This window comes from Oreochromis niloticus, linkage group LG12 (genome assembly GCF_001858045.2).
Source record: "Oreochromis niloticus isolate F11D_XX linkage group LG12, O_niloticus_UMD_NMBU, whole genome shotgun sequence".
Taxonomy (NCBI): Eukaryota; Metazoa; Chordata; class Actinopteri; order Cichliformes; family Cichlidae; genus Oreochromis; species Oreochromis niloticus.
Window position 1 is genome coordinate 19,779,818 of NC_031977.2, and position 72,089 is coordinate 19,851,906.

Consider the following 72,089-nt stretch of genomic DNA (forward strand, 5'->3'; position numbering starts at 1 on the left):
TTGCCCTGTTGTCATCCGTTCTGGTAAAGTATAACCAAACTTTTGAGCGTTTGAGCCGCTTAGGCGCCGTGTTTCCTGCCAGGTACGCTCCGACGCTCCGACACTCCGCAATGTGGTGACGTCATTCGGGGCGACTGGAATCGATAAGGGAATCGTTTGCAAAAATGGCAAACGATTCCAAGGAATTGAAACAGTGGGAACCGGTTCTCAACAAGAACTAGTTTTCGATACCCATCCCTACAGATTTCTTTTCTCATGTATTAATTACATATTTTAACCATGTCATTACTAATAGTAATATCTTCTTGATGCATTCTCAATCATCCAGGAAAGTAAATCTCCAAAAGTTGAATCTGTTCATCTGGACGTAGCGTTTTGTGGGAGAAACGTTTCGTCACTCATCCAAGTGACTTCTTCAGTCTCAGCTGACTGCAGGTTTCCCCAAACCTTATAAACAGTACATTTGCATAATGACTGAAACCAGCCCACTGAAGGAACAATGGGCTGTGAGGTCTATGCAAATGTACTGTTTATAAGGTTTGGGGAAACCTGCAGTCAGCTGAGACTGAAGAAGTCACTTGGATGAGTGACGAAACGTTTCTCCCACAAAACACTACGTCCAGATGAACAGATTCAACTTTTGGAGGTAATAGTAATATCACTTTCTCACTTAGTTATGTGAGAAAGTGTGCACTAGAAATGGGCCTTATGCTCTATCACACCTACACACAAGAGACGGTGGGGCCGTTGCAATGGGAGACCATAAACAGACAGTGAGACTCCTTCTGCTTATCAGGGATGCAAACCCTTGGGTGACAGCCAAGCAGAAAACAAGGTCATAATTCTCTCTGTGAGGGAGAAGGTTTTAAGGATGAGATGGGCCAACATGTAAGATTTGCGGAATGATCTTTGTCAGATGTGAAGGCGGAGGCCATTGGCAGAGATAATCCTAGTGTTTGGCTGGGGTGTTTCTCTCCATATTGTAATATGTTATTAAACCATTTCAAAACACTTCCTGGGGTGTTTGCAGGTTATTTAAAATTTCCACAACATTGCCTTACCCTCTGCAGGTATTTGGCGGTTGCAGCTTACAGAGTGTCTTCAGTTCACTTTTCCGTAACCAGTTTAACTGGACTGAAGCGTGCCCAGCAGGTTTGATGCATCAGAAACCTTAAAAGGATTGCCAAAGCAAATAATTACAATAGAAAAAAGGCTTTCCTGTGCCAAAGAAAGATCATTTTTTTCTCTTGATTAAGTCAGCAAAAGTTTAAAATGACTTTCATTAAGATCAAGAAGCTTATTATCATATATACTACAAAACACAGTGGCAAAGCAATGATTACGCAATTTATGGCTGTAGAATAACTAAATTAGATTATTTTAACCTAATAGAATGTTTCATTTAAAAACAGAGGCGTTTGTTTCATTTTTAGGTAACATGAATTGCTGTGGTCCTATTTTGTATGTTGCCTAAAACTATTGAATTTAAGGTTTTATGTTGGTTCTTGTTCTGAACTTCAGATTTTAGTTCACAGATTAGTACACAGTTTTACATGTGAAAGTACTTTAAAAAATGGGTTTAAGATATTTCACAGGCCTATACTTAAATTTCTTTTTGAAATATTCCATACATATGTATGTGCGCTTCCCTACCATCCTCATATCATCTCTTGGTTCAGGGGGGAGTAACAGATTAAATATAAAACTTTTTAGCAGCTCTAACACATTTTAATTGTATTATATTTGAGATTTGATTACTGTAAATAAGGTGGTTTCTAAAACCAGGCTGGCGGTTACGATTATTGCAGTTGATTCCTGTACTGGATGCTTTCCCTACATGGTCACTGAAAACAGGCAGACGTCCTGCCTACATCCTCAGGTATCTCAGGCTTACTCTATGGTTGTACATCACAAGGTATGTATGTTCTATAATCAAAAGTTACTGCAACGCTTAGCATTAGGTCTAAATACGTAAAGTTCTAATTGATTACATTTACAGTGTATCATACAGGGAGCATGATCTTTGGAAAAAAAATTTTTACCAGAAAATTGGTGTTATAGGTATGATGGATATCTCACATTGGCACTTTGGTTTTGACCGTTTGTTAAATAACCATGAAAGTGTTCATTTAAACAGTTTCAGCAAAAACATTTAGGAAGCAAATTAGATTGTTTGTATCCATAGGTGCAGAACTTTGAAGGGACTACTGCGAGCTATCTACGCACCTCAAAATATTTATTGTGTCCACGTGGACAAAAAATCACCAGCCTCAGTCTTTATTGCCATCAATGCCATTACTTCCTGTTTCCCAAATGTGTTCATGGGCAGCAAGGCTGTGAATGTGGTCTATGCTGGATGGACATGTGTACAGGCTGATCTTAACTGTATGGCTGATCTCTATAACACCAGTACGACATGGAAATACTTCATCAACCTCTGTGGTCAGGATTTCCCTTTAAAAACTAACTTGGAAATTGTGCAAGCTTTGCGTTCACTGAAAGGAGGTAACAGTTTGGAGTCGGAGGAAATGCCTCAAGGAAAGAAGGGAAGGGTGACAAATGTTCACAAAGTAGTAGATGGACAAATGCAGGTACTTCTTTTGGATATTTTTTTATAATGCATCATGTAACTATTGATCAATTTACGTTGATCAATAGCTATTTACTACTACAATAGCTTTTACTTTTACTTACTGACCTGAGAGGGGGGATAAGAAGAAAAAGAAATGAGTGGAACAAATCCACATTACAATAAAACATTTAAAGGAAAATGATCATGGGTCAGTCAAGATGTGTTACTTTTATAAAGAGAGAAATACTAACTAAACAGACTAATCAGAGGTGGGAGGAACATTCTATCTCTGAGAAAATGTTATGTTTAGGAAACATTACTTAACATTACCTAAACTAAAGAGGACTGGTAGGTGACACTTAGTTACAGACTGTTTACTCAGTGTTGACGTCATGCTGATTTTCACAATGTAAAGATAAATTTGGTATTGCTGTATTTAGTTTGATGGATGAAAAGTTAAATTAAAACCCAAACACTGTATATATATGCCATATATACAGTGTTTGGGAGTAACAGAATACATGTACTGGTGTTACGTATTTATAATACAAAATATGAGTAACTGTATTACGTTACAGTTACCGTTTAAAAAGGTGATATTCAGAATACAGTTACTTTTTTTTAAAATAATGCCTAACTAATACCAATCTAATGCCTGGATCTCAATCCTGGGCCCATGTCTGTCACGGTCCTGGGTCGGTTCGACCCAGCATTTTGAGTTCCTTAGGTTTTGGTTTATCTTTGCATTATGGATTAGTTCTTATTCTTTGGTGATACTGTTTTGATTATAATTATATCCTGATTCTTTAGCCGTCCGATGATGATGATGATGATGATTATTATTATTATTTCTGGTTTAGGTTTTGTTATTTGTTCTCCTAGTGTTAAGTCCGTGCTCCCCCTGTTCTGTGTGATCCCTACCTGTGTATCCCCTCTGTGTAAAGCCCGCGTCTCTGAGTCGGTGTCTTCGCGTGTGTTTTGAGTTTCCTGTTTTATTGTGAAGATCTGTCTTATGCCAGTATGTTCAGTTTGCGTTTCCCCCTCCTCGTCTTGTTAATCACAATCAGCTGTGCCTCCCGCCTGTGTATAGTTTCCTCGTTCCCTTCTGTGTTACTTCCATGCGTGTTCCTCCTAGAGTCATCCGTTCAGGTTCGTTCTGTTAGTCACTCCCAGTGTAGGTCACCTTTAGGTTTTGTTTTGCGCGCCATGTTTCTGTTTGTGCCCCCGCAGCCGTGACAATGTCACCCCTACTTGCGGCCTGCATAATGACGTGAAGAAATACCTGTGTTACTTCCATGCGTGTTCCTCCTAGAGTCATCCGTTCAGGTTCGTTCTGTTAGTCACTCCCAGTGTAGGTCACCTTTAGGTTTTGTTTTGCTTGCCATGTTTCTGTTTGTGCCACCGTTGTGTTAATAAAAGCTCGCTCACATCCAAGCCAGTGCCTGTGTCTGGATCCTGTCTCTCACTCACCACACGTCTGCCCCCGCAGCCGTGACAATGTCACCCCTACTTGCGGCCTGCATAATGACGTGAAGAAATACCTTTAAAAATTATTATTCAAAAAATTATTTAATATAAATCCAATAGGGAGAGTGTTACAGGCATAGCCCTAAAGAATGTAGCCTCATGGGCAGTGTCAAGTTTCATGTTTCATGCTGAAGGGAGAATGGACTGTCATACCTGATATGTGTCTGTCAGCGTGAGGGAGGGAGAAAAAAAGAGAGTCAAAAAGAGTTGTCACCGAGCAGAAACGGGAGATGAAAGCATGTAAATATAATAATAACCACAGCAGCCAAAAAGAGTGCCTGATGAGCCCAGTTGTAAGTAAGCTATTAAGACTCGACTGTACACTGTGTTCGTGTTTTCCTCCGAAACAATAAGTTCCATTGGAGCAGCCTTTCAACGCCTCTCTCTGTCTCTCGCTAGCAACATTGACCCAGACAACAAAGTAAAGCTAGGTTTCGGCTACGAACCCGACACGGAACCCGACGTATTAGCCAGAGGTCCCTTTATCACGGTTCGGACCCCAACCTGTTTAATATACGCGCGGAATAGTTTTCTATACGAGATTTCTGCAAAAAGTGCAGCATTACCTAATGTCCGCCCTACTGTTACTCATTTTAGATTAAGATTTAAAAATCTAGTTGGTATTGGTATGGCGAGTAGCCTTAAGTAAGAGTAATAAATCACACAGCAATAGTACATTCATGTAGTTGTAAAAAGCATGACAATATATTAAGTAATCCAAAGTATTCAGAATACGTTACTCTCACTGAGTAATGTAATGGAATACGTTACAAAATACATTTTAGGACATGTATTCTGTAATCTGTAGTGGAATACATTTTAAAAGTAACCTTCAAAACACTCCATATATAATTACAATATAGAAATACAGAATGCTAACCTGTTCTGTGGTTAAAGTTTTGTTTTATACAAGATTTGGAATATTTCAATAACTTAGTTTGTTTCTAACAATGTATACTTTATACTTTATTGATCCCCGTGGTGAAATTCCTCTCTGCATTTAACCCATTCAGTCTGTGAACCAGTGGGCAGCCATTGGGCACCCAGGGAGCAGTGTGTAGGGACGGTACAAATAGTCAAATAGTCACGTTTATCTGTGTCTTGGAAAACCAGTACTTTTTCTAAAGAGACCGGTTTAAGAAATTAGCAGCCTAGTTTGACGATAAGCAAAGTTATCCAAGGCTGTTTAACATTACCATTAAGTTGGTCTGGTTTCTATGATTGCATTTGAACTACTTCTAAAGAGCGTTGGCATCCTGTTTGACTGAAACAAAATGAGTTTGCTTTATTTCAAACTTTTCCTGGTTTGAAATGGCAGCAACACAGGAGCGCCACAGGGGTGTGTACTCTCGGCACTGTTCTACTCCCTCTATACTTCAAACTGGGTGGCCATCCATGGCTCCAATACGTTTGTGAAGTTTGCTGACGACACAGTGGTGTCGGGCGCCATCTCCAACAATGATGAGGTGGCCTACATGGATGAAGTGAAGAATCTGGCATTGTGGTGCCAGGAAAACCACCTCCAGCTGAACGTCTGCAAGACCAAGGAGCTCATGGTTGACTTCAGAAGGAGTATGCACAGAGACTACAAGCCCTTCAAGTACCTCGGTGTCCACATCTCCTCAGATCTGACATGGTCTGCCCACATTCAGGTCCAGTCCAAAAAGGCTAGGCAGCGCCTGTACCACCTAAGACAACTGAGGAAGTTCAGGGTCTATCCAGGGATCCTAAGAATTTTCTTTACAGGCGCTGTGGAGCACATCCTCACACAGAACATCACATCCTGGTATGGGAATAGCTGTGCCAAGGACAAAAGAGCTCTTTGGAGAGTGATCCATACAGCAGAACACTGATGCAGGACTGGTATCCCCTCCCTACAGGACATTTATACCAGGGGATGCTGGTCCAGAGCAGTTGAGATATTGAAGGACCTGTCGTCCCCCCCCCCCCAGCAATAAACTGTTCCAACTTCTGCAATCAGGCAGAAGGTTCTGCACCATCCAGGCAAGAGCAGAGAGGCTCAAGAGGAGCTACACCCTCAGGCCATCGATGTGTTAAATCAGAACCCCATGTGACATATAAGAGATCTTGAATCTTGAATCTTCCAAATAAAATATTTACAGAACTTCTCATAGTGTTCAGCAGAAGTAGTCCAAGCCACCCGAGTCCGAGCTCAGGTGGCACATGCCACATTCTCAGGGACAGGAGGGTGTGGCGTCTTGTGCCAGCCTGAGGGTCCTAGGTCACTAATGGGTCTCCAGCTCCTCTACATCAAGACTCCAGAGGTGTTCTGTCATCTAAGCATCCTCATCACTGTTGTCTGCTCTTAGTCAAGCCACCAGTGGTGTTACACCACCTCCAGCGACTTCAGCCTCCTCCTGTCTGTCCTCATGTGGGGTCCCATTTCCCATCCCAACTTCATCAGCAGGAGCCAACTGATCATCTTCTTTGTCACCAGCCGCCAGCCAAACATCCTTAGGTACTCCATCTTCACTGCCGCGGACTGACTTTTCACCATCCTGAGACGCTCCGTCTTCATCTCTGGGCTTGTGGCCTGGCTGTTAAAAATGTGGATGGATTGATGAATGGATCAGAAATGCATGTATATAATATATGAAATTCCCTCCATATTTATAATAGAAATAGATTAGAGTCATGTGTTCTTTTACACTGTTTTCAGGTCCGTTTGCTGTGTGGAAACAGTGGCATTATGCGTGGAGAGGAGAACTATCTGGAACATCAACTTATCTTTCAGAATAAAAGCATTTCATTTCTATTAGAAGTAGTATCCTGCTGGTTAGATGAGTTTCACTCCCAGGGTTAGGTCTGCAGGGAAAAGATTTTTTTTACTCTGAAAAATGCTGACAGGATGTCTTCAGTTTGTTAATGCCTCACCTACTTAACTGATGAAAACATGCCCTGCAGGTTACATTTGCCAGAAAGCTTAAAGGAATGCCAAAGCAAACAACAGAAAAATAGATTTAGTTTACCAAGACCCCAGGTACGTACAAACATCATTTCATGATTTATGCCTGTTTATAGTGTAATTCAATTACCTCACACAATATTTTCATTTAGAAAAAGAAGCTTTTGCTTCATTTTCACAAATTCCTGCTGTCTTGTTGTGCATGTTGCCTTAAAAAACCTATTGAATTTAAAGTTTTATGTTGGTCCTTGTTCTGAACTCCAGATTTTTATGTTTTGCTGCAGTGGCAGATTAAATACACAGAAATGTTAAATGTTAGTTCACAGATTTAAAATAAAATAGATTTAAGAAGTTTAACAGGCTTATACAAAAGAAAAAATCTTGTGAGTGAAGGAAAATGAATACTTTTATCCATAAAAGAAAAATACTTTAAAAGGGCTAGAAAGAAAAACTGACTTAGCCTTTCTTTTTTTTTTATGAATCTAAATCTTCAGTTTCCCTGTTTGTGCTTACAGTACATGGAGTGCTAGGTAATAGTGAATGGAATGTAGTTGAACAACAACAGCAGATGTGTTGTAGATTTGAAGTACTCCAGACAGATAGTGTCTTTCCTGTTTTTTGATCAAAAACCCGAAAAGAGTCAACAAATGACTGTGAATTTCTATTACGACACAAATGCTCAAGCAGGCAAACAAAGTTCAGCATTACAGATGTAAAGAGAATGTACACGTGCCAAGTGTAAGTGTAAGATAGTTGTCTAGTTTTCTGTGTACTGATCAGACAAATGAGTCTAGACAGTTTTATGGTGTTAAAACTAGTGCTGTCAGCGTTAATCTCGTTAAAATGACATTAATGCCATAACCGCATTAATGCAGCAAATCTCCATTAGCGAGTTAGCACGGATCGCCCTGTGCGTGGGGCTGGACAGCGTCACCACGTTAACGAGCTAACCGTGCTAATGTGTTGACACCATGCAACCCCACACACGGATGATCTGCACTAACTCGCTAATGGAGATTTGCCGCGTTAATGTGGTTATGACGTTAACGTCATTTTAACGAGATTAATGCTGACAGTACTAGTTAAAACTAAAGAGATTCCCACATATATGGTGTTGCCTGATATTTCAGTTCAACATGTCATTATTTTTTTCTAAAGTTCTTAAAATTTTAGAAGGCAGAGTTGGCAGAAGGGGATTTCAGATCAAATTTGGCAAGAAAAAAACAATCGACCTTGCAGAAAGTGTTAGAGGTGCTCTTTCACATATTTGAGATTTACTTATCGCTTTATGTTGGTTTGAATTTGTTAGGGATGCTACAGTTAAAAAAAGTTACCGATTGCTAAGTTCTTACTCGTGTTACTACTTTAAAATGTTTTAAAATGGCCAAAAATATAAAATTACAGGTGCATTTAAAAAGCAACTAAAAAACGAAACAAACACATATGTTTCTTTCCTACTATCCTCATATTCTCTCATGGTTCCAGGTGCAGTAATGGACAGACTAACCAGCATACCCTCGTGAAAGGAAACTTGTCTACACATTATTAAATATTATTCATTATTATTTTATGATACCACAGGTGTCTGTCAGACATTTTAGCAGCTCTCACACACTTTAATTTTATTATATTTGAGATTTGATTACTGTAAATAATGTGGTTTCTAAAACGAGGCTGGCGGCTACGATTATTGCAGTTCATAGCTGTACTGGGATCACTATGGATGCTTTTCCTACTTAGTCAACTGAAAACAGGCAGAAGTGCTGCCTACATCCTCAGGTATCAATGGCTAGAGTATACCGATGATGATGAGAGCCCAGAGAAAGTTTGCAACTGCTCAGCAATTCTGCTGGGAGAGGAGGAGGAAATACAGCAATCCAAATTACTGTCCATCAGCAAAGACTTCCAGAAGAGTACTCAGATCCCTGATGAGTATTATATCAATGCGACCAAAGACTGCAGGTTTGTGCTTTAAATCACAGGTTTCAGTAATTACCTCTTAATAATGATTTAAATATATGGAATTTAAAAGCAACATTGCCTCTTCAAAATTTTGAATTTACAGTAAATTCAAGACAAGCAGGAAATATATAACATTCCCATTAAGCGAGGAAGAAGAGGACTTTCCACTAGCTTACTCTATGGTTGTCCATCACAAGGTATGTGTTTTCTATGTCAAAAGTTTACTGAAAAGCTCAGCAGTAGGTGTAAAAAATGTTTAAATTACTAATTGATACATTCAATTAAATTCTTTTTATCCATAGGTTCACAACTTTGAGCGACTACTGCGAGCTATCTATGCACCTCAAAATATTTATTGTGTCCATGTGGACAAAAAATCACCAGCCTCAGTCTTTATTGCCATCAACGCCATTACTTCCTGTTTCCCAAATGTGTTCATGGTCAGCAAGGCTGTGAATGTGGTCTACGCTGGATGGACACGTGTACAGGCTGATCTTAACTGCATGGCTGATCTCTATAACACCAGTACGACATGGAAATACTTCATCAACCTCTGTGGTCAGGATTTCCCTCTAAAAACTAACTTGGAAATTGTGCAAGCTTTGCGTTCACTAAAAGGAGGTAACAGTATGGAGTCGGAGGAAATGCCTCAAGGAAAGAAGGGAAGGGTGACAAATGTTCACAAAGTAGTAAATGGACAAATGCAGGTACTTCTTTTGGATATTTATTTATAATGTATCATGTAGCTATTGATCAATTTACTTTGCTACTGTAAAAAACATTATTTCAGACTTACTTACAATCATACTAACTTTTCAATTGTTCCAGCGAACAGGAAAAACAAAGGATCCAGCTCCCTTCAATCTGCCCATACTATCAGGAAATGCCTACATTGTGGTCAACCGAGGTTATGTTCGCAGTGTTTTGGAAGACAAGCGAATACAGGCCCTCATTGAGTGGGCCAAAGACACCTACAGTCCTGATGAGTTTCTGTGGGCAACAATACAGCGAATACCTGGTGTTCCTGGCTCAACGTGGCCCAACCGTAAATTTGACATGACAGACATCAATGCAATTGCACGGCTCGTAAAGTGGCATTGGCACGAGGGGTCAGAGGGTTCTCTGCAAGCAGTATACCCAGAATGTAAAGGCCACCATGTCAGATCAATATGTGTGTATGGTGCTGGAGACCTGCAGTGGTTGATTGAACAGCATCACCTTTTTGCCAATAAGTTTGATGCAGACAGAGATCCCATTGCTATCTACTGCTTGGAGAAATATCTGAGACACAGGGCACTGATAGAGTTAGTTTAGGTGGAGAGTTAATTATCTATCATGAAAGACAATTCTAATAGATAATAAAACTATAAACACATTCTTGGGTAGTGTTGGATCATAATTGTTATAGATGTGTTATAAGTGTTGTGAAGATTTTCGGCATTTACAACAGTTTCTGTTTATGTCCTTTGCTTTAAATGTGGTGTCAGTGCTTTCCTGAGATGAGGTTAAATGGGGTTGGCTGCTCCTATCTCTGTCGGCTGCTGGCTCCTGGGGGTTGTTATTGTGATTTCCCACCCACATTATCAAGTACATTTTGTTACAAATGCCACCACCTGATGAAGCTCATAAAACAACATCCTCTGCAAAAAGCAGAGATGAGATTCTGAGGCCACCAAAGTCTGAATCTTTCTGTCTGTCAGATTCCTTGAAGCACAGGCTGAGGAAGAGGTGTGGCACCAATATATCCACTTGAGCTTCTTAATTAACCATAATGCATCTGAAAGTCTGACGCTAACCAATACTGAAAAAACAAAGTACAATACACATCACAAATACATTTCAAAATGCAGTTTTAAGATACTTTATGGTTATTTTACAAGGACAACAACATTACGGTGCCAGGATACGGACTCACGCCTAATAGTATAAATACAACAAAGGAATTTTAAAAAAATGTATGCAGAGGTAATAAGAAGTTGAATTGATAAAAAGGACACACAATAAATAGATAAATAATAACATAACAAATATTCACATAAAATAGTCTTATATTCAGTGGTTTTTGAGTTCAGTGCTCAGTGTGGACATGCCTGTATGGCAAAAACTGTTCAGGAATCAATTGGTGTGAGTTTTTATGGATCTTTATCATTTACCAGAAGATAAGAGTTCAGAAAGGTTGAAGGCCGGATGGAAACGGTCTTTGAGGACATTACATGACTTCTACAAATAGTGAGAGGTGAAGATGTCAATCATGGCTGGTAGGTGGGAGTTGGTGATACCTTGTGCAGTTTCTAAAATTTGCTGCAGAGCCTTCCTATCAGCTTCAGAAATTTTCCTGTACCATACACCCTGTCAGGACACTCTCAATGGTGCAGCGGTGGTAAGACACCAGCAGGAACTGTGAGAGGTTCATTAGCCTCTTTATAGCATCCTAAGGCATTTCCCCATTACAATAGCCCCCGCTTTGAAAGATCACTGTCCCAAGGACCACTTAATGCCTAAACACATTTTCAGTCAAAAATTACATATTATATCAGACATCTGTAGGTTTCTAGTAACGTTTTGACACTGTGGAAAATGAAATAGATTAGGATGCTTTTCTGCCGGGCTGCACTTGAATTATGCCAAACTCCTGTGTCAAAACTGCGTCTCTACTATTGACCAAGTGCCTAAGCTATTGGGTTCTATGCTCCCATTTATACATGTTATACATGAGTTTGCGTTTAATCATTGGTTATTATTGATCTCTGGCTCTCTTCCACAGCATGTTCTTTGCCCTGTCTTTCTCCCCTCATCCCCAACTGGTGCGGTAGATGGCTCAATCCTGAGCTTGGTCCTGCCAGAAGTTTCTTCCTGTTAAAAGTGACTTCTTCCTTTCCACTGTCACAAAAGTGCTTGCTCATAGGCGGGGGGTCTGATTGTTGGGGTTTTCTCTGCATTATTGTAGGGTTTTTACATTAAAATATAAAGCGCATAGAGGTGACTGTTGTTATTTGCTGCTTTAAAAATACATTTTATGATTATATTCAGTAAATTTATTAAATTTATCCACGTTTATCTAAATTTAAATTTATTAAAACAATACCATTATTAATCTAGCATGGCAGAAGGTAATTTTGTATCATATCCAATAATTTGCACCTCTTACTTGAAAAACACAAACTCATTTTAGCTTTGAACCTGAACTCAGTGCCCACGTGGCTTGCATAGATAAAAACAGTGGGAAGAAAACATTTCCTTTTAACAGGAAGAAACTTCTGAGAAGAGGTGGTGGTAGAACATTCCAGGGAAAAACGCTCCTGCTAAACAAGTTAAAGCAGCGAGCAAAGTTCTTTTATATCTAATTAATACCAATTCCCTGTATATAACACAATGTTTTCTTTTATTGATCATTGCAATTATTTGTAAATTACTAGAAAAATGAGGGGAAACAGTGTTTCAGAGGAACACATTTTTAATGAAGTAAGTAATTTTACATATTTTACAACAAATGAATACCATGCAAGCCACAAATAAACAAACATGTACAAATAAATAAAGCGATATGGTCTAACTTGCACAGTGGACACTTTCTACAAAGTATCTCGCTAAATAATATACACGGTATTTCCTCACCAGCACCCAAGAATGTCTCTCTGTCTCTCTCTAGTACAGTACTAGCACAGTGATCTGCTTTTGGGTGTATGTGTGTCAGAGTAATTTCAAACTAAAAGCATGCAACACACAACTTCTGCTACAGAACAGCTCTTCTACTTTATTCTCACAGTGACACAAAGCGTGAAAGCCTTGTAAACATTTCATATAAAGATTGACTGAGGTGCTAAATGAGATGGTGACATAATGTCAATCCTTACTGTAAAAGGAGAGGCCCAGACCTTTGAAAACTATTTCAAATCAGGTTGGCTGTTCTATTTCCTGTCAGTGTGGACAGAAGGGTTTTATGTGTGCAAACAAAAATGTTAGCAAAAAGACGGGATGTTGAAGCATTAATTAAAATAACATGCAGAATTCATATTTTCTACTCATTTTAGGACTACATGTATAAAGACAAATACTTCATGTATACTGAATGTTGATTAGTAAGTGGCATCCCGTGCCAGATCGCAGATCCAGTGTCTAACACAGATTGCTGTGTTAGCTTAGTTTTACCTACTCTGACATAATTTAATTTGAAAATACTTCAATAAAAGTCTTTAAACTAAATTACATCTCCTGTAAGCTTACTGTGCCTTCGCCTCAATTTTGTAGCTTTTTTAAATGGGATGCTAGTACTACTCAAAAACATCACTGTGGCTTTTGAAAATACGCTATTATAATAACCCAGAGTTAATTATCAATACATGATTGTTGTTAATAGACGTATGTTACAAGCCAATAACAACTACCCAGAAAGACAATCTATAATATGAGCTGTATGGTTAAAATTAAAGATGAAGTAAAAGAAAACAAATGGGAAACATAATCAAGTGCTGAGAGTACTGTATTATAGTATAAAGCGTTTCCCTTCAGCACAGTACAGCCTCTGCACCACAACCAAAGTATTACTGTATATTCGGCACCCTCAGATCTGAATGAGATTTTTCCTGATGTTTTGTACCACAGCATCATCCTCTCTGAGTTACATGTTGTTGTAACAGCTGAGCATGTGTCATATTACAGGCTGGCTTCAAATTCAGACATGCCGTGCTCAAGTACAGCATAGCACAGGGAGAAGAAGAAGGGCAGCAGCCAAATATCTCGTCACACAGCAGAGTTCCCCTTGTCGACTCTAAGGGGAGAGATAAGAAGGGAAAGAAATGATTGCAACATATCCACTTTACAGTGAAATAATAAATGGTAAATGGCCTGTATTTGTATAGCGCTTTACTAGTCCCTATGGACCCCAAAGCGCTTTACACATTCAGTCATCCACACATTCACACACTGGTGATGGCAAGCTACATTGTAGCCACAGCCACCCTGGGGCGCACTGACAGAGGCGAGGCTGCCGGACACTGGCACCACCGGGCCCTCTGACCACCACCAGTAGGCTGCAGGTGAAGTGTCTTGCCCAAGGACACAACGACCGAGACTGTCGGAGCCGGTGCTCGAACCGGCAACCTTCCGATTACAAGACGAACTGCCAACTCTTGAGCCACGATCGCCCCATAAGAGCACAAAAACTTCATCCAACTTCCCTGTCATGGGTCAGTAGTGTAGAGACGTACTAGACTCACCAGAGGTGAGAGGAACAGTTTATCTCTGAGAAAATGTGGTGTTTTAAAAAAATTCGCCTCCCCAAAATTTCTGATTTTGTAAAAACTATGTTTTATACCCACAGGTCAGCAACAAACATGACATTTAATCAAAATACAGAAGGCTAACCCGTTGTGTTTGGATGTTCTACCACATTTGATACCATACATGAGGTTTTGAATATACTAGAATTGGAATATTTCAATAAATTTCCCCTTGTTTGTCTCTAACAGTAGTTAGAGACAAATCAGTACTTTCTCAAAAGGACCTGGGCAGGTTTAGAAGCTAACAGACTAGTTGATCATTCTGGGAAGGATCTGCAAGGCTGGTTCTGCTATTACAGAAGAATTACTTCTCAAGAGTGTTGGCATCCTGTTTGACTGGAATGTTTGTGAATGGAGTGAACAAAATGAGGTTTTTTTTTCCAAACATTTCCTGTTAAACGGGAGCAGCAGAGTACTTACCACTTACTCTGCTGCTGTGTCCTGCAATTCTGTGTCCAGTCTGGTTTAGCATTAGGTTGAAAGTCAGAAAGCAAAAGTAAGTAAGGGATGTTAACTGAGCAACTATACTGTCAGCAGACATGCAAAAGCTGGGGATCAGTAGCCTATATCGATACTTGCACTGACAAATGAATTGATGAAAAGAAAAACAAGCACTGGTGCTCAAATGTGAGAGTATTCAAGGTCAAAGCAATGTACTGCAATGCATGGGGTGTAACAGTTTGCCTCAAATGAGTCAATATTTCACTCATCAAAATGCTTTTTTAAATGTGCCTTTGTATTGGATAAGAAGACAGTCAAAGGTCAGTCAAAGGTTAGTCCCAGCATGAGAAAATTAATGAAGGATTTTCAGGGAGAATTAGACATAACCAACTCATAGAAAGAGGCAGATTAAGTGGTTTACCTCGTGCATGCAAATTTGCTCAAACTCCTCTCCTGGTCATACCTTTGGGCAGAAAAATGTGTAAACATGCCTAAAGCACTTAAGATGACAATCTGCACTGGTTGGTTTCAATTTTTAAGGAAATGCAGTGTTTCCTGAGAAGATTTGCAAAAAACTATTTGTCTCCGAAATGCAACTACAGAAGTAAGAAAAACTAGCTTTTATCTGTTAAGAAGATAATCAAGTGAAAACATAAAAATATGTAAGAGTTTTAGATAAACATTCAAACATAGTTGCAACTACAATAATGGTTATGAAATGGCACATGCACCACACATTAAATATACCGTTGAGGACTTTTACTCTGCACTAGGGGTGTCAAACTCATTTAGGCTGTGGGCCACAGAACGTACAATTTGATCTAAAGAAGTCAAACTATTGCCTAATAACCTAAAAAAACAAAAACCTGTAAATTGTTTTCCTTTCTTTTAATTTAACGAAGTTTGAGTACACATTTAATAAACCATCTAGTTTTAAAAGTAAAGATTAGCAACTTGAGGTACCTTAAGAAAAAATAAGTGCAATCCAAGAATAGGTTTCAGTTTTTCCAGAAAATCTGGTATACAATAGTAAATCAAAGGAACCCGTCAACACAGCTCTTTGGTCTTATACATTAAGAAACAAAGACATAAGTACAGAAAATTAAATAAATTAAAATAGAGTGATATCTTTGTTATTAAGAAGGCTTTAAAACTTCTGAAACATCTGCAATTTTTGCCATTTTTCTTTGCAGGTTTCGCATTTTCTAGTGTATCCAATAGGCTGGACTAGATTAGTTTTGTGGGCTGGTTCACAGCCATTTTTAGGACAAAGTTTGATTGTCTTGTTTAGATCAGAAATGTCAGAAACTGATGGGCTAGATGACTAGATGAAAGAAAGGTAAATTTAATTACACAGGGCTGAACACCAGTCAGGCAACACCCAGAAACTTCACAACAATGTATTATGTGCAAGATGTGGTTCGAAACTAGCAATTTGATTTCTCATAAGTCCTTGGGTAGATGCCATGATCAACAATGACTGGCATTTTCAGTAATGACAGGCTGGCTCACCTGACAATGCTGTGAGGTATATGCACATACTCCATAGGAATGATTTCTCCGAGCTCCTGCAGACTATGCACATACTTGATCTTACTGCTGAACTTGGAACTAAAGGAAATAGAAATCAAAAAGAATTACAGTAAAAAAATGGTTTCGCTAAATGCAACATGACACGCCTTTCTAATGGAGATCTCCATGACTTTGACTGCAATTAAACTCTAAATGAATCTGAATGAATTTTAATGGCTGAGAGAGTCGTGTGAATAGCAATTACAACTCTGAGACCTTATGAAGGGTCTGGTAATTCCTAGCAAAGTCCGTATGAACCAGGACGGATGAACAATGATGAACATCTTTAGGTTTTTCTTCAGTCTGCGGGACAAAACAGTCAGAAATTACACAAAGGAGGAGTACAGTTTCATTGATGACTATAGCTTGTCATTGATATCTATTGACACAGTGCTTTTCAGACAAGAGTCACAAATCGCTTTAAAGAAAGTAATCTAAGATTATACAAAATATAAGAAAACAAAGACAAAACAAAAATTTTGAAAGAAGAAAGTAGAGTACATTAGCAACAGCATTAACAGCAGGAAGATCAGACTGTTTTTTTCACATTTGCGCAGCTTTTTAAATTTTTTCTTATGTTGTTTCTTTTAATGGCAGGAACACGAAAAGAGAGAAAAGCCATGCTCTGAAATAATAAATCATATTACTCACATGAGGGTTTGCCCAGAGAGCCTTCTTGTTATATAAAGTATATTTACACTACTGTACTTATAGCCCAGCATTTTATTTGAGTTTGAAATTTTTGCATTAACAAAGCTACCTTCTTACAACATTTAGATTCGGGAATGAAAACTGCATTCTCCTTAGAGTATAGACTACTTGAAATACCGTAGAGCGTCACGTGAACACGCAGAATCTCAAGGCATGGATGGGGAATCACTGGCTGTCCCCCCAAATGGTTAAGTCACCAAATCATAGCCAGTGCATTTCCAGATTGGCAAACCTCCACGTTCAGTATAATTATACAAAACTAAACTGATTACAGCACTTAGGTTATTTCAATATGGGAAATTACTTGGTCCTTACATCGATGACTGCATTTTTATCGTTTTCATTTTTCTTTTATAATACATACAGCAGCTCTCCCACAGGCAGATTACATATTATAAGGTAGATTACTTATTATGTAAAGTCATGAAATATTATTAATCATTGATATTTGCTCAAGTGCAGTCAAAACGGTTCAATTAAGGCTGTGAAAAAATTGAATTTATCATCAAGACAGATAAGAAAAGAAACCAGAAAAGGTAGATTTTTAAAAAAAACCCTCTAACATCTATTTGACATGACTTCTGACTACAGGCACAATGTGTTAAAATTAAGTTGGCTTAAAAATGCTATGTCATGCTATGTTCCCCTGGGAACAGTTCGTGTTGTAACAATCTTTTGTTTTTTTTCTGTATATGTCGTTTGTTTTGGTTTTGCTATGATGGAAAACGTCCAAGTGTGAGTAGTGCACTGCCAAAGTGTAAAGGTTAATGACCCCAGAAAAATGGTTGCTGCACTGCTGGGATTTTAACTACACTAAACCTGAATTAAATAATTTCACAATGAAAATCGACTACAAGTTTCAATTTAAACAGTTCACTATATTTTAAAGGCGTTTTTAGAGTTAACTGAGTTTTTTTTTTTATAAACCACAATATACACTATCAGTGAAAACATGCAGATAATTTGTACTACGGTTATTCAATATTAGGCTTTACATTTGCAACAAACATATCTGTGTTAATATTACCTTCTGTCTATCATTTGGTAGCATCTTTTCATCCAGGTAAAACCAGGCATTCTCCTGCGAGGTGTAGCGCCATTTAGATAAACAATAATGTAATCCTCAGCTACCATTAATTCCAGTGTACTTATCACATATCTACAAAGAGAAGGAGAACAAAAAACAGCAGATTAGACATGTTTATTTATTTTAGACATGACTGTAGCAAGTTTTCTTCTCGTCACTTCAATGGCATGTGAGAAGCTTTGGTTAGGAGATGAAACGCGGGCATGATGTATATAAAAACAGAGCTACACACCAAGGGCGTAGATTTGGCATGGACGGAAGGGACATGTCCCCACCAGTATCCAGCGATTATTGAATTGTCCCCACCAATAATTTGTTCTCTTCGAGTAAAGAAAAACAAACCTGATAGAAAGAAAAAAAAATTATCTGTCAACGTCTCATTCACCCAGCGGTGCAGAAAGACTTAAATTACGTTCTCTACTGGAGTCCTACGTCATGTGACAAATATGGCCAATGTGATTGGCTGTGCCTTTCAGGGAGCTCTGTTTAGTTTTAGCAGCGGCAAGCCTGCGCTGCGAGGACCTGCAAGGAGGAGAGGAGGATGGCAGCAAAGAGGAAGAACCTGGATATAAGAAAGTATTTTTCAAAGAAACCTGTAAGTCACTTAAAGTCAAGTTCACTCATAAAATGTGTCCGTCATAATAACGTTACAGGCTATGCTAGGCTTTAACCATGAATAACGTGTTTTGGAAACTAACTGCACAACATGCAGCACTATTAGTTATCTCAGTCTCTGAGTAGCATTTCTAATTTTGATTGAAAGTGTCAGAGAAAACGGAGCCTCGAGCCAGCCAGGATATTAGTTTACAGAGGCTGTTAAAATTATATGTCTAACGTTAAAATGTTGGTGACACAATAACTTCATCCTAATGGCACTGACATATTCATAGGGTTAATTTTTGAGACAAAATATCATGAGGTAGTCACGATTTTGCAAATATTCCACCTTGTAGTGCAGTTTGCACAAATTGTTTTAAAAATGCACTCACCCTACAAACATTACTGATGAGTCAAGATCTGCACAAATTGACAGAAACACTGAAGCAGCTACACATTTTATTCTTATTGTCATGTATGTCCTATTTGTCAGGCGACAGAAGAACCAACACAAAGCTCAGAGAGTAATGGTGACACAAGATCACAGGTGAAATTGGATGATGACTTGGTGGTTCATTACTGTATTTGAAGCACATGTGTGACTGCATGTATTTGGAATGTCTCACTGTTATTTATCAGGTGACAGAGGCAGCTCTGCCATGTTGTAGCTCGGACAGAGGTGAAGAGGCGAGGTCACAGGTGACTGACTGATGATTTGGTGCTATAGATTAACTAGTATTTATTATCATGACAATTTTTAGGCTGCTGATGTAAATTGATTTATTAAATATATTTATATAATATAATATATATTTGACAAAGAATCTGAATTGACATGTCTCACTTTTTATATGGCACGAATCAATGTGTTATTTTATCAGGTGGCAATATGTCCTAGTGCAGTCAGAGGGGAAGAGCCAGGGCCAAAGGTGAGGCACATCAAGCACATAATAATAATTTTAATGTGAGGATAAAACGCATGTACAGTGGCTATGGAAAAATATCTACACACCAATGTTCAAATGCCAGTTTTTTTTCATGTAGAAAAATGACAGCAAGTCATGTTGCTGTAACAGTAGTTCATGTTTAGAATAAAAAATCCCAGCTCACTGACTTGATCGGGGCAATAGTGCCTAAAATGTTGCATAATTTTGCTGAGAGATCTTTTACTTTGTGGTAATCTTAGATGAGTAGTTTTATGGACAAAAACCACCAGGTCATTCAGTGTTCCCTTAGTGCTAATGTATCAGAGATGTTGGTGTACTATAACTGAAGTAATGTTGTTAAGTCCTTAAAGTCATATTCTTTTATTGTCATGACTGTAATTGAAGCTGTTTTTATTTTTGTATGATACCTGATTTATATGGAATATGGCTGAAGTAAACTAAAGCCTAAAATACTTAGTCAGTCATTTGTTTAATAGTAATTTAACATTATATAATTGACATATAAAACTATGAATTGTAATTTTAAATGGTTTAAAAGCATGTAGAATAGCATATGTAGGCAAGTAAATTTCTCCTTTTTTTATCAAGAAGCAAAGACAAAAAGGAAAAAAAAAAGAAACAGGACAGGGTTCGGTGGTTGAATCATCCGTCCCCACCAATGCCAAAACCAAATCTACGCCCTTGCTACACACAGAGAGCAGTGGCAGAAAGATACACCAGCGTACGCTCACCTGGAAGCATGGTCATTTTTGAATGTACTTACAGAAAAAGGTTTTCCATGACATAATTGTAATTGTCACAGTTGCTCTCTGGTAGGAAACATGCAGCAAACACAATGATGGCTTTCTGTTCAGCGTAATAACCTGAAACATGAGAGACACAAACATGACTATCATGCTGCATATAGAGCACCTGTACAAAACTTTCATACAAATCATTTTTCTAACATTCTTGTCATATTTATGACCAACTAATTTCAGGCCTATCACTTAAAAAAGCAATTATTATTATTATTTTTATGGTTGACACATGGGTAAACGTGAGTGGGACTTTGCCCTCACTATTAAACATTCAGGAAAAAGTTCTTGGCCCCTCCCATCAAATAAGAAAGAGTCCTCTCCTTAACGCCATCACATATTTGTACTTCTCTTACTTTATAGACTTTTTCAGTCTCAGCCAGACAAGAGTCTAGTCTCACATCTGATCACACAGCAAAGTTTTTGGTAATCATCAGAAACCACAACACACTTTTCTAAACTAGTTTTTATTCTGATCTCAGATCTGATTTTAGTTTTCTTTTCGGCTACATCAACTTTTGAATTATGAGTAATATTAGTCTGCAATGGACTTGCATGCGGTTTTTATTAAACCGCAGGCACCAATCAAGTGACTGTTTCAATATTTTCAGTCAGATAGGCGCACACTGTGGCATAGATATAATGATCAGTGTCAGTCGGCTACCACTTTTTCATAGCTTTTTGCTTAGCATAGGATTTTCTCGTGTATACTTTGTCCAGATTGCCGCGGTACAGCATCCAGCACTAGTCGACCATCATGCTCTCATTCCATAAACCTTGGTAGCGAATCTCCATTAACTGAATGTCCTGATGAAAACACAGGCAGTGAGTCATCATGTGGCTCCTGCCACACCATCAGGATTGCAAACAGCATTGCTGCCTTTCGCAGATTTAGCCAGGCACGCAGTCCATTGGAACAATTGTTGCAGATGACATGTGGATCCTAAGACTTATCCTGGTCACCCAGTGGACAGCCAAAGTACAATTTTTATATCTTCTTATGGTCTGTGGTTAATTGGGCGACACTGTGCTTTCGTCATGAATGAACAACACACGTAAGAGTAATTGTCTGGATGATTAATACAATTTCTAGGCATAGTAGCAACTGAAATCAATCGAAATGAATGTTGTCTGTAACATAAAAACGCAGAGATCCTGTTGTTAAAATCTGGCTTAGGCTAATTATACCAAATATCATGCAACACACAACTAGCTTCATCACAAAAAAATGTTTCAGCTAGGGAAAAACTAAACACAGATTTGAAATCAGCATGAAAAACACTACAAAACCCACATAAACTTATCTCTGATGATTTTGACCTGTTGAGCTGTGTTATCTAAAGCCCAACAACAAGTCTGAAGTCTTGGACGTCTCAGATCAGTTGAATAACAACACACATTTCAAAACTGAGAAAAGACAGTGTAAGACATCCAACTGCATACTGTCATATAACATATTACATGTAATAAAACAACAGTGTTAAATTCAAATAATTTCCTTAAGTTTTCACAGTAATTTATCAAACAGTAAAAACATTACAAATATTAAAGCCAACATCAAAACTAGCATTAGTCTTGCAACATAAATAATCAAATGTAGGCCAGAAAAAAGATTATTAACCCAACCGGTTGGGCGGATGGCTGCTCCACCCTGAGCCTGGTTCTGCCGGAGGTTTCTTCCTGTTAAAAGGGAGTTTTTCCTTCCTACTGTCACCAAATTGCTTGCTCATAGGGAGTCATCTGATTGTTGGGTTGTCTCTGTTGTCTTTGTATTATTGTAGGGTCTTTACCTTACAATATAAGGTGCCCTGAGGGAACTGTTGTTGTGATTTGGAGGTATACAAATAAAACTGAACTGAATTCAAATAATTATTTTTAAAAATCCTCGATGGACTTTTTTTTTTGCTTCAATGCTTCATTTAAGCTACAACTTCATAGCACTCAGTTGTCACCATCTAAACGAAAGCATTTTACCCACATTTGCCACTAAAAATAGTCCTGCAGTAGAAACGTCTCATAGAGCATGCTTGTGATGAAAAAACACTACATTACGCCCCCGCAGCCCCCAGATTGTCAACAGAAAGACTGATAACACAACAGCAGCAGTGACAGTGGTGTTGTCATAGTTTAATTAATTAAATGATATTAAAATGAAGACAGAAATTTTTTTTTTGCCTCCACAGACAGTAAAACTACACATAGGCCAGTAAAACGCTAAGACACTGACCCAGTGCATTATTAACATTATTTATTAACATTTATACTGTCATAACGTCTGTTTTATTCAGCAGAAAAAGTTGTATCAAAGCACATGGGAAACCTCAGAGAGAGGTGATATCCTCGCTTTTCTTCATTGCAGCCACCACACACTTACAAACACACAAACACACAGAGTTTAGTTGTATGATTCAACTAAAAAGATGAGAAACAGCAAGATAACTGGAAGGGAGGCTCATCCAATGCTATCAACTGAAAGCTGTCATAGATGTGTTTACGTACCTCCATGAGAAATGACTCTTTTGTAGGGTTCAATGCACTTCATATCAATGCGGTGCTCCTGCTCTCCGATCACCACACTCCTCCACAGCCTGCTCTCCTCTGCTGCTCTGTGGCCCGGATCTCTTGATGCCGCTCCAGCACCCAAAACGGATTCCTCTGAGTCCCCTGAGGTGACATAAGATCAAATAAAATAAATATTAACAGGTAGATTTTAATTTAAAAGACAACATACAATGGAGAGCTGCTGAGCCAGTAGTTTTGACATGAGTCTGACCCGCTGTGTCTTTACTTTTTTCTCATTTTACCCTTAACTCTGGAAATAATGCATGCTGCAAAAACTGTAAAATACAGTCTTTGTATTTTTTTATCGTTGCTGTTCCAATGAGTACGTTCATGTGTCTGCTGTCACCATGTTTATTAAATTCCAGTGAGTCGGCCTCGTCAGGTGTGTCCAACTCATCTAAGTTGACATCCAGGTCATCCCCAGTATCCAAGCCGTCATCCTCTGTATCCAGGGTGTCTTCTGAAAGAAGAGACCCCTCGCTGTGGTCCAGGGACACGTTCATTGGTGGAGCTGCCAGCTTTCTCCTTTGATTGGACCCGCCAGATATATCAGCTGAGGAGGGCTGGTCTGTGCAGAGAAAGTCATTTGTTTATAAGGCTTTTTTTCACTTTCATTTTTTGATCATTTATAGATTATTATGTGAACACCTTATGAAAATAAATGTTTTTTTGTTTTTTTTTAAATCAACAAAAAATGTATTCATTTTAAGGATCTTTAGTAAATCCTCCTAAATGAAGAATCCTTTTGATTAAAATGTCTGTCTGCCCATCCATCTGAATGAGCACTCCCTTCAGGCTGAGAACCATGGTCTTATTGATGGCAATGCTATTGGAGTCAAATTGTTAAATGTTGTCATTGTGTTACTTAAATTTGTAAGTCTTAGTTCAAGCAGCATGATCAAAGATATTCCTTTGCCTCTGACCACCTCTCCAGCCTGTTGGACGGTGGGGGAGGCTGTAGTGTTTTATTATAGGGAAATCCTATGTGAGGGTTCTGTTTTGTTGTTTAGTAAGCTTCCTGCTTTTATGACCCTTTTGGTGAGCAGGAGGTCACGTACACGCACCCCCAAACACAAACACACACACTCACATGCATACACACACACACACATACAAACACATACACCCTCCAACAGCAACTTCTTCCAACAATCCAACAACAGTTTGGTGAAGAACAATGCATTTTCCAGCACGATGGAGCACCGTGCCATAAGGCAAAAGTGAAAACTAAGTGGCTTGGGGACGAAAACGTTGAAATTTTGGGTCCATGGCCTGGAAACTCCCCAGATCTTAATCCCATTGAGAACTTGTGGTCAATCCTCAAGAGGCGGGTGGACAAACAAAAACCCACTAATTCTGACAAACTCCAAGAGGTGATTATGACAGAATGGGTTGCTATCAGTCAGGATTTGGCCCAGAAGTTGATTGAGAGCATGCCCAGTCGAATTGCAGAGGTCCTGAAAAAGAAGGGCCAACACTGCAAATACTGACTCTTTGCATAAATGTCATGTAATTGTCGATAAAAGCCTTTGAAACGTATGAAGTGCTTGTCATTATATTTCAGTACATCACAGAAACAACTGAAACAAAGATCTAAAAGCAGTTTAGCAGCAAACTTTGTGAAAACTAATATTTGTGTCATTCTTAAAACTTTTGGCCACGACTGTACACACACAGTACCTTATCTTTTAGAACCATAGGGGGGTTTTACAATGGGAGGTGCTTGTGTGTACTGTAACTGTTTTCAATAAAAGGCAGCAAGGAAGGCTGTTTATTTGATGCTGGCTAGGAGACAGGTGAGGAGCGTTCAGCTCCAAGAGCCTGGTTCCAACCAGTCTCCCTTGCTAGCAAGTAAAAACCGGTTGAAGCTGTTCGCCTTGTTTCCTTCGTTAATGGGAATACGTTTCTAAACCAGCGGGGCCTGTGGAAGCACAGACTCAACAAATGCTTTGGTTGTAAGTGATTGCGTGGGACGTAGTTAATTGCCTTTTCTGAGTCAACAAAACACATAGATTGAGGAGGAACAATGCAGTGCTCATTGTGGGTGCAGAACTCGCTCTTAAATGCCTCGAGGATATTTGAGCGTGTGTGAAGCATTTTTCCCAAGCAGTCTGAGGTTTGACTAACCGACACACTCTCCTCTCTAGTACCACGTCATTTAACAGATATGTGATTCACCTTGCTGGTACAGAATAGCTATTTAAGCCTGACAAACTTTGTTATTTAAAGAAATGCAGACAGATTATGTACCTTTGTGACAGGGCTGCTAGTAACAAAGTAATGAAGACATCATTAAAAATGAATGATTCAGTCAGTGTTAAGTGTTAACAAACAAACAGTTCCTGTGAAAATGATGAGGTACAATGAGGGGACTGAAATTGAGTGAAAGAGTTGACAGAAAATGTCCACAGAAACTCTTCAGAAAGTTTTTCTGAAGTTTTCAGAACTACTCTCCGTCTCCTCAGAAGTAAAATATAAAGAAATGAGGGATGGCTCAAGAATTGTTCACAGTTCAATAAAATTTATAGAAAATACCACAAACAATGCAAACGTGTTTAATTACCTTCTTTGTTTTCCATGTCATCTGTAGCGTCTTCATTGGATGCCATCTTCATCATCATCCCAGCTGCACCAACTTCCTGTTGGGAGTGTCTGCTCAGAGGCTCAGAAATACAATAATGAGCCACAACATAAATGATCATTGCTATAACCACTGCCACCAGAGGCACAACTACACATAGTATTGGGCCAAACAAGCCAAATACAATCATTTATATAGTGAAAAGCACTAACTGTTCCCATGACACTGAATCCGAGCGAGTGTAAAATGTGTTCATTTGATTCAAGACATGAAAGAATTTAGAAGTGACAAAGTAGACGGAGAGAAACGCACTCACTGCTTCATTCCCAGGCTGCACGTGTGGGCTGAAGAAACAATGCTGAGCAGTGTTGCTAGCTCCCCCCTCCCTAAACTAAAGCCCCTCTAACAGACCTGATTAGAATAAGGCCTCTAACAATAGAGAGAAGCAACATAGAGAGAGCACTTACATATGATTATATGCACAGACATGCAAAAGGTTTTCTTTTTCCCTTTTAAAAAATCTCCATCTTTTGGGCTTCTACCTTTCCCTCATCCTGTCTTCTGTGAACACGAGCGACTGAACCACTCTCCCCGCTATCAAGTCACATGACCACTTGATTATGGAAAGGCCTATTGTGCGTGTATGGAAACTCACGGGCACACAAACCGAATGAAAGACAGGGGAGAGCTGTGTATCCCAAAGAGGCCGCGGGTTATCAGAATTACAAAGTGGAGCAAAACACAAACCATTATGAAAAATTGACCTGCAATAACCACACACATACTCAAATGAACAAGATGCATGCACAGCCACATGTGATACACATGCATACAAACTAGAGACTGATTACAGAACTTTTGTTTTTTAAAAACACCACATAAAAAACCCTTACAGGCATATTTAACTACATATTCACTACTATATGTAAATAAAGGACTATATGTTGCTAACTGTACATTAGAAATGGCCCCATTTCTGCTTATATAATCTTTTTTTTAAATGTATAAAACCTAAAATATGGTGCAGTCACTCATTATATTGGAACTATTATGCTTTTCTTCCTATGGATAATACTGCAATGTCCCTGATCCTTGTAATGCCCTATACAATGCAGTGGAGTCAGATTTGGGTTCTAAGTAGTGAACAAAATTTGAGACCACTGGGCCATTTTCATTTTCCAGTTCTTATGGTTTTTAGTGCAAAAACACATTTAGCCTAAATAGTGAATAAAGAGAATGATGAGAAGAATATGAGCCTTGCTGCTTTGACCACTAAAAAAAAGAAAAGAACTACAAGCTTGATCTATGCTGCCGCCTTGTGGTTCAAAACAACATTGCATGTGCTTTTTTTTTCCAGTCTATTTAAAAAGACCAGTGATAGAAAATCTTTACTAAGCAAGGGGTAGACATAAGGGCCTGACTCTTAGCTAATGAAAGTAGTACAGCTTAAATTCCAGAAAAGAGTAAGAACTGAGGTTTTACACAGTGAATAACCTGCTGTGCTGACTGAATGAAAGCTCACCTTGACAGGGGAAAATGAACATATCCCTCCAGCACATACCGTGCGTGATCCTCTGTCTCAGTGTGGACATCTGATTGATAGAAAGCCTTCCCTTCAGACTGATAATGAGCATGGTCTGACTGAGACTCATACTGACCCTGGCTGTTAGCTGGATACTGAGAGTATTGGAAGTCAGAAGTGCACAAAGAGGTGGAGGCAACTATATACTGACTTTCAGCTGTGTCCTGACACCTGAAGTGTGTGTCACCCAAGCGGTTTGGAGATTTATCTCCAGCTTCAAAATAGTTATCAGTCTGCTCGTATCTGTATTTTGTAGCCGTGGCATCAGTTGTAAACTCGGCATAGACGTCAGTGGCATCCTGCTGTCGGCTGGATTTGCTCTCTACAAAGGCTGGATAGGTGCACTGGTTTTCAGTTCTTTGGTCGATGTGATGATAGTTATAGCCATACTGGGTTTGACCCTGAGTTGTGTTCTGTTGTCCGGACCACTGGTATGCGGCATTTTCTTGAGCAGGGTGGGATGACAGTTCTGGTGTTACGTCTTGGTGTCTTCTTTTAAAGGAAAAGGGGATCATTGCAGAGAGAGGGGAAAAATATTCAGAATTAATACACATGGAGTCACAGGTATACTTTTTTATCTGTACAATGTTTTTAATCTATCCATTCATAAACCAAACACTTAAAAAGTACAGTGATAATATATCATTAGGAAAATTTGGGGCCTTGAAGGCTACAGTAGTCTTTTTTTGTTTGTTTGTTCTTCTCTAAACGTACAAAGACACAAATGCATGCTCATGGGTACATGGGTGACAGGATTTAAATTTCAGCCATTTTTTTACCAATCAACAGGTGGCGGTAATGCGCCAAAAAACACAAATATGTCTCTGGAAAAGCAAAGAAGCAAAGATGACTATAAAAACTATAAAATAAGCAGAGAAAAATGCAGTTGTTTTTTTTTTTGAAGATGTATATTTGCATACAGTCATTAGGGCTTAAGGACATTTACATTGTGTTTTGTGAAACTAAATTTAACCCAACAGGACTGTTTCACCAATGTTTAAAATCAGCAATAAAGAGAATGAAATAAAATGTCTTCAACACTGAAGGCCAAAAGATACAATTTTTCTCTGAAATACTGAACAGGCTCCACTTCATAGACAGTATATTCTATTGATTTATTTACTAAAGAACTACTGAAGCTAAAGGTACCAGTGCATGAACGAACACGCACACACACACACGCACGCACATGCACGCACGCACACACACACGCACGCACAAGCACAATGCCAACACCTTGCAAGAGAGCTAAGGGAGCTGTTTCCATTAGCTGTGGTGGGTCTGCAGCTGTAATGAGGCAGGTAATGCATATCTAATGAGGCATAAACAGATTTATAAACACACTCAAAAACACACAGAGCTGCAGATCAAATCAGGCTGCTAAACACATGAGATATGCTTCCATTCACACGCAAGGTTTGCTTCTTTCTCACCCACACTCACATATTATATACAAACATAGTCCCTTCAGGCTCTTATCCTCTGTCAGTCACCCACCCACCCACCCACCCACCCATCCATCCATCCATCCATCCATCTTGGTCACCAGACTCTGGTGCTTAGGTGTTCCTTCTGGCTCATGAGTTCAGTTATGATAATAATCCTCAAACAGACTTCGTTGAGAAAACTTTTGAAACTAAAAGAATTAAGGGAAAGTCAGAGGAAGGAGGGCTGCCTGTGTATGTCTGTGTGTGTAGTTGCATGTGTGTGAATGAGAGAGACGGGTCCGTGTTTGCAGGCATTTTCATTCATTTGCCGTTAGCAGCCTGAGAATAAAAAAGTCTATCAAGTAAAAAAGACAGAGTGCTGCAGAATTACTTCTATATCTTCTCTACTCAGCACAAATGAAGTCACCTCTAATTCCACAGTATTTGGAAAGTATATGCATTTGGTTTGTGTTTCTTACCTTAAATCAGGTAAATAATTATCTTGTGAAGCTCCAGTGTCTCCAGGCTGTTGTTCAATAGACCATTTATCCCAATCTTCAGTCCTTATAGGTCGTCCATCACAGTAATCCACTCTGTTCAGTGGAAACCCATCTCTCTTTTGCTCATGTGTTTGTAATCCTGCTTGCTGAAATGAAGACCCTCCAATCAGGTCATCACTAAAGCTCAGCAGGTCTGAAGATGCAAACTCTTGTCTTTCTTCCCTCTCTCTTTGCACTTCTGAAGTCCATTTTGGAAGGACAGCGTTCTCTAGTGTGTCAGTTTCCTCATCCTGTTCCTCATCGTCATTTTCCTCTTCCATTAAATCTCCAGAAAATGGTAATCCGAGTCTTTTGTCAATGGAAATACTCGTTTCATTTACTGGGGTGCTTATCAGAGAGCTGGCATGAGAGGCCGAACTGTTGGTAAGCACAGGGGATTGTGGCTCCGACGTGGTTTGGGATGTGTCCTCTCTCCTTAACTGAGCCCCCCAGACTTGGAAGTCACCCAAGGAAGCAGGACATGGAGAAGGAGCCGGTGGCGTCTCTCCGCCTTCGTCTGAATCTTCCATCGAGATCTGTGAGTGGACATAAACCTCCTCTCTGGTTTTCAAGAAGTGATCTGATGGATATCTTAATGATGGAGACACACTGCGGGGCACAATGCTTGACTCACTGTCATAATTTCCTTCTGACTGACTGGAGCTTGTTGGTTTTGAATCAGACTGATGAAAAGCTTCGGAGTCATTTTTCGATTGGCTGGGACTGATAATTTCTGGAACCACCTGAGAGTCAGTGGCACTATCACGAGTTGCTTCGTAATGAGTTGATCTGACAGGTTGATTTTGGTCTGTATTGGGAGCACTGTCGGTTCCTCTGACTTGGTGTAGCTTACTTGGCGGTGTGTCTTTGTCATATTTTGGTTTTGCAGCTTGAGCCTGACGTTGCAGTACCGAGGCAGCATAGGACAGCATGCTAAATGTCTCCAGGGACTTCTTTGTTCCCTTTGATTGCCTTTCACTCCGTTTAGTTCTGTCATGCCACTCTTTTGTAGCTTCTTTTACTGTGCCAGATACGATGATGTATTCCATTTCTAGGCCAAGTTCATCTGGACTATCTGTGCGACCACTGTCTGGGTTTTCCAGTAGGTCCTTCTCGCCACCAGGACTGACGCTCAGAGATACAGTTTCTGTTGTTTTTCCATCTACATGTCTACTGATCTCATCTGTAGCTCCCACCTGCTCACCTTCACTGGTCGTCACATAGGCTGGGAATGTTTGTTCAGCCTGGATTTGTGGTTCAGCAGCTTCCTCTGGACACTGTGAAATTTGCCGAGTGCCGGTGGAGCAGTTGACCAGAAGAAATGGGGAATGATCTCTGGGTTGCTCTATCCACTCAATCTCCTCTGATCCTTCTCTGCTTCGGCCACCCATCTCACTGGCTGCCTCAAACAGAAACACTTGGTCGTCTGGCTGTTCTTTATTTGTGATATCTACTCTCTGATCTGTCAGAATGGGTTTGCTCACAGCTATAAAAGGGCTAGACTGCTCCTCAAGCTGTATCATGTCTGCTACAGGGCAGCCAGAGGTGTCAGGGGAGGATGCCAGGCTCCACGTACCTGCTCCTACATTGTCATATTCAGAGGTAGAGGTCACCATGCCACAGATGGGTAACTGCCACACGTCAGTGCCCTCATAGGTGGATGTGTCATCGTCATCTTCTGCAGAGTTCTTGCGACTCTGAGCACCTTGTACATCGATGCCTTCTGTTTCTTCACTCTGCATTGTTCCCTCTGCAGCCTCGATGACTATTTTCACAACTTCAGAAGTCTGCTTAAATGCTTCACACGTATCACTTTTCTCTTCTAAATTGGCTTCTTCTTCTTCCTTTTTGTTGGCATGTGTCCCGACAGTGTCACTGGGATCCATTGAATCCATGTGACTAAGGTCCTTTCCATTTTCAGGTGCTTCTGGAGTCGTCAATGCGGAAGAGCTATCTTCCTGTATGGTGGTGTTCCACATCTCCATTCCACCATCTGAGTATCCTAGTGGACTTTCTACAGATGTTCCACCCTTGATATTGGTGTTCAATCCACAGAAAGAACCAGAGTTTTGAGATAAGTTCTCAGGGGTTGTGAGAGGTGATAAACTGTCATCCCGGATTGTCATATTCCACATATCCAGTGATTCGGGGTAAGACGTGGTGGTCCCGCTATCAGATTTAAGAAATCCCTTCTGTGCAGAGTACGTCCAGAAGTCTAAAAGCTCCATCTGTTGCTCTCTTTTTTTTCCGTGGACCCCTTCGTCCTCTTCTTTAGACGTGTCTGGTGTTAAAGTGTTCAGGATTGTTTTCTTTGTGGCCAAAGCTGCTCTTTCTTGTGCTCCAATAATAGCAGGTTTGCCTTTTCCAGTTAAGTCTTCCTCTGGTGGTGTCAGCTGGAGATCAACCAAAGTAATGGGTTTCCACTCACCCTTAAGTGCAGAATCGGGGTTCCAGTTTTCATAGGATTCAGTCTGCTCTGTGATCAAACTAAGCTGAGGTTCAAGACTTTTCCCTTTGTGGTGGGAATTCTCTGACTTTAAGATCTCTTGTCTGCTTTCCTTTTCTGTCATGTTACCGACTAAGTCTTTGCCTCCAACTTCTTCTAAAATATTAGGTGGGCTCTCAGAATCTTTGGGTCTATTCCACATATTATTATCACTTGAGGACAATGCTCCTTGTGTGTCAAAGCCCAGTTCATCCCAGGTCTCCGACAAAGAAGATGACACACTGTCTTTATGCTGTAGGCAATTGATCCTTTCAACAACATCTTCTGGAAAGAACCTGACGCCACAACTGCTGGGTGGGCGGCTACCAACCAGGCTGTTGACCGGGGTTGGAGGGACCACGGTGTCAATCATCTCATTCCCATGGCTTGAACCACGGCGATCAATTGAACAATTTCCACTTTCAAGACCTCCCACTGAGTTGGGAGCAGAGAAATCAAGAAAGCTTAGCTCGTCAAGCTCTGACAGACTAGAGCTCCCTGCTCTTCTTTCATCTTCATCTCCTCTTTCTCCAGAATTTGTCACTTCTCCTCCTGCTGGCATAGACTGGTCACTGCTATGCAGCGGGTCAAAATGAAACAGGTCAAAGTTATCACTCCTTTGTCTGCTCGAGCGGTGTTTCCTTCTCTCTGGTGGGACAGGAGGGGAAAGAGATAACAACCCCAAAGGAGAGGGGTTTCTCAGAAAGAGTCCTCCTGGCCCTGCTGCTGGACCACCACCAGCTATCACCTCACCCACTGGACTGTCATCACTAAGGAAAACCGAACTCTCTTTGGAGGAGCGGCTGCTACGAATGGTGGTCATTCCACTGTCAGGGCTCACTAGCTCCCCACCGACATTGACACCTGCACCTCCTGCGTCCTCTTCACCATCTCCCATTACCCTGTTTGCAGGAGATAAAACAAAAGTATGAGTGAACATAAATTTTTGTCTAAAAACTGTAGACATTCAGACATTCTACCTTGCTATTGCCACTGTGTCGCCATTGCCTCCTTCTGCTCTCTCTATGTCTGAACCATCCATGTCATTGATACCAGACGATCCCTGGGAGAACTCCACACTGCCTGCTACTCCCTCTGTGGAAGAGGTCCTACTGCTGGGGTGGCAGGCTAAAACAGAACTACGCCGGTCGACAAAGTCCTTAAGGATGCCCTGGATCTCCTCCGCGAGCAGTGGTGGAGTACCAGAGGATGCAGAGGTGTTCAGTGGAATATGATAAACCTGAAGACTCTCCAGAGCCTCCAGTTCACCAGAAAGAGACCAGCTGGAGGATTCTTCAAGCTCGGAGCAGATCTGCAATGAGAAGCTTGTTTAAATGTACGACCTAATCCTTATTTTATTTAGTTCATCTTTTTGAATGGTTTGATTACTAGAGTGAGGACATATCTTACATATCTGTCTAGTTTCTAGAACAAGCAGTTTGACTACTATACTTTTCACCCAAAAAATCTGTCTGAAGCTGGATACATAATTAAGACTTGTAATAAAGGTGTCACAGCCTATGAAGTATAAAAAACCCACTTTTTTTTCTTTTCTTACCAACAAAACTGAGTTGCTGTACTATGAAGGAGTATTAGGGCCACATTAAGAAAAAAAGCATTATTAAGCATTTTGAGAATAAAGTAGAAATTTTGAGATTAAAGTCGAATTGTGGAGATTACAGTTGTATCAAGACAAACTGCCAAACAAACAAAATTCCTTGTATAGATGAATCCATTAAACAAAGGGTTCAGCTGTCTCGTCGTGTCTTGGGTGTAACCATTGAAATCCTTGCATCTGTCATTGTCAGCCATTTCATTTTGTACAAGTCTGGCCAACTCTTCCAAGTTTGCGTGTCTGGTCCTTCTGACCAGATGCCGCTTTCAGCGTCGTTATACTTACGCACACTGTGGTTATGTGCTAAAAGAGAAATCATTTCCTTACAACTAAAGCCGAGTCATTAAATCTTCTACACAAGGCATTTTGTAGAGGGTATAGGAGCCGTGGCAGTTTGCCTTGAAACAACTGTAATCTCCACATTTTGACTTTAGCTTAGTTCAATGTATTGACATAAAACATATCCTAGCGTAATAAGAAAAGTAAAAACAAAAAGGGGATTTTTGGACCAGCAAAATTAAAAGGATGAGATGCCAGGTGATGATACACTAATGCTGCGGCACACATTTTAGTTAATAAAAAAACTTGCTTCTGGTCTCCTTGATAAGGTATTTCTTTTGACACATTATCTTCAGAGTCAGGGATTTTTTTAAAAAAGAAATTAATATTTATTCAATTTACTAAAGACATCAATACAGAGCTGTGAGTATTTAAGAAGCACTTTATGTTTCATTCCTGACATATGATTGTTTGTTGCTTCTGATGAATATTTTACCTGTTTCAGGATATCTGTGTTGTTTGAGTAGACAGCCACCTGCTGGCGGGGATGGTGAACTGAATCACTGATGGATAAGAGAACCACAATACCATCGAACCTATGGTGGTGACTGAACGATTTAAGCACATCCAGATAATCATGCCACTCCTGAAAGTGACAAAAAAGGACAAACATTAAATTTTATTATTGTGTAAAATAAAAAGTGTCTTCAAATTAATGATGAACCTTTTCTATTTTTGTATAGAGCCACATAGGAAACTTTGTAAGACTCTGCCTTTTATTGCACATATGATTTAATTTAATTTAGTAAAACTTGAGTGGTTTCAGAAAAAAAAAGCGCTTTATCTGTAGCAATGAGAGACGAAGCTGTCAAAGCACACAGAGGGGTAGAAAGACACTTTGTGATTTATTGTTTGGAAATTAACTGTTTGCTCTTAAAACAGCCACCATGCACAGATTATGGTAATTCAGTGACACACACAGTGATTGATGGATGGAAAGTTGCATTAATTAATTGTTTTGTTTGTCAAGGGAACTTGTTTTTTTCTTTCTCTCTGGAATGATTAACAACAATGTTATGGGAACCGTAATTTGCTACGCAGGGTTACACATAAAGTGTGCAAAGTGATACTTTTGAAAACATATTTGCTTGATTAATCTAGATTTGCTGTACAACTGTTTGTTTTGTAAAGTTCTCAAAATTGTTGCCGTGCTTATTTAAGTAGAACTTTTTAAACAAAAGAGATATTTAGAGTAAAACTAATAAAGGAAGTTTGACTTTCGTGTGTGTGTCTGGTGCAGACATGAAAACGCATTTCTTCTCGTGTTGCCAGAACGTGTCAGTCCAATGACGTTTCAGCATATGCATTTCATTGCTGTGCAGTCGGCGTGTGTGTGTGTGGTCCGTCTCACTGCTTAAGCCTGTGCACGCGAGTGTGTGTGTGTATTTGTATCGGACCACTGAAAGTGATTGATGAGCGCTTCTGGCGCTGTATCTGCCCAGGCTGTGTCAATATTAACCTGTGAGGATGAGGGGGCCACAATACTCCTCCCACTGTTCCTCCCTCCATCCCTCCATCCTTCTCTCGCTCCACAATATGGCTGCTGTCAGACTCGGGCTCATCAATCCTCACACACACACACAACTGTCACTTCACTGACACTGCCATTTCTCAACACTGATATCCTGATGAGTGCAATGAAGCCTCCCAAGATTCGTTAAAACACACATATTCACTCACATGAGTACAAACACACAAGCAAACGCGCACGTGGCACGAACGCATGCAGCCGCACACGAGTTCACCTGCGCTCGTGTGCTGTGATGCGAGTTTAGGAGCCGACATGAACTGGTGTACGCACATGTGAGATCTAGGAGAGCAATAAAGGCTTCATCATTTATGGTACAATATACACAGAAATGATCAGATGATGCTAGTGAAGCTAAGAGCCAACTGTGTGCATATGCACTCAAAACTACACACACACACACACACACACACACACACACACACACACACACACACACACACGGAAATATAGTCAGAAAACGAGCAGAGTGCAAATCTCTGTGATAACACGCAGGGCGACAGTCTGTCTGCCATTTGGCTCTTAACTGAGTAAATTACTACTCATATTGCCTGCCCCTCCTCTTTCTCCCTCTGCCACCTCCAGATACACAGATTGCCTTTTCTTATAAATTATCAACATGTTAGATATAAAAACCACTTGCTAACTATCTCCATGAACCTTAGGATATGGACACAGAAACCTGTATTTCATTTGTTGCACTTACCGGTAGCCGACTTACCTCGACAAACCTAGTTACTTTAAATCCTTCACTTGACTTGCTTTTTAATTTGACTTTTTAGTAACGTGTTTACCAAAAGCTGAAAGTCCTTGCTCTTGTACAGATAGTTTAAATTCGCTGTCCTTGGTGTCACTTAGCATCAGTGAGAAAACTTGCTTTACATTCTGAAATGGGAGGTGATCTGAAAATGATGAGCTTGGAAAGTCAGACCAGGCACTGAGATATTTAACTGATATTTACGGCCAGTGTTGTGGCTTTTTACTACATGCTTCACTGCAGTTCATTGGGTCATTTTGTATGCTCCTTATTCTTAAGTTCCAGCATTAGACGATTGAACTGAGTGGCACTAAAAGCTCAATGGACTACAACTTAAGAAAATATAAAGCGAAGGCAAACTAAGAAAACTCCAAGCAAAACTCCAATACTGCAAAAGGAGAAAATACAAAGAAATACCATAAAGGTGCAGGAAGCACAGACTATTAGGAGGCACAATAAAGTGATGAAGATGGACTAATTGTTGCCAAAGTGCAAAATGAGTTTAAGTGGGTTGAATGCTGTTATTCTCCTTCATTCATTATTATTTCATTTAGGCTTCTGTGCTGTTAACTCTGAAGCTTTTCGCAGTGGAGTTTTCTGCATTTGCAGCATGATGCTTTTTTGTGTTTTCCCTAAATGCTGATTATATTCTGTAATGCCGGCAGATCTTTTTGATTATGATTTGTCTATTTGCCGGCATCGCATCGAGCTCAGAAGAAAGAAAGAAGGCAAACAACACTTACACCGACAACTGAAGGAAAAATTATGTTTGCGATTGTGTGGTGTCAGCGTAAGCTGTTTGAGCTCCTTTTTTGGTTTAGACCAGCTGTAACATCAAAACTTTGATGATTACTTGTCGTTCCCACAGTTGACCTGCAACCATTACTATGAATAGCCAAAACAGGGTTGAACCCACGGTTGACACAACATTTTTGAGTACAATTTCTATGCTTTTTAAAAAAAATAAAAATACTTTTTCAATAAACTCAAATGTGTTTTTCTCTCCTTCACCTGTCCTCTTACTTTTTTTGCATCTTAACTCTTTACATCTTCTTCTCAAACTGTTTATAGACATCTGTTTCTCAGACTAGGCCTTTATCCACACACTCTTCTCTCACACATACACATACACACACACACACACGCGCTCTCTCTCTCATTGGCTGTCTTTGCTCCACAGGTAGCAAGTCTTTAGCGGCTGCTTGCAGTTCTCCCAACCTGCCGTCATTATGCACAATAGCCTTAGGTACAAAACTCAGGCCTCATAACTCACGCCCCGCGTGCGTAAATTCCCGTGCAAACACAGTCAAAGCAAAAACACATTTCCTGCTGTCGCCAACATCTCCGGCAAAGAATTAATCAAGCGTTCATCCATTTAGGCTCTTTGCATACCCTTTCCGTCAGAACACAGAATGCTAAGAGAGTTGCGAGTTCTTCTCAGGCGATCGTTTCGCCACCCTGATGAATCCATCAAGCGAGGTTTGATTTATACATCTGTCTGTGATCACAGCGGTACAGCTACAGTAAATGGGGTGGCAAGGAGCGAGCTGACACCTCCCTGCTCAAACACACACATGCAAATGCACGCACACATGTGCAGTATATACCACTTGCCACACACACACGCATTGCTGAACTCACACACGTACACACACACACGCATGTACTCGCATACTAACAGCCATTCACTCTTATTCACACTCCTGCTCACACATGCGTACACAAGAGTATTACTGCTTATGAAGTTTTTGGAAAGACAGAGGGGAAAGGGGAGGGTGGTATGAAAGTTTGCAGAGGAAGAAACCCAAATGTCTTTCAGTCTATCTCATATGGGCCTTCTCCGCATGCTTCATTCACTCAGCTCTAAGTGCGGGGATTTGGGGGCCAAGATGCGAGCACTGAGTCTATAAATGTTTTGTTTTGTTTATTTGTTTGCCCTCAAAGCCTGAGGAAGCCACAGGGGGAGAATGAAAATGGGGAAGAGAAAGATTCAGAAGATTCTTCTTCAGTAGAGATGAGGAAGAAACATCAGCGTAAGATGCTGAAGATGGAGCGGAGACTCTATTGTGCAGCATCAAAATGGTTTCAATAAATGCCATATTTTTGTACATGACACAAACAGTATAATGTGCACTGTAGCCAAACAAATTTACATCAAAATATGTATCTTGGAATCTTGTTGATGTGTTTATACCACCAGAGTATTATTACTATGTAAGAAGATGCAATCTAACACTTAAACTAGTTAGGAAAAAAAACAAAAAAACCATCAAGAAATCCCAGGATACTGTAAATAGAATACAATCTTTATGCATTCCTTCTTAATATAGGGATGTTTCACATGGCTACAGCACTATGTGCTTTATGAATCTGCTCACCCAGAAAATCACTACAGCGCAAGAAAGAAAGACACAGAATCCCAGAGAGTAATAGAAAAATAGAGGGGGTGGAGGGGCGGAGCACCCTGGCTTCCTGGTCTTCAATCTTAGTCCCTGGGAGGCCCACCCTGCACCTGCTGTCTCCTAGTGCGTCTCATCAGAAAGGCATTTACTGAGTGCCGTGGCTGCGGGCCCCTTCATTAGCGAGCATAATTATTTGTGCAAGTGGCGTAGGGCAAAACTGGCCCTGCATAAACAAACAGAAGGGCCGGAGGACTGTGAACAAACAACACATTAGAGACAATCAACGTTGCCAAAATGAAACCTAAAGCGCAGCTCAGATGGAGATGGACACGTACGCAAACACAATCAGATAGAACAGAACAAACAAATCTACCTCAACAACACAAAACATCGCATAAATGAAAACAGGAAAAGTAAACAACATCCAAAATAATGCTAACTCATCGGCACTACTGTGTCAGCTTCTGCGGATGTGAGGCGCTGAGCTGACATCTCGCTATGTTTTTGTTGTTCATGCATTTTTAATTGCAAGTATCTGACAAATAATAATAATAATAATAATAATAACAATAATATGGCTTTCTGTGTTAATACTCAAATATCTTATTCATATGCTGCACTAATAAGCAGATATCTGTGTAAGTGTGAAGCATCCAACGGGCCTATGGATGTTAGTGGTGTTTTCTGATGAGTCATCATGACACCCTTTCTTCCAAATATGGTCACACCCAAGATGTAGTCAGCTACAATACTTAAAAATCGAGGCTTCAAAACAAGAGTTAAAAAATAGTGGGTGATAGCCCGGTTGTTATGCCCATCTTTTATATACAGCCTTTTCAGGGCACACTGTGTTGACTGTGGAGCTGCTGTAATGAGAGGCCATGGTTCTGTTCTGATTAACCACGCATTGCCCACTTCAGGTAGAAGTGAGTTGCTGTCCCCAGTTAACTCTATAAGGTCTAACCACCTCTTCCCTAAACATAACAACAGCCTGATGGCCTAACCCTAACCAGAGATTTTATCACCCAGTCTAACATCTTTTACTAACCCCAACCACAGGAGATGCATCAAAACAATTTATTTTCACTTTATTTTCCCATCAAAACCAAAACAGTATATTCTGCAAAATACAGGGTTTGATGACTCGTACCTCAAACCTTGTTCATAAGTTAAGGTAACCTGGAATTAGTGAAACTCTTACCCATGGTTACAGATATACACTGTAAAGACTAACTTACTGAACCTTCTGCCACTGCAGCCTGGAAAAACGACAAAAAAACCCCAAATAGATAGAGATATAGACATCAACACAACAACAAACACACACACACACGTGCAGTTGGAGTGGTCACACGCACACAGAGCATAAGATGAATGATTTTGTTTGCCGCACAGAGAAAACAAATACCATCAAAATAGTTATTGTATCTTGGTGTAACATTAAATTACTGAACTAACGTGCAAACTTTTCCTGATCCTCCGAGAAGCGGAAACAGCTTAAAAAAAAAGAAAGAAAAAGAGGAAAAAAAAGACGAGGAACTCTAAAACACATTGTAATTCTTAGATATCCATATTAACATATGAAAAAAAAAATCACATTATTCGCATATTCTCTGAGCGAGTGTACGTCTGTGTGTGGCTGTGGGCTCCTGTCCTTCCCACAGTTCATCAACTCCACAGCATGACAACTCTTCATCTGACCGAAGCTTCATCTGCCAGCGCTAATTTCTGAGCTGTGAAAAGCTCAAACACACACGTGCTGGCATGAATATGCGAATAATGTGGCTTTAGTGGGGTTTTTTGTGTTCATCAATTTGAGGTCAATGTAAGTGTTACACAAAACTTTTCAAATGATCAAGGTGATGATGCACAACAGCGACGTGCCCTTGAGCAACGCCCTTGACCCCTATGGTGCTGCACTGCTGTGGTGCTTCTTCTACTAGTTGATACAATGCAGCTACCACAGAGCATGGAAGCTGTAATGGATGCGAACACAGCATCTCATAAGGAATCTGTACAGCAGGGGTTCTCAAAAATTTGGGGGCTATGGACCTCATACAGGGGAGAAGATTTTCCAAAGACTCCTTCGTAATCCTAACAACGATTTTCGTAGTCTGAGCTCAGAGTCACTTTATGTTGTGAACTGACTCAAATGTTAATGCTCATCAGCTAACTAGCTGTCTAATAAAGCAAGCTACTGAACAGCTGGAACATCTCGCTATGTTGTGAAAGAAGTGAGTGACAGAAGTGACTGATGTGGTGCATCTGGATCAGATCAGATTTTTTTTTAATAGGTCCTCAAACAACACCAGAGGGAGTAATGGACACAATATGCTCTTTTTATTAGGGTTAATGGTTCCTATTAAAAGTTAGTAAGGGTTTTGCTAAGACCTTTGCTACTGACTGTACACCCCACTCACAACTATTGTGTTATGTGGGATTTATTGGTGTTCGGTTGTGTAGGTCTTTGGCTGTATAGCAAGAGAGACTGTGGGAATTTAACTAATGTAGAGGCTCCATAGCATGTAGCCCTCTAAAAAGCCTACAGAGCATAACTTGACGGTGTTCATTTTGGAGCCAGATATTTGGTATTTGCTGATATACAAGTATCAGCAGAGTTTTATACGTGGTGCCCTTCCTGTTGCAACTGTATTAAATTGTCATATTAGAATAGTAGAAAACTCACAAATTACTACACATAACAAATGTTAGGTCTATTTATGTTTTGTGTGTCTAAAGGATAAAAAAAAAATATCGTCCCTTATATCAGACTTTCAAATCACTAAGTGGCATTACTTTCAAAAATCCTGTATTGGTCAGACTCTAGTTTACAACGGAGGTAGAAAGCTGACTGACTGAAAAGTGGGCTTGAAAAGTAAAGCGAGTTCACAACGAGGAGGAAGAAGCACAAAAACATCATGTTGTAAAGAAAAAAAATAAACAAAACAATGGCAGTGGAAAGTTTTAGCTGTTTTCAGCACTTGATTCGCACTTCTGGTTGGTTGGTGGTTTACTGCCAAAGATTTCTTCCTGTTAAAAGGGAGTTTTTCCTTCCCACTGTCACCAAAGCTCTTGCTCATTGGGGGTCATCTGATTCTTGGCGTTTTCTCGGTTTTCCCTGTATTATTGTTGGGTCGTTATCTTACAATATAAAGTGCCATGAGGCAACTGTTGCTGTGATATGGCACTATATAAATATAAGTGAACTAAATTTAACTTTAGTATAATTTTTTTTTCCTATTGTGTCGTCCATGTTCTCCACAGCACGGGCTGAGCTAGTTTAATTTTAATTTTTGTTTTGGTGCTGACCACTAGCGACAGTGCACAGCTATAACAGAGGGGGTTTTTCAAAGATTTACATTGCTCCTCCTGATTACCAGAGCAGCACCATGCTTGGCGCTTTATAGTACTCAAACGACAACAACAACAAACACACCACAAAGAAACTTGCTGTCATACAGAAAACTAACTCTAATGTCAAAAATATTTAAATAAGGTCGCGCTGCGGCATTTAAATGTAAAGTTGCTTCTGTAAGGTGAAGCACTGAAAAATTCTGATAATTGTTGCTCTTGTGCAGGAGAAGCAGCAGTATTTTATTCTTCTGTAGCCAAACACAATAACAGTGTTTGAGAAACCGACAGAAATATTTGCCTTTGCAGTTTCAACTGTAGTGACTCTGAAGGGAGGAAGCTCATTTCGTTTGTACTTTTCTCTTCCTGTAATAGAGGAGCACCCAGACTGACTAATGTATGTTTGTACAGTATACAAAAATACATTAGTCAGTATATACGATGTGTCCGTATCGTTACACCACACACCACAAGCTTTTTCTTCTGCTAACTAGGCAATCACAGCCATCTTTTTTTTTAAAACAAAAATCTAACTCTGCCCTCTTTAACTATCCAACACACACACACACACATACACAGAGAACACTTTGACAAACACATAGCACATAAACCATTAAAGACTAATTGAATCTAATTTATTTAGTTTTCTGGAAAGAATCATTTAAGGCAGAACTTCCCTAAGCCCCCCTCAATAAATGACTCTCATACCGTTTTACTCTCTTTTCAAACACAATTAAAAAATAATATATAAATATATACACACTGCAAATGACATGCATATAAGGAGTTCATTTTGGAGCCCGATCTCAGGTCATTAGTAACCCACCATGACGCTGTGGAGTTGGGGTCCGCTGGCGACACACAGGCCCCTGGCCATTTATTCTATATTAAGTCTTTAATGGGCCCTCTCTCTCTTTCTCTCTCTCTCTTTCTCTCTCCCTCCTGACACACAGCATGCAGGCACAGCGCTGGTAAAATATGCACAGAAAGTCCGGTGCGCAAACACAGACAAAGCCATTCAAATGAATGGTTATTTATTCGCTAAACGAGGATCTGGGTGTTTAATGTTCCTTGGACGTTAGGTAGTTTTCTGGGGGAGGCAGAGCCATACCCCTACGGCTACAGACATCATTTATTTTACACATAGCCTAATACTGCACGCTAGGCAGCCGCTGAGAAAAATGGGCTTTGGAAGTGAGAAGGAGATATAAAAGAAATAATGAATTATTTTTTTTTTTGGTGGTGGGGGGTGCTTTTGTGTGGGGGGGTGAACACATTAGCAGGGAGAAAAGCAAGGGGTAAACTTAAAGGCTTAAAGCACCCTGTTTGTGTGTGTGTGTGTGTGTGTGTGTGTGTGTGTGTGTGTGTGTGTGTTGTTTGCAAATGTGAAGAGGAAGAAAAAGAGTGACAGAGATAGACAGAGAAGTCATCACCAGCATTACACAAATGTGTGTATGTTTCAGTGTGTGTGTGTGTGTGTGTGTGTGTGTGTGTGTGTGTGTGTGTGTGTGTGTGTGTGTCACATTTTTGGAATCAGTGGGGAGGAAGGTGATACATGATTGTGTGCGAGGCTCTCGAGCTTCCATCTACATCTCATCCAAATGCAGAACATCACAACAGCAGAGGGGCTCCTCTTCTACACTACAGCACCTCCCAAATTTGACACAGCGAAGGTGCGATGTATCCATCAAAAGTAACTTTTTAACAAATGAAATATTATCTCATTCTCTTTTGTCACTTAAAAGACAACAGAAGTTTTCATGAGCTTCTCTGAAAACATTACAACCCACGAAATACTAAAAAGAAGACTAATGGGGTTAGTGAGTAAAAAATAATAAGGATATTAATCCAATATTCCATTATCAGCACACTTTATGTATTACTGTGTACAATAAATAAAATACACATAACCATTGTCTTTGATTTGTGTTGTGTACAGTTCATAGGAGTATATCAGAACACTGTGCATAAGTCTTGAGCCACCACTCATTGCTTTATATTTTGATAGGAAAACAGGAAGTAGGCATGCATTCACGCGTTTCCATGCATGGAAATACAGCATATAGGGCAAAAAGAGAGTTTGTACAATTATGGCAAACTTGAAAATCAGTATTTGGCACAGCTCCTTTTATTCTTCAACACAGCTTGAACTCTTTCAGGAGTAGTCCTGCAGGCTTCTGGACGTTACTTCCATCGTGTTTTACAAATGGCTGAAGAAACTCACTGTTTTACCTCTCACATGACCTCCTCTTGTACATATTTGAACCAAAAACGTCAAATTTGGATTCATCACTACGTAGACCCTGTTGGTACCGATTTTCAGTCCAGTTCTTGTGTAGGTTTGCATACCACAGTCTTTTTTTCCACATTTCCCTCCCTTAAGAATGACTTTTTGACAGCCATCCTTCCACTGAGACCATTTCTGATGAGGCTTCAGTGATCAGTAGATGGATCAGCTGCAGGGTCTGATGCAAAACTGCTATCAAAATTCATATGTCAGCATCAAAAAACCAAAAGATATTTCTCTTATGAGTGAAAAAGCAGTTAATGTGCAAAGAGAAACTTTAAAAGACCTTCAGAAAGCCTGGAGAGCTACCGCTAAAGACCACTATGAAGCTTTACAAGAAAGTCTGCCTACTTGGAAGCAAAATATAAAGAAATGAGTGGTGGCTCAAAATTTTTACAAAGTACTCTTCATAGATCCTGTGATGTGATTTTTGGCATAAGACTGATACTTTATTTAATAAGAATTTACCTCCTTATCTGTAGTCATCGAAGTGAGTGCTACGGTCATCTCTCCATCCGAAAACTCCTTTACCTCCAGAGTCAGCTGCTGCATCAAGTCTACATCCAGTCAGCACATATACAAACAGACTAACAGTTATATGAAACACACACATATAAGGATCCAAAACGGTTTCACAACAAATAACAGAAAAAAAAATATAAAGCATGAATTCCCTCTCCAGATGTGAAAGGTAAGTAAAACGATGTTACGATGCTGCAACAAATGGGATTTTTGCATTCATGTAAACACGTAACAATGCTGTCAGGAACAACACAGCCCTGTTATCTAATTAGACCTTATGTTAATACTGCAACGTGCACAGACTGTGCTCGACTGACAGCTCCCTCACTGTCCTGTTAGCTTTACTGCTCCTGCTAGGGAGAGATTATTTATACTGGTTTTACTGCTATTAGAGTTGATCCTGACACATGATTCCAACCTGACTACAGATTTATTTGACAGAGTGATCAGGGTAGCCCTTCATCAGTCCTCTAATACAAACTACACATGGACAGTATTTCTGCTATGCGATGGTAGGAGAAGCAGGGCTTGGTAATAACACACTTCATGGTTGTGAAGGGAGACTGATTCATCTTAAAATAAAAATCAGCAGCAAGAAAAAAAGCAGTGACACTAACATACATAGTAGGTAGGTTTAACAGTCTAATTGTTACAAACCTAAAGACTGAGTTTATTAACAAAACTAAGTTACCTTTTTGTAAAAAAAAACACAAAATGCAGTGCTTAACAAATTTATTGTAAGTTTGCTGGTGTAAGTTACCAGTATTTATAATTACCCAAATCATTTTTTATGTTACAGTACGCATCACCAGTATGTGCAAAGTCTTTAACTGAAAGAGCTTTTAAATAAATAGTTTTAATGCTAAACTATAATTAATGTTGTTGAACTTTCAAATCTGTTTTCCAAAAGAGCAGAAAAAAGGCAATGACGAAGAATATTATTCTTTTTTTGATTCAGAGGATTATATTTACTTCAAAAATTATATTTATTGCATTCCTGAACAGAAAAAAATGTTGTAATGGTTGAATGTAATGATTAATTGATTTTCTGGCTTCTCAGAGAAGTCATATATATAAATATATATACACGTGGTCTCATAAATTTGTAAGGCACTGTACATGACATTGAAAACTCTTATATGAATATATGGCCAAACAGCACTGACTGGGTAAACAGTGCAGCGGTGGGCAATTAATTTTCCCAAGGGGCCACGTGAGAAACTTGGACTGTTGTGGAGAGCTGCACCAATAAGCTTTTAAAGAGATAAAATAAATATTAAGCAGAACTGGGTTCGGCTTATTGCTGAACTGTTACTCCACAACGGTTTCGGTTGCTCATGTGGCCCCTTAGGAAAATTAATCACACACCCTTATGCTAATGGGTGCATTAAGCTGGACACGACACGGCACTGGCACTCAGCCTCATGACCAGTTTGTTCCCGTGGCCCCAAAAAAGCAACATTTTCCCACCACAAGGTCAGCTCTGACTCTTATACTTAAATTGATGTATTTTCAGATAATGAAGTCTCTCTGTCAGAGATCAAGAAAAACTTTTTTCCATCAAGAAATGAGATGCTATCTATGAGTCTAGTATTTAAGAGGTACAGACACTGGTTTGCACATTTGACTGGATTGATCTTTGTACTGCCGATCAATTTATACATCACTGATACACTTCCAAGATGAGATGCTGAATGCAACCCAATATGATAACCCACTGGTCTGAAACTAGCTCACAGTTAAACTCAAAGTAATGGAATCATTGTTTCTTGCATTGGTTATACTTCCTACCATAAAGTGCTATGAAATACGATGCACCTGCCGCTGTGATGCTTTGATGAGCATATAAGAACAAAGCTATATCAGACTCTCTCCTCCAGCCAGTCTCTCTGTTTAGATTCACTTTGTGATCAAACGCACACCTTGTAACTTCACTTCATCGTCCTCACCAACAGCGACTTCCCCCCATTGCTCCAGGGATTTCACGAGCTCCTCCAGCTGTGCTGAATGACGGCCGTGTTTCATCCAAAAGGCTTCCGTCTGCAGTCGCAGGGCCTCTGCAGACACACAAAACAAGAGCAGAGTGCAATCATCATGCTAACTCTGGCTCTCTTTCACAAGTTCATGTAAACAGTTCAATGTTATGCACAATGTGATCATTTTGAATTTCTGCCTTAACTCTACAAGCCTGCCCTTCTCATTTAGGGCAAAACTACATCACAGTCTCAACTTAAAACAAAAAGATCCACTCGCACTGATTTGTTTTTTTAGCTATGAAAGGTTACTTTAAATACAATCCGCTTAATGGTAGGTTGCCCCACGGATTAAGAGTGAAAAAATAAATCGATAAAAGTAAATAATTACTGACAATTTACACTTCTGTTTTCCTACATTTCAGTATGATTAGTTACAAGGTTGTGCACTTGCTTGGGCAGGTTTAGACTTTATACTGTTTGTAGATCACAAAGACAACAGCACACAGAGAATGATTAACTTCTAATGAAATGTGACAGTAAGAATAATATTTAGGACGTGATTTTGTTAGTGTATAAATAATATTAGGTGTTTGTGCTATAATTTTATCCTTTTCATCAAGTGGACACTTAAAGACATTTTGTAAGGGAAAAAAAAATCAGTGCAAGCAATAATTTTCTTTTAAGCTTATGAAAAATGTAAGTCTGGCTTTTTGGAAGCCGCTTGCACCACTGTGTGATCTCTCTAAATCATATTGTAGGATATCAGTGAATGAGTATGATTTATCAGTCAACCAGTTATGTAAAACAGCCTTAAAGAGTGAACTGTCTGTTTGGGATGTATACCTAGGCCCCACCTCCATGATAACTGTCTTCTCAAAGACCTTATGTGATTTAGGGAAAGAGCTGAGTTACTGGAGGAATCAATGAACTTTAAAATTCGGAGTACAAAGAACTCTCCCAGAGAAATATGAGCAGTGGACTACTCATGACATGATTCTCCTGTTCTCTTCATCTTTCTTTCCTGTCTCTGCACTTCACTCCTCCCTCTCTGCCGTTTCTCTCCATTCTCCACCTTAATTCACTTTTCCTCTGTCTGTCTCTCTGTAAATCTCAGTGAAAGTTGATGGAGAGCATTATTGAAAAGGGATCAGATGTTTCTGCAACCTAACCTTCACACAGGTGCCTAGCATCGACGTCTGGAGTACCTGTTTGGCAGGCTGTTTTACTGGCTTAACAACATGCGCACAGAAGGCATCTCTATTAAAGTTTTATGGGGAGTTATGGAGTTATTTTGTTATCGACGGCATAAAATATCATTACATGCAAAGAATATTTTACTCTAGCCTACACAGAAACTAGAAAGTTTTGTCTCTAATAGAGTTCAAGCGCGTAGTTTACATACATTTTTGTTCTCTGCTCATCTACTTTTTCTCATTTCACGTTGATTTGTTGTGATAACTTTTGTTACTTTAGGAGGAAAATACAACTACCTGACAAAAGAGGAAAACAGACTAAGCTAAATTAAAAAGAAAAAAAAAGTCACATTACGGGACTCTGTGTGTCTCTCCGAGCTCTTACTTACTCACATTCACCACCCTTCATCTTTCTCGTTCTCGATCTCTCCTGGTGAGTGTTAAGCGAGTCATGTCAGGGGATTTGTGTGTGTCCTCCTTCATCGCCCCATTACTCCCCCTGGGGGGAGGGCGCCTCTGCTTCTCTCACCTCCAAGAATCTCCCCCAGCGTTGCTCTGATGTGCTCTGCTGCCTCTTGAAGAATCTCTTTGGTGACTGTCGTCACCGCGGACAATGCCCCATCATCCCCTGCGTCCTGCTGCCCGTCATGATGGACCACTCGCTGGATGCTGGACTCCAGAGCGTGGCACTCAGAGCTAGAAGAGGGAGAGGACGGGGGTGAAGGGGATATGGATGGCTGCCGGGGAAGGAGCAATGATCATGAGGCATTTGCATAAATACAACACTCTTTTTTGTGTCATGTGGGATGAACACACACACACACACACACACACACACACCTAAACGATCTCCCAAAATAATCTAGACATCAACATATGGTCTTCGTTGCCAAAGCCCATTGCACCTGTGTATATTTGTAGTTTTGCGTGCACATGTGCATAAGTATCCTAAATTTGAGCTGAACTGATCTGCAGACTGACCTGGTTCTGCTGGTCTGAATCTGAATTGCATTCACCTGTCTAGCAGTCCATTTCTCAGCAGTGTGAGCGAGAGCCTTTCGGCGCGATGCAGTCTCATGAGGTCTACATCGTCTCTCCAAAGCAGCAAGCTCTCACAAAGCTTCACCCTCTTCAGATACCTCGCCGTCTCCTCGGGCAACACGGTGTCATATCTGCAGCCACACAGCACCGGCACACACACTCCACCTGACGATTCTCTCTTCAGAAACCCAAAGACACACAGAAAGCACATGAAGCCAAAAAGAAGTTGAAAGTACAGCACGTTTGGATAAAAATGTAGAATCTGAATGCAGCATGTCAGGAAGCGTCTGATATCATATTTTTACCGAGTTAGCGGAATGCATATAGTGGAAATTACTGCATTTGATTCTACAGCGAGGTAATATTTTGTTTGATGTCGAAGTGAAGAATGGACATTTTATGCCCTGCTGCCACTCATCAGTTACATTTTTACCAAGGTAGTGTTTCAGTTTATACAAGCTGAGAGCGTTTTTTTTGTTTGTTTTTGTTTTTTTATATGTCCACGAAAACATGACTTGACATGGGAGAGAGAGAGAAACAGCCATAGCAAAGTTCTCAGTTTTAATTGGCAGTCTGGAAAGTTTGGGGCTATGGTCGAGTTTTGTAAACTAAGCAAAGGAGAAAATTTGCACAAACACTAGCGCTGTACTTGACACATTAACACAAATCAAACAACAATATGCAAAGATGGATATGCAGAAGGCATACTAAATGTGGTTAGTTTTTGAATGTGCTGTCAGTAGAAACATTGTCCTACTGCATGCTGCACACAAATGGAGGAGCCGGAAAATAATTAAATACATTGTGGACACTGGTCCACAATGATCAATCAGCTTCAAAGCAAAACAAGCATAACTAAGTCTTACATTTAAAAAAATGATTATCTTGGTTTTCATGTGAAGTATGACCCTGACGGTAAGCGCGTCATGGACAAAAGCAAAACAGTATGTCGGATGTGCCACGCAATGCTCAATTGGTGGGAACTAGTGCATTAGCGCAGTTAGCTTGTTAACGTGTTGACGCCGTCCAGCCCCACGCATGGGGCGATCCGCGGTAACTCGTTAACGGAGATTTGCGGCGTTATGGCGTTAAAGTCATTTTAACGAGATTAACGCTGACAGCACTAGTGGGAACACAACGAATATGACTGCACATTTACGCCGACGTCATCCTAGTGCAAAGACAAGTAGAAGCAGACAAAAACAACAAGCACGCATGCTACAAACTTTACTCGAGTCATTTCTCTGTAATAAACTCTCTTTTCCAAAGATGAGTTATTTCTCGATCAGATAGATTTATTTTATTCTATTATTTTGTTGTTTCAGCAACATTAAATTTAAAAACTGTACTTTTGAGTTAAAATATATATTTATAATTTTAATAAATGACAAATTAAAAAGGCAAGAACATTTTTTTTGTATCGAAAAAATATCGAACCGTGACACCAAAGTATCGAACCGAACCGTGAATTTTGTGTATCGTTGCACCCCTAATATACATACATATACACATACATATATATACATATACATACATATACATATATATACACATATACACATATATATACACACATACATACATACGTTTATTATATACATATAATATACAGTACTGTGCAAAAGTCTTGAGCCGCCACTTATTTCTTTATATTTTGCCTGGAAAACAGGAAGTACATGCGGTAATTTACTGAAACATGTGAAAGCATACATGACAACAGTATATAAGAACAAAGTTTGTAGAATTCTAATGAGCTCAAAGGTCAATATTTCTCGAATAGTTCTCCAAGCTTCTTTAAGGACATTCAAAGCTCTTCTTTGGATGTCCTCAAAGTTCTGTTTTGTTCGGATGTTTTGTTTTGTAAAGATGATCCCACACTGCTTCAGTAATATGAAGATCTGGGTTCTGGGGAGGCCAATCCATGACTGCATTCCACAGTGTGTTTTTCTATCCAGGTTCTTTGTTTGTTTGTTTGTTTTTACTGCACTGGCAGTGAGTTTGTGACCATTGTCAAGCTGAAAAACAATTTTGTTGCCAACCAAGTTTCACAGATTCAGTTAAATAAATGGGAACATAGTATGTGTTTTGCAACAGGCTGCTAGTGACAAAGTTCAATTCAAAACCAATTGTTTGCTGAGTTGTCCATTATGCGTAGACACAATATACATAGGTGCCTTTTTTATGCTTGAAGGATTCATAGGTCACTATGAGGTCCTGGAGAAAAACTGCTCAAGACCACTTTCGAAGTTACAATGAAGTCTGGCTCCTTGGAAACAAGATAGAAATAATGAGGGGCGACTCTAGAATTTTTCAGGGTAATATATAAACATGCAACACAAAGCACATGAACACAAACAGGTAGATATTTAAGTTACCTGGCTGAGGTGTAGAGCTAAGCACAGTGTTGCTGCTACAGTGTCAACATCTGGCTCAGGTCCACCTAAAACAGCATGGACGGGACCCTCTGATGCCTAAAAGAACAAAACAACCAAGTCAATGTATCCGTATCTTTTCATTTCAGTATGATTGGAAGGACATTATTGTGGGATACTCTGTCTCTTTATGTCCCAACCTAACAAAAGAACTGTGAAGCACTGTTTGATCTGCTAGCTGATATACACTATATAATGTACCAGCATCGAGCCAGCATGATTATGTTAGATGACTGCAGCATTTTGAAACCCAACAGTATGCATTAATAATGAAGTCACGGTGCTGCAAGGCTTAGCTCGTGCTTGAAAGAAAATGCTAGTAAATACGCACTACACTACTGGCAAAATCCATCATGGGAGCAAAGGATTAGTCGAAATTAGCAAGAATAACTTTTTCACTTCTAACTCAGAGTAACACGGTTTATCAGAGAAGTGATGACTTCCATTAATTTCTGCAAACAATGAGAACAAACACTCCTCATTTAGGTTAAGTGGACGCTAATGACAGCTCCATTACAGAGATTAAACATTCATCTCAGGGTGAAAAAGGCAGAAAATTATTTTTCCCCCTTCATTTGTTGACTGGGACACTTAGTAGAAGATCGTAATACAGCAGATGATTCATGAACTTATCTCTGGACATTTATGTATTTTTGTTAAAATTTGAAAAACTACACTTTTATTTAGCTGATTTAGCAGGAGACAATACAGCCTATTCACCTTTACCCTTGATTTAACAAAATCATCCTCAACCATTGAGCGCCCTCACTGGGTGCTCTTTCTATATGAGTCTTTAACATTTTATCTAAACATCAGTGCAGACAATCTGAATCACCACTAATGCAAGACACACCTGCACCCTACTCCAAATGGACTAGCAGTGCTACAATGAGAACAGAGTAAGCAAGGAAAGGTACCTTTACAACAACATCACTGGGAGCACGACAGTCTACCAGCTATCAAAGATCAGTAACCTTGAGGCCACCGTACCCTCCTCCCAACTTAACCGCCAGTCCACACATCTGCTCTTATATTTTTATGCTTTTATATTCGCAGGCTGATACTGATCTTTATAGTTAAAAACTGCTGCGTGTTTTTTAGTAGACTTCCAGTCTCTGTGTTATATGATAGTCAACGGCTGTCCTGGAATCAGTTAACACACTTACATTGTGATGGATTAGCACCCTCTTACCTTTCTGAGCTTTTAACTACGCATTCTTCTAATAGATGTTTAAGGTCAGCTGATCAGATGCTTCTGGGTGTTCCAAGAAGCAGACTAAAGCACAGAGGAGTCTGGGCCTTTGCTGTAGTTACAGCTAAACTTTAAAGTTTAAATTAGACCTCTCCTAAACACTCAACGCTTTTGCTTCATTTCTTGTTTGTTTTATGGTTTTTGCTTCATTTTTCTGCTCCGTTTTATTCATTTTAGTTGCACTTTACAGCACTTTAGTCAAGCCTTGTTGTGTTTTTTAAATGTGCTTATAAAATAATTGACTTGACTTTAGAAAATGGTCAGCACAACCAAACTCTCAAAGCACGTTAACTTGTTACTTTATCAGGTAATCCTGCTTTCATCTTGCAAGCTTAACAAACACTCAGCAAATCTGTTGACTTATCAAATACATAATGGAGTCCGGTAATTTAAGGGAGCTAAATGCCATAGTTAGACACATAAAGCACTGGTAATAGTGCATAAGGAATTGAGCCAGTGTCTTGTTTCTGTTCTTATGGCCTCGCCACTCAGGCCAGAGGGATAAATGAAATGAGGGGTGAGGTAATGAAAGAGCAACGCGCTCAGAGGGAGCGCAGAAAAAAAGATTTGAGGCTGCCTGATCATAAGAACGGAAGGAGTCTGGTTAGACTGGAGGAAGGAGGCCAAGGAGTTTAAGAAAGGCTTATCAAAATGAGGAGCTGTAATATAGTTGGTGAGTCAGAGGTGTAGAAGAGGTGCAGGAAAGGAGAAAAGGAAAAAATGGAAGCCAAACAGGTAGAAAATGTGATAGGAAAGACAGAGAGGGGAGGGGCAGCGGGGAGTGCAATTTAAGAGGTAAAACGGAGGGAGGAAGTATCACAAAGAGGAAATAAAATAAGAAGCAGAAAGAGTACAGAATGTGTGCGAGGCAGAGAAAGATGGGGGGACGGGCTCTCCTGCCCGTTCCTTCATAGCAGGGAGGGCATCAAAATAAATCAATAGTAGATAGCCAGAGAAAAGGAAGTGATGCATTAGCAGGAGAAAAGGCCGATGTCTGTTCGACTGCAATAGGAGAACAGTGGTGTGCGCGCACATGTGTACTGGCCATCTGATACCTTTCAATCTGAGTGCTCTCTTTCTCTCCTCCTCGCCTTTCTGAGCTGCCATATTCCAATCCTCTCCCTTCCTTTAGGTTTATGACAGTTTTGTGAAAATACATAAGTCATTTAGATGAACAGCTGCTATGATTTTATTTTATTTTTTGCTTAAATAAATATTAAATGTAAAAAATACAAAATTCATTATTGTATTTGCTCTCAGCAAAAACTGAAATAGAATAATAAAAAAATGCTCCCTCTAAAAGTTGTGAGACACTTAAACAACCTAATTCAACCTAAAATAATTAAAAATATATAATAAATGTTTAAACCTGCGGTTTTGCAATCATTGGGCCACCCGGTCCTTCATTGTGCTAAATTAGAAATATCTATTAATCATTATTGGAGTCTCAACTTCCACCTGAATCGTCCGTCTGTAGAACAAACTGCAGAACAGCTATGATGATTTCCTCTTAATATAGAAATAATGTAAAAAGTACACACAGAGAACAGCTGCTTCTTGGTGTGAGGTCGTACCACTGCGCCGTAGTGATGTTTACATGATGTACATCCCTAAATTTCCATACACGACGCATCATCTCAACCTGACATCTTGGTCACATATCTGAGGAACATCTTGCAGCATAATTCATAAAATTTCTGCTGGAAAAAAAAGGAAAATAACAGAAATATTTGTGTGTAACAAATTAAAATGCTCACTAGACAAAAGAGAAAATAGGATCACAACCCTAATTAAAAAGTTCCAGTTCACGAGATATTGGATTTCAATGCTAACTTTCAATTAGGAGTTTCTATAAAACCTTGAAAGTTACTAATTTTTGACTGAAGCTGTGGTCTGTCATCCATCCATCTATCGGCTTATCTAAGTCAGAGTCACAGAGTTTATCCCAGCTGTCATTGGGCAAGACATCGGTACACTCTGTTCAGGTCACCACTCCATCACAGGAGCAACACAGAGAGAAATTCACACTCAAATTCACACCTAGAATCACCTGTTAACCTGACAAGTGTGCTTTTAGACTGTGGAAGGAAGCCGGAGTACCCGGAGAGAACCCTCAAAGCGCAACAAGAACACACAAACTCCACACAGAAAGGCCCCTGTGGTGCTGACCGATTAATTGTGTCATCTTTGCCACCAAACAATGTATATGCTCAATAAAACACTGCAAAAGGCTGCCTGAGTTGCAATGAATAAGAAAAGTCAATTTATGCATGGACCATGCATTCACGCAGACACGCTAGTGAACATTAGGCTACTATGCTCACAGCAAAATCTGCTTTTTTGCAAATATATCCTCATTCCAATGCTTAAAAGTGTTATCACGCATCCATATTTCTGACATCACACAGGTCTAGCGGTTTATTTAATTAGATAGATAGATGTCTCAACAACAAAATCTATGTAATATTCTAAATAATTCTAAATAATTAAAGAGAGAAAATGACAAACGTTAGAACATTCCAACATACAAAGTTTCAAAATGACCTGTTTCTGAATGAAGGAGCAAACAAAGCCAATTAAAGCAGTCCTACAATGCTGTTTTTTTGTGGGTACATGTGTGATAGTGTACAGATTGAGAAAGACAGATGCGCGAAGCACACTCAGCATGCCGCTTTAGCTCGATGCCAAATGTTGTAAGAGTGAAGGAGTTAGAGCCGTGGAGCTTCACAGAGCAAATCTGAGTGAGACGGAAAGATGGCTTCAGTAAGTTTTAAGAGCCAACATAATTAGAGGTATTGCTGTTCTGGACCACAGCCATGCAGAGAGTGGAGAGAAAGCAGGATGAGGGGAATGACAGAGACGAGAGCGTGGTCAGCAAAAGACTGAATCATCAAAGTTTACATTAGAGAGCTACGAGAGAGAGAGGGATAAAGTGCCCTCACACACAATTTGTATGTATGTGCATTTGTGTGCGAGAGAGAACTGAGGAATGGCCGTTAATCGTGACATGTGTTATACCTTATCTCGATCCTACGTGACACTCATCAGTCGCCCCCTCTTATCACTCAATTACCTTGCTGTGCTCTGATCTGCGGATTTGCCTCTTTGAGCTTTTCTTCTCCCCAGATAAAAGGTCTTAAACACGCCTTAAAATTTCATCCCAGACAGGCTTGCATTGTGCTGACAGACAGCCGTTTACACAGATAAGTGAAATATTCTAAGTATTGTACGGTGGGTGAGAAATGCTGCAACCATGCATGTTGGGTTACAACAACAATCGGCATCCATAACAACATATTTTCTCTGGTATTCCCTTAACTAGAAATCACTTTGTTCATATCTTTTTATTACGGCCTATCGCAGACACCTATATGCAATTACTGTAATGACCAGGAAATATCAAGATTGAGATTTTTCTCTGAAATATTTATCTCAGCTTTGACGTGCATCAGCAAGCTCAGACAATTATGTACATTACCCTGTTACATTATTCCTGAAGACACACACACACACACACACACACACACACACACACAGTCTTTATCTGCTGATGAAAAATATGCTTGAGGGCAGCTACTAAATGGGCCATGATGTGAGGCTGTTTTCTCAACGTATAGGATGTTTAAGAGAGGATTGTGAGAAAAAAAATATTAACTTTAAGACTAAAAAACTGCTCTGTTTTGGTTTAGTATGTGCTCATGTGTGAATGCCAATCAAGTCCTCTCTGACTGTGTGGTGGGTGTTTTCCTTCCCCTCCAATGAAAATAAGGAGCAACATAGCAAAACTAAAAGTATTAAAGTCATATTTCAGTACATGGTGTACAGTAGAGCATCTGACACAGACAGATATTTCTGATCACCCCCTGGCACTGACAGGTTCCTGGACATTGTAAACAAATGATGCTAAGCGTTGCCAAAATATAATGTCCCAAGTGTAGCAGAGACAGTATTAACTAGAAATAAATACCCTTTTTGTTTAGTGTGTTTGTGTGTATAGGGGGATGGAGACACACACACACAGACACTAGGGTCTCTTAAGCACATGCCCAAAAGCAGTTTTAGGGTCCCCTATGACCTCAAGGCATGTAGACCACATATCTGCTACAACATAGGCTGCATGTGCCCCTGAATACAACATAATGCTTCACAGATGCTCTACGTTCATTTGATCCGTATAAATTAAGCTGTTTAGTATTTGCATGAGGCTTTTTTGACAGTGTGCGAAGAGATATTCAGCTCTGGATCAAATGCAAATTATGAGTCAGTATCTGCAGAGCAGCCAGATAGCAGGGAAGGACAGCCTCCGGCTAAACTTGTTGATGTCACGCCTTCCCCTCATTAGAAATCTCCTCATTCAAATTCACACACTGGTGTTCCTGTAAACACAACGTGCTTATTGTATTGGACCAAACACGCCGTTCTTTTCCTTTTGTACTGTCATACTGGCGATCTACAGGTGCTTTGGGGGGTGGGCATGGGGGGGGGGGGGAGGCGGGAAGACCGAGGGGACGTGAGAGGCGTTTGCCGTGCGCTTTTCCAGCAACAGGAACGCAGCCTGTAGCACAGCAGTAGCAGCTTTCCCGTCATGGTCTCATTCATTATACCCGCAACCTGGTGTTAACGCCGCTGAAGGCTCTTAACTCACCCCGAGTCTGCTCTGGACCCTCCGCAAATACTCTTCCATGTCGGCCTGCGTCGCTACGGCGCTGTTGCAGATCTCTCCATAGACCAAGTTTCGGCAATAAGGCAGCTGATGTGGGCTTGTGTTTTTTCTCCCCCCTCTCTCCTCGCTTCCGAGTCCCCCGCTGCGCTCGCACTGCAGCACTCGCTGCTGCCGCGAGAGACGTCGGTCCTCCCCTTCTCAACGGGGCGAACCCACAACACCGAGCAGTGGGTGTGACGGTAGGAAGAGGAGATCCGACGGAGGCGCGCTCGGTGATTCAGCCGCGCACCCTGCGGTGGTAGGAGCCCCCCTCCCCGCCCTTCGTCTTTCTCCCCCGCTCAACCCCTCCTCCCCGCGCACATTAACACATCCCTATCCTATCCCATACAGCCTCAGATGAGACCATACTGAATTTAGTGAGTGATGAGTGCAGCCTAGCGCTCCAGCTTTACGTTACAGCACGCTGCTGGTTTGGCTCTATTCTTAATTTGAGGATATTCACACTTGTGGTGCACAGGGGACGAAAAATGCCGCAATATGATAAAAAACCACAGCCAAAGAGCACCGCAGTACCTTTCTGGTACGGGCGTGCTTTCACAGGAAGCACTTTAATTAACCTGAAAGATGTCCCTGTGAGTAACAGCCGTCTCTCCTACACACACACACACACACACAATCACATAGGAAGCCAGCCAATCCTGAAACTTTAATATTTAAAAGAGATCGTTTATCATTGGTTCATTGTGCCAGTGGGTTTAACTCTTTAGCCCCCCCCATTTAGTTTCTGATAAATCGACTACGCTCAGATTAATTTAGGATCTTGAAAGGAAATTATAAACTAAAAGTAATAAAAGGTCACAACATTAACATCCTTGATACTTTTTCACTTATTGAGCTTTGGCTTCATTTGCCAGTTTGTGAAAAACAACTGAAAACTCATGCTATAGTGTACCAATGCCAAATCTTGTTTGTGATAAGAGTAACGAAAATGGAATGATAACCAAATAAATCAGCATGGACTGTGCTTATTTTCTTATAACAGGCCATTAAAGGACAAAAAGCAAACTGGCTGGTGTATCACTACATTAGAGACAATGCCCCATATAATGCACAAATGTTTGTGTGTGTGTGTGTGTGTGTGAGAGAGAGAGAGAGAGAGAGAGAGTGTGTGTCTTTTTCACATGGCTTTTAGCTCAAATACCACATTTATTGGAATCCATGGTGGCCTAACTGTATTAATGCAGCAGGCACTATGAGCACTACTGTGAGCATCTTGCTTCTCCATTTGTGGTGAAAGCAGTAATACTCTGCTCTAAATGGAAGCTCTCTTAGAGCACTGTCCCTGCAGAAAGCCAAGAGGGCTCCTACAATATTCAGATCGGATCTAATCAATTCAAAATAAAACTTGTTGTTTTCTGAGAAACAAAAAGCAACCAAAGAGAGAGAGAGAGAGAGAGAGAGAGAGAGAGAGAGAGAGAGAGAGAGAGAGATAGATAGATAGATAGATAGATAGATACAAGCCCCTCTGATAAATTTAACGAACACTGAGGTTAGTAACTCACAGTGCAGTTACAAAGAGAAAGTTAACAGTCAGTTTTCTCAATGCAATTATTATCAGGCATAATTTAGTCATGATGATATTGACGATGATATTCATCTTATGAATAATATTCATCATCATCAGTCAGCAAGGTCAGGTGAGAAAACCTTCTGAAGAAAAGGGCTACAAAAACAAGGGAATCTGTATTAGTTTGCTTTTGTGACTAACAGAAGAACAACACCTCAGTATGAGGATGATCCTAAGAAGGAAGAAGAATGTGAGAGAAGGTCACTTCAGCACAGATCAGCTTCACAGACAGTTCGTTAATGACAACGTTTAGTGGTCTATGCCCTGCCATCTATCTCTATCTCTCGCTCTCTCTCTTGATATATATATATATATATATATATATATATATATATATATATATTTCAAACAAAAATATTAACTCCAAGAAAGGTTTGTGGTTCCTTCCCTTCAAGGCTTTTCTACATGAAGATATGTGAAAAACGATGAAGGGTAAGGTGCAAAAGGTCACCAAAAGCCTTAAATATTGAGTTTCCCCTGTTGCTGAATTGTCAGTGGAAATAGATTTTCTTTATTTATTTTTTTAACATTTACATATACATAACTTTTCCCCCTTCATTGTGAACAAGCCGTAATGGCAGAGTGTGGTCCTGTGTCTGGGAATGTCCAAGGAGTTACAGTAACTTTCACAAAAACAGAGAAGCGTGAGCAGGCACAGACTACACCTGAGCAGTATATTGTCACTGTCCTGCTCTAGCCTGTAACTGCCATCTTTATTTGCAGGAACAATTTATAATATTTCTTCAAAGAATGCCTAATGACTGCCAGAACTGTGTAACTAATTAAGAAAATGAAAAATACCAAAATTCTTTCGCAGGTTTTCTATATCAACAGCAAAGAGGATACATTTGCATATGCTCATCATAACACAGGTTCATCCCAGGTTTATTCACTTGTTTATTTATGATGTGCAAATTAATTAAACCCATCCTGAAAACATGGTGACCCCATAGAATCAAAACCAGTTTGCTGGTGCAATGTTTGGGCCCCTTCAATGAAATTAATTTAAAGATTATAATTTTGTTTCGTTAAAATTGTCTCATTTTTCTACACTTTATATCTCAGTTTCATAATAAGAGCGTCACAAACACTGAACACTGAAAAAAACATTACTGCAAGTCCTGATTTGGATTTCCTGCAACATTTCCAGTGTGACATTATGACAGACAGCACCACTTGATGCTGGCTCAGACTCAAAAAGATGCTGCAAATTCGGTATTTATTTTGCAGACTCTACAAAGTGAAAGCACGCATATGTTTGGGAAAAGTAAATGACCGATTACAAAGCTTTTAGACTAAAACGTTTGCTTTGAATTGCTGTGACACTTTTTATATTGTCGCTGTGTAAGGTCGAAGTTTGACGACGAGATTTCGGGGAAGAATGCTGGTTATTTGCACCAAATCAGTTTCTGTGAAACGGGAACTCAAGACAGTTTTACCTGAAGTGACTGAAAGACTCTTGAAGGCCAACAGGAAGGCAACAGGCGGACCATCCTAGCTGTGATCCATTAATGCTCCCCTGGCTCGCTCTTTTATGGGCAAATTGTAAGATCTGTCGTATTTTGCCACTAAATAATTCCCCATCACGTAAGTGAGCCTTACAGCGTCTGCACTACAGTCCTAAACCGGCTTAATTTTCCATTGAAAACAATAGGCCGCGCTAATTGATTTTAATGGCTCTCTCCGCGACGATGCGCCCCTTATGACTTGGAGAGAGGTCTTTAAGATTATTATTATTAGTATAATTGCCATTACCCCCACACTTTCCCTTTGCGAATGGGAGTCAGAGAAAGAATATCTTTGCCCTTAAGCTGAACAAATAATTATTAGAGACTGGAAACAAACAGACGACCGTCATTCACACGCGCGCCCAGTCGCGCGCACGCACGAACACACACATATCTCTTCACCTTAGAGAGGACCCCCTCCTGGCGACCCTCATTCCCTCTGCCGCCCTCTTCGTGCAGCGTGCCGCTTGTAATTTATGCAAAATTAATTGATACATCTTTTATAATTGATGTGCTGTAAACTTAATGAGTAATTTATGTAATTAGTCAATTAAGGATAATTCCAGCATATGTTCCATATGCCCAGAAGGTGTGCTTTACAACTAGTTATTTGTCCAGGAGTTGGGTGCAAGCGAACACTGCCGTAGACTACCTAATTAATTTTGTTATGCAGATCAGCCACGGTGTCTATTTAACGGCCCCCTTTGTGAAAACAGATTTAATATTGATCTTTCCCGGGCGTTTTAAGAGGATGCTTTTACCCGCCCTGGCCTCGGAGGGCCTCGGTGTTTCAAATCTCATTTTTCAGGCGCAGGGAAAACAGTTATTCGGAGAAAACAAAAAAACACAAGCGTAGCATCAACTGTCTTTTAAAATGTTCCCTCCTCGTCAAGCAAAGTGGCACTAAAAAGTCATTTTCTTTGCAATTACATAATGTCTTTAAAATATGCTCTCCGTTGACACGGTTGACCTTTTGAGTGGGCTTGAAGGACCGAGACATAACGGGAGTGATACACCGGCTAATTAATTGACACAGTTTTGAATATTCATACCTAATACAGCGAGCTTGCCCTTAATTACATTGTTGGACTTCTCTCTTAGGAGGCTAAATCACGGAAGGCTTAATTATTGTAATGTATTCGAGGGCCCATCGGGGCACCGCGGAAGACAGGAGCCGTCAAGGACCCAGTCATGACACCTGGCCAGAGGAGAAAAAACTACGAGGAGGGAGGGGGGCTTTTTGCTGTTCTCCGCTGAACAGAATTCAGAGCAGGGGATGAAGTTTGTTTACATCCTTGTAGGATTCACCAGAGAGTGTTTGAACAGACAGACAGCCGCCGGACTCCCCTCTCAGCAATTAATCAACAACAGCGCCTCTCTCTCTCTCTCTCTCTCAGTGTGTTTTTGTGTGTTTCTGTGCGAGCGAGCTGGTGTAATTGAGAGCAGAAGAGTAGCGCACTGATGATTGTGCGCAAAGGAAGACATGATTTATTGTTGGCAAAGTCTAAAAGTGCAATCGAGCAAATTTAACAAAGATGCTGTATTTATATATTCCATTCTTTACTATTTGTTTCCTCGACTGGAATGGGGGAGATTTCAACGCAAATCCACGCTCTCCGTCGCAGTTCTTTCACTCTTCACCACAGACACACAGATGACAAGGCAGTCTTTATATGTGAAGCAACTGAATACTATAACATTAATACTATAACATTACATGACTTCCAGTGCTGTTTAAAAAATTGCAGGAGAGGTCAAAGGTCAAGTTTATTCCCAGAGAAAATGCCGCAAAGCCTTTGGTGCTTTTGTTGTCTTGCTCCGAGACATTTCAGGAGAGTCGCCACTTTAAACGAAAATTAGATGTTAAAATCGGTCCAGAAATGTCAATTTTTTCCTCATGTACTTTACGTGGGAGTCTTTGATTGGTAAACAGCCAATTAGACGCAAAGGCATGTGCTGAACGCACATCCTCTCATTTTTAACCCCCCACCCCCACCCCCAACACACACACGCACCCTTCATTCTGTACCCCCTACACACATACACACACACACACACACACACACACACACACACACACACACACACACAGCCCTCTGCTCTCTCTTGACGTGTCCCCTGAGTGTCTGGATAATAGATAATAGAGCTGGCGACCTGCGGGGGTCTTACAAAAACGGCGCTCATCGAGTGGGAGCGGCGCACAAGAGGAGAGGAGCCACATCACACACAGACAGCAAAGCGAACCGGCCTCTCATATCATCATTCAGCCGCCGCGGAAACAAGAGCAACTCAGAGGACTTCTCAACTTTTACGCACGGAAATTTGACATTTACGCACGACTTCAAAAGCATCATTTGACGAAGACACGGACAAAAACAACTTATTTTCGGACGCGAGAGACTCTCGGGGATCTTACCTGAGCGGCGGGCCTTTGGGTTTCACTATTAATCGATATAACTCAGGTAATATAATCTGATGGCTCAGAACTTTGGAGCAGATCAGTCAGATGGAGACTGATGTGAAGGCTGGCAAGTGAACTCGTAAAACAAAAACAAAATAACGTTAAAAAACCAACAACTTTAAAAGCATTTTTATTCAAGAATTTAAACTTCAAGAAAAGAGTAACCAGCTATGCCTCGTCCAGGGAAAAACTCTTACAGCGACCAGAAGCCTCCGTACTCCTACATATCACTCACAGCGATGGCTATTCAGAACTCAACTGAAAAGATGCTGCCTCTGAGTGACATTTATAAGTTCATCATGGATCGCTTTCCATATTATCGAGAGAATACCCAGAGATGGCAGAATTCCCTGCGACACAACCTCTCATTTAACGACTGTTTCATCAAGATACCCCGTCGCCCTGATCAGCCGGGGAAAGGCAGCTTCTGGGCTCTTCATCCGGACTGCGGTGACATGTTCGAGAACGGCAGCTTCCTGCGGAGACGGAAGCGCTTCAAGGTGCTGCGTGCCGAGCATATGACCTGCAAGAGTTCCCCTATGATGCACTATTTCCACCATCACCACCATCACCCTGGCAGCAAGTTGGGCACTGCATCCAGCCACCACGACCACTCAGCCGCCCCTCCAAACGTGGGTCGCCTTCCTCACTTTCAGGGTTACGGGGGCATCACTTGCGCACAGCCCGGCGGGTTTAAACACCCATTTGCCATAGAGAACATTATAGGAAGGGACTACAAGGGTGTGATGGCCAGTGGGCTTCCCCTTACCTCGGTTATGCACCATCTGGGTTACCCGGTGCCCCCTCAGCTCAGCAGCATGGTCAATTCTATGTGGCCGCACGTCGGCATGCTATCAGAGTCTATGGGTGGCGTATCCGTGCCAGCATCATCCGAGTACGCACCATTCAGCGTGTCAGCCAAGGGCCTGTACCACAACGCCAACGGGCAAACCCTGCCAGCCGTTCCAGTGCCAATAAAACCCACCCCGTCCCTGGGCCCCGTGCCGGGTTTGACGGGTCTGCAGTCCGGCCCGGCCCAGATATGCTCACCGTCCTCACTGATGGAGAAAAGCGATCTGCTAGAGGGGAAAGGGAACCCTCTACACCCGGCCCTCCTGCTGTCCTAACCGGGTAAATTGCAGGCTATTTTTGAAAGAAAAGAAAAAAATAAAGCGAGAAAGACATTGAAATTACCCGAAATAAGACAGACTTATCAGAGACGACAAATAGATTACGTGCAGCTGTAAGAGCGTTGTAAAATTAAGTTTAACATTGTGCTGTGTAATGGATTTTTCATTAGACTCATGTTGATTGAAATCATGATTTATTTGCACAATTTGTGAGGGCATTTACCACATACTGTAATGTGGCACTGATAAATACAATCAGACTGGTAGAGATGCTAATCCCAAAGAAAGCTTTGATTTAGGAGACAAACAGTCCGAAATGATTTCAAATGAAAATCAACTGCTCTGTTTTTTGATTTTTGCTGTTATTCTACTTATTTTACTTCAATCATTGGCAGGCCTACCGGCTAAAGACAAGTAGACCTTCGTGATTTTTAATTAGGCCTGTTGCACTTTTTGTGTATTCTCTAGCAGTGCATTAAAAATGTTATGCTTGTATTATAACACTATTTATCTGCAGATATTTATAAAGAACTTAAAACCGCAGCCTTCGTGTTGTAGTTATTTAAATAACTGTTTACATTTGCACATCCTTTCAGGGACGACTGTGTTTGAAAAGCTGAGGAAAAAAATAAATTCCAGTAGACTCGGGCATTCTTTCACATCAGTGGAAACAGACATTCAGGTCCCGACTGTTATCTATCAATTCCTCAGATGTGTAAATAAAGAAATACGTCTCTACCCTTATTAAATATTTTGATACTCTACAACAGGAAGTAATAACAAAAAGATCACTTCACATGCCACCTGTGGTTCTGTTTAATGCATCATAAATGGTCAGAATAATTTATTTTTATTCCAGCTGTTTTTCTTGAAAAATTAATGATTACAACTGATTACAAAAATAATGTTAAATATATATTTGGCTCTATGACTATAAAACTAAAACTACTATATAACTATGAGATATGGAGTACAAACTGTGAGAGTTAATATTTTTCACTGAGCCATCATACGATGACCTAAAAGTAATTTTTTACTCTTCTTCACTCTGGAGTCATCCAAGGAATATCCAAACCCTCTTTGAACATCCAGTGAGAAGAAAAAACAGAGCTCAGTATCATATTACATGGTGTAACTGTTATATTTTAAGAGGATAATTTTAAGAACACTTATTAGTCTATTTAAAAACAAAGATAGCAAAAAAAAAAAAAAAAGTCCTGCCATCACCTTCCATAATTCATACTTAAGTGCACGCAATTGTCCACATTTGAGCATTATGACACAAATCACATCTGGTATGTGTACATGTGCTGATGCATACTGTGTCTAAGTGTGTGTGTGTGATCTTCCAAAAGATAGATATGAGCAGCCAACATTTTGGACAGCAGCTCCACAACTTCAAAAGCAGGATCAAGTTTGCTCTTTTGTTTGCTCTGTTTAAGTGAAGCTTTGAAGCTTCTCCTCAACGGCAGTACAAAGCCCCAGGTTCAGCCCACTAAAAATGACTTATATTTAACCTCCTGTCCCCTGTTTAGCATCCCAAAGGCTCTCACAGCCGACACTATTGTCACACCAGCCTCTGAACAAATAATTGAGATGCACCAGTGGAGGAGAGGCGTGGGAGTAAAAAATTAAAACCTATTCGGGTGTCATTGCTAACGAGCAGAATCTCCCTAATAGTGATGACCCTTATCTTTTCCTTTCTCATTCAATCCTTTTTATTTATTGTTATTTTATCACCATCATTTTGCTGTTTTATGCCTGACTTTTATTTATTTATTTATTTTGAGCATTTCTCTTTAGTTTTTTCAACCATGCCACCTCCTCTTTACTTTCTGTTCCATCTACACACACATACACACACTTTCTCTGCAGGGTGTCTGTAATTTCTAGTTAAAGGGAACTGAGATTTCTACAGCACAACCAAACTGTCTGTGTGAAAAGTGTGCCTGTGCCTGTAGGTGTGTGTGTGTGGCTGGGTGTGTGTGTGTATGTGTGTTGCTTTAATTCCCTGATCAGCAGGCCTCAATGTCTTTAATAGTCCTCACTGCATTAGTGCATAATTAAATGCCACTAATTAAGACACAATAAGAGGAGTAATAATGCAGCCATTACTACCCTCCATGATCCTCTGTCTTCACAACACCGGAGTTAGATGCCTCTGGAATCATAATATCACATGAGCTCCCCTAATGTGCACATGTGTTTATGTGCAGGGGTAATAGGTGGTATTTTTGCTGTTCGGTCTAATAAGAGTAGGAACTGTGCTGGTTGTGTCAAAGCATTTAAAAGAATATGTTAAATGATTTTCAGCCTCAAGAGCAGGTAGTAAAATAGAGAAACTAAATGCTTTGGATGTCAGCTGATTATGTATACCGGTTATAATTTAGATTACAAACAAAAATCTGTTTTGGCTGTGTGTTTTTGTTTTATATGGTAATAAAAAACATATTTTTGATAGACTGTTTGATAGTTTTCTCAAAAGAAGCAAGTGCACTGCAAATTTCTCTCCACTCTGCTGCGATGGTTTAGCAGATATAAATTTGAACCTGGTGCTTAATGTCAATAAACTGCAGAGTAATTACATTAAATAAATTTTAAAAATTAATATGGTTTACCTCTTTCTCCAAAATTAAAATGTAATAACCACTGACTCTCCTGTTTCCCGAGAGCGATAAAGAAATTTGTCCGCTGTGTGCAAATCCACTTACTTCATTTGGAAAAACATAAACTAATTATAAAAGCATAGACAAATTGTAATTAACGACTCTTCTGCAAATAAAGCTACATATGGAAGAGCTGAAACCTGGAGCTTTTTTCTCTTTAGACACTTAAATCAGCACAGGTGCACGCTCCAGTGTAACAAGACGATTCCCAAAAGCTGAGGCATAAATAAAAGACATAAAAGGCAATTAAAGAAGAAAAACAACTTATAAATATGTCTTAAAACACAGATCACTTATGACAAAGACCATATTCATACAGTGTATATTTCTATTAATTTCATTGGAACAACACAGTATGATGCTGCATGAATTATTTTAGCACTGATAAAAACATACCTGGAATTAATATGGGCCAACTCTTAACTCGGGACAAATGGTTCGACGTGTGAAATGTGAGTGTAAAATGAATGAAATGAGTCCTGTGAATGAATAAAACATTTAGGTCAGAGGTGGTTCACAGTCAACCCTCTGAAACATAACGTTGCGATCTTGAATAGAAGATGATGCATTAGTGGTAATTACCTGCACTTGATAGGGGCCAGGGTGACAAATTCTACATGCATTTTTCTTAATGATCAGTGAGGACAGGCCATCATGATGAGCAGCTTAATTCATCTGATCTGATGTGCTATTTCTTACTCATGCACACTGGCACACGCGCAAACCTTAAATATTATTCTTTGTTCCAGACAGCAGGCTTTTATTCAATATATCCAGAACATCAGATGATTTAGAAATTTGCTCCAATTTCTTTAAACCTATAATTGCCATACAAGGATTCATTGTTCATCCACAGCTTGACTGACCATTAAAATCATCAGCAGAGCCATTCTAACTATAGATGGAGGTATGAAAATACATTACAGCAAACTCCTTGTTAAAGAGGTTTTTTTAAATCACAGAGAGTGGACACACATAAATGTCATGAAGATGTTATTATTAAATGTTAAAATTCATTGATTTGTTTCGGAATTTGCAGAAAAGGATTTCAATAATAGGGACAAATGGGAAAATTGTCTCAAGCCTGCTACGTTTTCTTCCCACACTTTTACCTGATGGTAAATGGAAACAGGAAAGAAAGAAAGAAAGAAAGAAAGAAAGAAAGAAAGAAAGAAAGAAAGAAAAGCTATGAGAGATGTACACTGAACTTGTCAGTGGTAATATTATGATTTCTGACGCAATCTGAAGAGAGCTGTATCTGAAAATGAACCAGCTGCTCCTGGCATTCCCTAAAACCCGACTGAAAACCATTGGCAACCGAGCCTTTCCAGCTATCGTTCCCAAACTGTGGAATGATCTCTCTGCCCATCTTAGGATGGCCTCCTCATTGCCTCTTTTTAAAACATGCTGGTAAACTTATTTTTATTCTTTGGCTTTTAACTCCGAGTGAGGTTGGTATGTTCTTACTTTCTATTTATAATTAATACTGTTGTTGTTGCTGATTTGTTGTGTGGTGTTTTGTGCCTTCTACAACACTTTGTCGCGTTTGTGTTGTTTTTTTGTGCTTAGTAAATAAATTGGTAATTGGTAAAGGTAAAATATATGGATTACATATATTCTGTATATGTAGATAGGGGTACAACAATGGGAATGTACACGGAGTATGTGTCTTTGGAGGCATTTATTGCACTACTAACATACGCATACAGATCAATCTGGCTGCACAGAGCACTCACACACACACTTGCAATCTCCACAAGAAAGACCACAAAGTGAAGTTTTAACTCTTTCATTACAGAAAAGATTAAATACTGTTGCAAAAGAGAAGGCAGAGATTTTCACCTGAAACAAAATCATTGTGTGGCATCTCATCGTATCTCTTATTTCCTCCCCGAAACTGATTTTTGATTTGTGTTGTGAGAGTGAACACATAGGCCTTGTCACAGGAGAAAAGATTATCAAATATCATGATCATTTCTGCACTTGAAAGCACCAAGGTCCAACTGGTCGTCATACCAGCAGGTATGAAGAAAAGATGATAAGCACGCCAGCACATAGACCCGTCCATTTTCTTCTGCTTATCCAATTCAGGGTCGGGAGGGAGGCTGGAGCATATTCCAACTGCTGTAGGGTGAGACATGTTCATCAGCATATAGATACTACATGAAATATTATTCAACACTTGCAAGAAAGGAAACATACCAGTGATAAGAAAAATGAGATTTCCACACAGAGTAATACATTTGTAAACACATCATACTGTTTATTAAAATATATTCAAATCAAATGTACTGAAGTAAAGTAAATTGCAAAGGAGTTTCTTATGGATTATTAAATTAAGTTATTAATTTCATAATTAAATTGAAGCTGTTAAACTTGTCTTTTGCATTAACAAATATAAAATTTGGATTCATAAAAAAGTAGATGTGATCTGTCAGCGTCTAACAACCCAGAGAGCTCCTCTTAAAGCACGAGAAATTATGTCAGGTGTAATTGATGATGCTTAATTTCAATCAATCTTAATTGATTGATTCATAATTCTTGTAATTAACTTAACTGTGAGTAAACTGTGAGTGAATCAATAGGGGCCATGAATAAAACCATAATTAAATCTTTATAATTTTCTATTTAAGAACTGTCATTTTATTTTATTTTATTTTTTGTCACTTTCTCTTGTATGACAACAAGTCCTCATATAATTTACTATTAAGCTTTTTATGAATTACTTTAATAGAATGAGCAAACATAATGTGTTCTCTGAAGTTTTTTATTTAAAGTTTACTACAGTGACTGTACTGTATAGTTGTGGTCTGTGTGATAACTCAGTATAACAGTGCATGTGATTCACTGCAATCAGGCAGCTGGCATACGGATTTTTTCTGCTCTTATCTTAATCAAACGATCGGCTTGCCATATTCATTGCTGTGGTGTTTAATAGGGGGACAAGGGGACAGTCATCTGGCACGTGTCGACAGGAGTCAGCGTGAACCAATGAAAAGACCATCTGAGGGGAATTAGCATACTGGCATCAGGCCTGGAGACAGAGAGAAGCTGTCAGGGGAAATAGTCCTAACGACAGGTCACTCCGGACCGCTGCACATTACTATAACTCTTGTCCTTTCTCTGTAATGTATTGCATTCCCTCTCCAACTTGACTCTTTTACTGTCTCTCTTTTTTGTCCATCTTCACTACTCCACACTAGAGTCTTCCATCATTCTTCTTTGTCACTCTATTATGTCGGGTGTGTTGTACCCAAAGAGAATCTTTGGTTTTTTTCTTTTATTAAAAACAGATTCTACTTCATCCTCCAGCCGTATCTCCATCATTCATCAGCCCCTATAACCCACCACTCCTCTTTCTCCTTAATAATTACCAGATGATTCACTGATCCAGGGTCAAATTTAATCCACCCCCGTGGTTGAAGTGTATTGTCTCTGCTCTGTCGTCAGAGCAAGGTCATCTGACGCAGCTCATATCATCATCATCAATCTGCCAACTTTCTTTATTGGCCAAATTATTACAGCTTATTAGCCATTATTACTCTTAATTATCAATTCAAAATAGGTCAGTGGTTCACCTTCTCTGGCCTGCTTCCCATTGTTTCTCCTCTCTGACTTCCCCGCTTCTTCACTTTCTCTAAAGAGTTCGGACAAAGAAGTTCTGTGGCCAAAAAAACTTCAGCAGTTTGTCAGAGGTTAAGTGCTTTGTAAGAAAATGAGTGCTCGTATGGGCCCATTTGAATCGTCAGTAATAGAGATTAAAGTGAAATGGAAATGAACAAGTGTGTCATCAGCTCTCTCCCTGCTGAGTTTGTACTTGAAATTTTCAATCTCATTACACAATGTCAAAACATGATGACTGGCAGTGTTTCAGTGAAAACCTTATAACAAAGGTTTGAATTAATAAAAGTACCAAGACTTGATTATTAGCTTATTGGTGCGAGAATAAGCAAAGATGTAATTTCATGGTTTCTCGCAGAGCTCCTTTAAAACTGAAGAAAAAATATGTTACAAATATTACAGCTTTAACCTTTTTTATGTTGTGACTAATGTCATGTGGTCTGTATGTCATTAAACAATCTATTTTTGTATTTTATATATATACATTATTATTAATACATCCATTTAATTACAAATACAATTTTCAAATCAAGTGTAATCGGAAAAAAAATTATTTTGTTTCACTTCATATTGGAAAGTTCTCCTTTTTGTAACACATTTTATTCATTGTTAGGTACACAGCTTTACAATATAATGCAAAATTACTGAATCATTACAACTCAGTTCAGCTGCAAAGACATTAAATTGATTTATTCTTTAAAAAAATGGAAAAAGACTTGCTTTGAAGAACTGGTAGAACAAACACGGAGACTTGTCTGATTGATCTTTGATCACCAGGCACCAGAAGTCTTTTCTGCCGCATTGAGCAACTGAACTGAATCAGCAACACTATAACCATTTTTCTTACTGAGCATGTTCCAAAGAGTCAGCTTCCATGAAACACAGTCAAAGTTTCCATTGTTCCTTTCTTGTGAAGAAGGAAGGCAACAAAGGTCACTTTTAGCCCTGGGCAGGTGGTTAGCAGGGTTAAGTTACAGCCTCCAGAAGGGGAAGAAATACACTGCATCAATAATAATAATAATAATGATGATGTGCAAGAACACAGAATGACTTTTAATATATTGGCTCTTTTCTTTTTATCCATTTTTAGGCTGGTTTGCAAGACAGATGATAAGAACCTGCTGGTTTGTCCCTACAGCAGTCATTATCAACCAACAGCTACTAGTTACTTAGTTCTTCTGTAGCTATAATAAAAGGAATAAAACTGTGTTTTTTTTCATGATGTATTGAACTATATGTGGAATGCCTTTAGACAACAATAAAGTGTAGCTTTCTTGTGTAGCATAAAGTGAATTTTAAACTGATTGTAAATAACGTTAATGAGAGGTTGTTGAATAAAAGAGGAATTCACTTAGTTTAAGTTTAGTTTAACCTTATTTGTTACATTTTTTTCTTTATTTGAAAGTCTGGTAACACACTTAAGCATGGATGGACAAACGAGAGACATCGTGGTGGTTGAGACCTGTGATGGACCGAGTTGAAAAACAGGAGGAGTCTCAGGAATTATTTGAAAAATAGGGTTGCCATTTATTTAACCCCAAAATATATTTACAAAAGCAATAAACATTGAGCTCATAAAAGAGGTCAAAGAAACAAAACTGAACTCAGGCTAAGACTACAAACTTAACAAACCAAATGACTGCCCAAACAAACATAATTGACCTAAACATGAAATGACACACAGGGGTATATATAATGGCTGATCAGACCATTGTGACACATGAGGGGTGACAAACGAACACAATCATAAATCACAAAACAATGCAGTACATTCTAATTTGTTAATAAAGTAAACACTAAAGAAGAAAATCAAAACCATCAAACCCTAAACCCAAATATTTAATTAAATACAAATACTTTGTTTTTAAATGAAAGAAAACACATATTCTCCCCTTCAGTAGGAAGTGGTGGTGTGGTCCAATTAGCCCTCTTTGTATTTAATGGTTTCAAACCCTGGCTACCATCTTTTGTCCAGCAACTCCCAGGGATGATAGCAGGTAAGAAATAAAAAGATAAAGGTTAGTCAAAAATGAAAATAATGAAGTGGTGGGAATACATAAGTAAACTAAATGTGCGCGCTTACAAATAGAACAAATGTATCCCAACCAATCAATAAAGTTATTG

General features: G+C 39.8%; 3 protein-coding genes and 1 long non-coding RNA gene across 15 annotated transcripts; 2 read left to right on the forward strand and 2 right to left on the reverse strand.

Moving 5' to 3' along the window:
* The first annotated feature begins 1,799 nt into the window (after positions 1–1,799).
* LOC109194425 (beta-1,3-galactosyl-O-glycosyl-glycoprotein beta-1,6-N-acetylglucosaminyltransferase-like) lies at positions 1,800–10,932 on the forward strand. Of its 4 annotated transcripts, XM_019365309.1 has the most exons (7): positions 1,807–1,915; positions 2,186–2,591; positions 6,780–7,100; positions 8,511–8,987; positions 9,091–9,184; positions 9,290–9,694; positions 9,816–10,932. In XM_019365309.1, exons 4-7 carry the CDS (start codon positions 8,680–8,682, stop codon positions 10,299–10,301), a joined length of 1,293 nt encoding a protein of 430 aa, XP_019220854.1. In that variant the 5' UTR covers positions 1,807–1,915; positions 2,186–2,591; positions 6,780–7,100; positions 8,511–8,679; the 3' UTR covers positions 10,302–10,932. The 4 variants fall into 4 exon arrangements, with proteins under 4 accessions (XP_005452082.2, XP_019220854.1, XP_019220853.1 ...); XM_005452025.3 differs by having other exon boundaries at positions 1,800–2,591; positions 8,766–8,987; XM_019365308.2 differs by lacking the exon at positions 2,186–2,591 and having other exon boundaries at positions 1,812–1,915; positions 5,418–7,100.
* Positions 3,196–4,357, reverse strand: LOC109204434 (uncharacterized). The gene is made up of 2 exons (XR_002063907.2): positions 3,855–4,357; positions 3,196–3,677 (listed from the first exon to the last, which is right to left on the reverse strand). It is a non-coding gene; the product is annotated as an uncharacterized LOC109204434 (long non-coding RNA).
* Positions 10,933–12,423: 1,491 nt separating the features above from the next.
* LOC100711299 (serine-rich adhesin for platelets) lies at positions 12,424–57,276 on the reverse strand. Of its 9 annotated transcripts, none has more exons than XM_005452026.4 (20): positions 56,935–57,275; positions 50,981–51,076; positions 48,581–48,783; positions 48,094–48,260; positions 46,345–46,452; positions 44,342–44,430; positions 33,985–34,134; positions 32,575–32,906; positions 29,050–32,496; positions 27,084–27,635; positions 25,544–25,632; positions 23,327–23,548; positions 22,918–23,082; positions 20,385–20,484; positions 18,018–18,149; positions 16,496–16,582; positions 16,220–16,318; positions 15,129–15,170; positions 14,687–14,726; positions 12,424–13,755 (listed from the first exon to the last, which is right to left on the reverse strand). In XM_005452026.4, the coding sequence occupies exons 1-19, from the start codon at positions 56,971–56,973 to the stop codon at positions 14,690–14,692; spliced, it is 6,156 nt and encodes a 2,051-aa protein (XP_005452083.1). In that variant the 5' UTR covers positions 56,974–57,275; the 3' UTR covers positions 12,424–13,755; positions 14,687–14,689. The 9 variants fall into 9 exon arrangements, 8 of the variants coding, with proteins under 8 accessions (XP_005452083.1, XP_013127351.1, XP_013127354.1 ...); XM_013271897.3 differs by having other exon boundaries at positions 46,318–46,452; positions 56,935–57,274; XM_013271900.3 differs by lacking the exon at positions 15,129–15,170 and having other exon boundaries at positions 46,318–46,452; positions 56,935–57,274.
* Positions 57,277–62,260: 4,984 nt separating this feature from the next.
* On the forward strand, positions 62,261–64,214 carry foxb2 (forkhead box B2). Its single transcript, XM_005452029.4, has one exon. The coding sequence runs from the start codon at positions 62,719–62,721 to the stop codon at positions 63,673–63,675; it is 957 nt and encodes a 318-aa protein (XP_005452086.1). The 5' UTR covers positions 62,261–62,718; the 3' UTR covers positions 63,676–64,214.
* Positions 64,215–72,089: the final 7,875 nt, after the last annotated feature.

Bases quoted from the DNA above. Each gene is read 5' to 3' on its own strand.
- LOC100711299 (XM_013271897.3), bottom strand. From the start codon at position 56,973: ATGGAAGAGTATTTGCGGAGGGTCCAGAGCAGACTCGGG. The intron at 48,261-48,580 runs GTGAATGCAATT...TCCCTCTTCTAG, and splicing joins AGAAATGGACTGCTAGACAG to CTCTGAGTGCCACGCTCTGG. The intron at 32,497-32,574 runs GTAGAATGTCTG...TCCTGCAAACAG, and splicing joins GACACAGTGGCAATAGCAAG to GGTAATGGGAGATGGTGAAG.
- LOC109194425 (XM_019365309.1), top strand. From the start codon at position 8,680: ATGTGGTTTCTAAAACGAGGCTGGCGGCTACGATTATTGCAGTTCATA. The intron at 8,988-9,090 runs GTTTGTGCTTTA...TTGAATTTACAG, and splicing joins AATGCGACCAAAGACTGCAG to TAAATTCAAGACAAGCAGGA. The intron at 9,185-9,289 runs GTATGTGTTTTC...TTTTATCCATAG, and splicing joins CTATGGTTGTCCATCACAAG to GTTCACAACTTTGAGCGACT.
- foxb2 (XM_005452029.4), top strand. From the start codon at position 62,719: ATGCCTCGTCCAGGGAAAAACTCTTACAGCGACCAGAAGCCTCCGTAC.